Here is a 71,144-nt window from a genome sequence, read left to right on the forward strand (position 1 = left end):
CGAGGCTTGCCTCCGACACGTTCGGTGAGTCCAGGGCAGACGAGTACCAAGCTCCGGTCGAGGACTGACGAGGCGCCATGGCTTCCTAGGTCACGCGGTCGGAGTAGATCTGGAAATTCTGGAGGAAGGAAGGAGAGGCGCAAGAAAGGGGATCTGAGCAGCAACCAGAGAAAGCAAAAAGCAAAGCCTGGGCAGATGCCGCTCCCTTATCAACTCGTGCATTTGCTGAGGCACCCACGTCCAGTCAACCGCCACGCGGCGCCCAAGGCCGCAGGCTGTTAGGGCCCGCGGCGCTTTGCCCTTACCCTTCCGCCTCCCTGCACGGCCAAGTCCGTGCGCGCCTTGGGCCCGGGGGCTACTGTCGGCGTTCTGGGAACGGGGGCCCCCAGACTTGCCTGCCTGCGGCGTGGCTCAAAGGGGGGCCCGGCACGGCCCATCTTCATCAACACAGACCCAAGACCCTCGCGAGGGGCCAAGCCTCGCGGGGCGGACGACACGGAGCTTCCTCAGGCACGGCCTCATCAGGCTGGCTCGCGAGGAGGCGGAGAGATCAAGGCGGGGTACCTCACGAGGTGCCCATGATGCAAGCCATGACGACCAAGGGCGCTAGGCGGGTGCGAGCCCGTGCAGTGTCCTCCTTTCCTCTTTGGTGCAAAGGAAGCAAGCGCAGCCGCGGAGTACCAAGGCATTAGGCAAAGGTTGCCATTTCGGTGCAACAAGACCAAGACCAGGAGGACTGCAAGACGGAGGTCATCATGGATCCCAAGACGGCGTCACCACCAGAGCTTTGTGCAGGCGAAGACTACTTTTGTCAGGATAGCTGGTACTAGCTGTCCCCCTTCAAATTAGCCCACCATTGTTGGCTCCCTTCTCGCTCGATATTTGGGAAGAGGACCAGGGCCTCTATAAATAGGACCAGCCACCCACAGAGGGGGAGGAGTTTTTTGGATCGAGATCAGGAAGGGAGGCTAAGGACAAAGAAGAGAGTATCATCAATCGGAGAGAGAGAGAGAAGGGTGACTGAACTCCTCCCAGCAGTTCATCGCCCCAGCCAAGAACAAACCCTCGCGAGGCTGTTCTTCCTTGTATTGTTCATCATCATCAGCTCAAGAGGCAATCCACCACGCCACACATAAGAGTAGGGTATTACACCACAACGGTGGCCCGAACCAGTATAAACCCTGTGTCTCTCGTGTTGTTCTTTCCATAGCTTAGATCTTAGCGAGACGGAGGGGTGCAGGTAGGTAGGAGGCGAAATCTCCGTGCACACCCCAGTATTCGAACCTCAAGGGTCTGCCGGAACCCGAAATCCGACACATCATACAACAATCATACCATAGGCTAGCTTCTAGGGTTTAGCCTCCTTGATCTCGTGGTAGATCTACTCTTGTACTACCCATATCATCAATATTAATCAAGCAGGACGTAGGGTTTTACCTCCATCAAGAGGGCCCGAACCTGGGTAAAACATCGTGTTCCGTGCCTCCTGTTACCATCCGTCCTAGACGCACAGTTCGGGACCCCCTACCCGAGATCCGCCGGTTTTGACACCGACATTCATCGTCTCCTTCATCGGCGTCCATACCGTCGATGTCTTCGGAGTCGAGGTCGAGCATGTCGATTAAATCGTCGACGGTGGCTACGAAGTGGGTGGTGGGTGGGCTTTGAATTTCTTCATCGTCCGTACCCCAACCTTGCTGACCGTAGTTCGGCCAGGGCTCTCCAGATAAAGAGAGAGACTTTAGTGTCTTTAGAATATCGCCGAAAGGCGAGTGCTGGAAGATGTTCGCGGCAGTAAACTCCATGACCGGCGCCCAATCGGATTCGATCGGCAGGGGCGCAGATGGTTCGGAGTCCGGAGAGGAGTCCGGCTCCTTGGAGTCACGAGTCTCGCAGAGTACGGGGCTGGTGTTCGGCTCAATCGCCGTTGGGATCGCAGCCCCCGAGGTGGCGTCCAACCGCCCATCCTCGATCGGCACGGTTGGCTCCGAATTAAGGGTCGAAGCCGATGTGGGTGCGGCCTCTAGGGCACTGTTCGGCGGCAGAGCTAGATCATGCTCGTCGGGACAGTGCGACGCGCTCGGTAGTAGCTCGAATCTGTCGAAGATCAAGTCCCCGCGGATGTCAGCTGTGTAGTTTAAACTTCCAAATCTGACCTGACGGACAGGGGCGTAGCTTTCGATCTGCTCTAGATGGCCAAGCGAATTGGCCCGGAGTGCGAAGCCGCTGAAGATGAAGATCTGTCCGGGGAGGAAGGTCTCACCCTGGGCTGCATCGCTATCGATGATCATAGGAGCCATCGAGCCTGACGGCGACGACACAGAGGAAATCTCAATGAAAGCACCAATGTCGGTGTCAAAACCGGCGGATCTCGGGTAGGGGGTCCCGAACTGTGCGTCTAGGCCGCATGGTAACAGGAGGCGAGGGACACGAAGTTTTACCCAGGTTCGGGCCCTCTCGATGGAGGTAAAACCCTACGTCCTGCCACGAGATCGAAGAGGCTACACCCTAGAAGTTAGCCTATGGTATGATTGTTGATGTGTACATTGTCCTACGGACTAAAACCCTCCGGTTTATATAGACATCGGATAGGGTTAGGGTTACATGGAGTCGGTTACAATGGTAGGAGATCTACATATCCGTATCGCCAAGCTTGCCTTCCACGCCAAGGAAAGTCCCTCCCGGACATGGGACGAAGTCTTCAATCTTGTATCTTCATAGCCCAGGAGTCCGGCTGAAGGTATAGTCCGGCTATCCGAACACCCCCTAACCCAGGACTCCCTCAGTCTTCAAAGAAGCAGAATTGTGTATCTTTCTCCACTGCTGAATCCGAATACATTGCTGCTGAATCTTGCTGCGCCCAACTTCTATGGATGAAGCAAACACTCAAAGACTATGGCATTCATCTGAAGCAAGTGCCACTCTACTGCGACAACGAAAGCGCCATCAAGATTGCCAACAACCCAGTTCAGCACTCGAAGACAAAGCACATTGAAATTCGTCATCACTTTCTCAGAGATCATGTTATGAAGGAAGATATTGATATCATGCATGTCAACATTGAAGAGCAATTGGCAGATATCTTCACCAAACCCTTGGATGAGAAGAGGTTTTGCAAGTTACGGTGTGAGCTAAATATCTTGGAATCCTCAAATGTCCTGTGATCAGGCACACATCCTAACACTTAAGCATGTTGATGACATGGAGGTGCAACACACGAAGTAAAGTATATCTTCAATCAATGAAGACTTACATTCTGAGTGTGAATATATTAACGTGGAACTTGACTTCAGAGCGCCACGATAATTGTGCGCCGTGTCTGGGTCTAATACTTCCTATACGATGGGTAACGCCACCACCAAATTCTTATATTTGAAGTGTTTTACTCATGGCGTTACATCTGCTATGTCTTCACATTTGGATTGTCTTCAATTTCAACTTGTCTTCATGATTATCTTCACTATGCTGATTTGATTGTCTTCTGATATATACATATTTGTGTTCTATCCTCTACAGCATTCACTTATAGCTATGTCTTCCTTGTTGAATTTTTTGAACTAAGTGAATGTGATCGGACCCTAATCTCTCTATGCTCTCTATCTCAACCTCTATCTGTCCAAGTCATATGCATTCTATTGAAACTGTTGAATGTCTTCTCTGCGTCCTTGTCAGCAGAAGACACAGAGACAAACATTAATCCGTTTTCAATGCTAAATCCTTTCACCTGAAACCCGGAGAAGTGGGAACAACCACCCAACAATCCAGGCGTGCGTGGGAACGTGGAACAACCTCCGATGTGTTGCATGATAGCCACGTGTCCTTCAGATGTGAATCGCCAAGGGCACCTGTGTAATAACACTATGCCGTCCCTATCCCTATAAATACATGCCTCACCACAGTCATTATCCTTTCTTCCACTCTCGCACAAAACCCTAGCGTCACCGCTAGCTCTCGACGACACTGGCGATGAAGCGCTTAGCTGCCGCGACTTCACCAACGCCGTCCTCACGCCGGCTGCGGTCTTCGTCCTCTCCACAGCCGCCGTAGGTGTCCTCCGTCGCCAAGTTAGGGCACGGTGGATTGAACTGCTCGGTCTCCTATTCTTCCCATCTAGCAGTTCATCGTGTGGTAAATAAAACTCTCCTTTTTACCATCTTGTTGATCCTAAGAGATTCATCCTCTTCACCGAAAGTGGTTTCTGCCTACTGAAAGTGCTAGTGATCGACTAGAGGGGGGATGAATAGGCGATTTTTATGAAAGTCTTCAAAACATGGAAGTTTCGAAGACAAACGATAGAAGTAAACCTATTACCACGCAGCGGAAGGTAGACTACACTAGGCAAACCTTAGTCAAGTAACCAAAGAAGTGAAAGCACAATGACTAATAGCAGCTAGGCAGTAAGGATCAGGTAGGAAGATATTGTGAAGCCAATCAGAACAAGCAGTCACTCAGTGAATACAAAAGATAATGCAATCATGCAATGACTTCACAAGGACCAACAGTAAGTAAAGGGAAGGGAAGGATGAAACCAGTGACTCATTGAAGACAATGATTTGTTGGACCAGTTCCAGTTGCTGTGACAACTGTACGTCTGGTTAGGGCGGCTAGGTATTTAAATCTGAGGACACATAGTCCCGGACACCCAGTCCTGAACACGCAGGTCAGAACCCTTAGTCCTCACCGTATTCCCCTTGAGCTAAGGTCACGCAGACCTCGCCCAATCACTCTGGTAAGTCTTCAAGGTAGACTCCCAAACCCTCACAGACTTTGTTCAGGGGCGATCCACAATGACTCTTGGATGCTCAGAACGCGACGCCTAACCGGCTGGAGGATTCACAGTCCTCAAGTGTAATAAGTCTTCAGATCACACAGACAGGACGACTTAAGTGATGCCTAACACTCTTTGGCTCTAGGTGGTTAGGACTTTATCCTCGCAAGGAATTCTCTCTCAAAGGCTTCGAGGTGGGTTGCTCTCAAACGACAACAGCCGTACTTTAACTCCGAGCAGCCAACTGTTTATGGTTGTAGGGGGTGGGCTATTTATAGACACTAGGCAACACGACCTGATTTGTCCGAAATGGCCCTGGGTCACTAAGGAACTGACACGTGTTCCAACGGTCAGATTTCAAACACACACGGCAACTTTACTTGGGCTACAAGCAAAGCTGACTTGTCCAACTCTGGACAAGATTCGCTCTCATAGTCTTCACTCGAAGACATAGGATTTTGGTTAAGCATCACTTCAGTCATTCTGACTGGTTCTCTCGGACCCCACTTAACAGTACGGTGGTTCCTATGACTCAACAAAGAAGAAAAAGAACTACGAAAGATCTAAGTCTTCGCGCTCCATAGTCTTCATGCGATGTCTTCTCTTGTCATAGTCTTCAAGGTGAATGTCTTCACATACCACCTTTGACTTCAATGTCTTCATACATTTTTAGGGGTCATCTCTGGTAGGAAAACCGAATCAATGAGGGACTTCTACCGGTGTTATCCTACAATTCTCACAAACACATTAGTCCCTCAACTAGGTTTGTCGTCAATACTCCAAAACCAACTAGGGGTGGAACTAGATTCACTTACACCTACTCAATGTTAGATCTATCCTGTCTGTATCTCATATAATGCCTAGTATATTCACTTAAGCTTCATAAAGAGTTAGATTCCTCACTTGTGCCTATTCCTGGATTCGTACAAATCTAGAACCAACCCAAACACATAAGTGAATGTCTTCGCACTAATGAGGTCAATGTCTTCAAACCGATTTACCTTCAAAATCTTCTGAGAATGCATATGACCTCTCCCCTTCCCTCGCATCTCTAATGCTGTCATAGGTACATGTCCGTGGGAGAATCCCTTGGTTCTCATAGTCTGCATTCGTTTGCAGAATTCTTACAGCATCACATTAACTCTCCTGAAGCCAGTTCCTGTTTGACCAGCAAGCGGAAGCCCTTGAAGCCTTTGAACGTGTTGAAGTCATTCAGTTTGAAGTTCATGGCTACAGAGAAATCAGCAAGGAAGGGTGGCAGATAGCGTCAAGGGGGAACATCAAGAGATCTGCCTGATGACCTCTCAGAGCTGTACAAGACAGATCCAGAAGAGGATTACAATCAGCGCAAGACACGAATCCAATGGATTCGAAGATATTGGGCCGAACAATGGTTCAAATACAAGTTTGTGACCCAGGAGTATGCTGAGAAGAATGCCATCAAGAGTCCTTGTGGTGACATTCTCTTCCAAAACCTTCAACCCAAGAACAGAGCTGAAGCTATTGCTCAGGGTTTCTATCCCTGTATGGTACGAGGACCACAGCTTGACAATGCCGACCCATCATCACTGCTCTGGTGTCATGACGATAATCTCTTCAAGCGCAACTTCCAGCACGCAAAGGCATCGGCCAAGGAAAACAAGAAGTCATTGGGCCTAGACTTCAACCCTGGTCCTTCTGCTCCACGGGCTGACGGCACACGCGATGCTGAACCCAATATCATCGGACCTTTCTACAACCTTGATGGTCTTATCACTCACATTTCTGTTCAAGGTGCCAAAGTAGATCATTCTGATGATGATGCTGACACTGGTGAAGCCCCAGCTCCTGCTCCAAAGTCGCAGAAGCCAAAGAAGGCTAGAGCTTCAAAGTCAACTGCTCCTCCAAAAGCTTCACATGTGAAGCCACTGGGTACTGCACGTCCTAAAGACAGTGTGCAGTCTAAAGATCTATCACGTATCTCCAAGAAGACGGAGATGAAAAAGAATACTGATCAGGCATTGACCGCTGCTGCCATTCTGCGAGACGAACACATTGACCTGTCTAGTGATGAAGATCTTGCAGATGACGCTCTTGAGCAACTGATTAAGAGCAAGGAAGAAGCAGAAATCTTCAATAATTTGCCTCTCTTTGACGTGGCAATCATCCACAACTTCATTGATGAGTGGTTTGAAACCCCCAATCTCAGCTTTGACGATCTGCAACTTCCAATTGGCCTCGGCGTCTCTTTCACGGGCGCCATTGCTTCTGAGCTAGCTCTAGCTCAGCGCATCGTTGAACTGGAGCAAAAGATCGACTATGAGAAAGCTCAGTTCAAGAAGCACATGGCAAAGCTCAGCGTGCAAGATGTCAAAAACTTTAAGGTTATGCTGCACGAGCTCAAGGAAGCCTTTCTCAAGAAACGAGAAGAAGCTAAAGGTTCTCATGAGCGCATGAAGAGTCTGGCTGACAAGTGCGTGCAAGCCTACAATGAAGCTGAGAAGCGCAAGGCTCTTGGGCGTCCTAACATCAACCCTAGAATGGCTGCAAAGAAGAAGAAGAAGCCATCGACTGACAAATCTGCACCTTCAAGGCAGGAAGAACCTCGCATTGTCTTCCCAAGCAGCATGTCCGGCTCAAAGCCAAAGGTCACTTCCACCGCTTCAGACCTGAAGAAGACAAGGGCTGCCGAGGCTGAAGCCAGAAAGAGGAAAAATCCTGAAGCTTCTGATGTCGCTCCCTCCAAGAAGAAGCGCAAAACCAAGAAAGATCGGGCTGCTCCCACAGAGCCCCTTGTTGTCGAGCCCATCTCGGTTGCTCGTCCTAACTCTTCGCATCAAGAATGACGGATGATAGTTCATGAGCCTGCTTCCACAGAGGCTCCTGAAGCTGAAGACTTTCCGGTAGTTGAACCCACCGCTGCTGAAGACATTGGTCACCATGACAATGTTGAAGATGATGTAGTTCTTCCTCAGATCGAGCACAACTTGGTATCATCGCCTGTTCTCACGAACAGCGAACTCATCAGCATTGGTCGTTATCTAACGTCAATTGCTCAGGATGCATCATGGGCTGATCACCCACAACAACAAGAAACCCCTAGTATTCCCCAACAAGTCACCCCACCAGTGCAAGAAGAAGAGGATGACTTTGAGGCCCAGCCAACTCCATCTACACAGGAGTCGCCAGCGTTACGCAGGCTTCGCAAAGGACCAAGGCCCCAAGTCCCTCTTTCGAGCATTTCAGAAGGAGAAGTGCACCACCAATCTGTTGCACGTCAGGTGTTCCCCGAAGCCACTCCTACTGTGAACGTCTCCGAGTTTGAAGCTAAAGTTGCTGAAGACAATCCAGTTGCATCAGCCAAAGAAAAACAAGCAGAAGAACGTGTCCCTACTTCCCCCATCACTGAAGAAGTTGTTCCTGAAGTGAATGTGTCAGTGCCCGACCCTCCAGCTCCTCAAGTGGAGGTTGAGAATCCTGAGGCTGCCACCACTAACACCACTGAAGCCAATGACGTGGTCATGGCTGAAGACAATGTGGAGCCTGCACCTAACACTGTGCCAGAAGCCAGTGAAGCCAATGATGCACCTGTAACAGATATGCTGCCTGACGCCTCTGTTGATGCCACCGCTCCTGTTCCGCCACCAAGGCCACATACTATTGAGCAAGCATACAACTATGGTCAGCTTATCACTGTCAAATGGCCTCTTCTTGTTCCTCCACCTGCTGTTGGTCCCCAATTTGACTATCACGTCGAGCGCAGGCCTCAGGTTCAGAAGCCAATGCCAAGGCTGCCTAGGTTTCCAGGCACTGTATCTGCACCCGGATCATTCAATATCAATGGCTTCAAAGCACACAACACCTTCTTCAATAGCACCAAGAACCCCTACTCTAAGGCAAGAATATCTTCTGATCGGTTCTGGAGCTATCAGTAGCGCAGTTATTACTCATGCATCTTGTACAATCAAGGTCGCATTTTCCCCATATGTATCTTGAGACTGAAGCCATAACTAGTCTGCCCTATTTGGAAGAAGTGTTGGATTGCTTCACAGAATCTGGCTTGTTGCAGTTCGTCACTGACAAGGAGCACTGGAACGAAGAATTGCTGCTCCAATTCTATGCCACTCTTCATATTCGTGGCTACAACAGGGATCTGAAGACTTGGGTCCTTGAGTGGATGACAGGCAATGTTCATCATGAAGCCAAAGCCTTTGATATCATTGAGCTCACCGGCCTGCCCACTCCAGGAGATCTTTATGAACCTGGTTGTCAGCTTCACAGTGCTGCTATGGAAAGCATTTTTCACAAGCCTGAACCCAACATGAGTCAGATGCTTAGCATGATGAAGCCTTTGCCTCCAGATGCTGAATATCCTAAGGAGTTCTTTGTTGAAGACCTTGAGTATCTGCCACGCACTATCTATCACATCATAAGGCGCACTCTCTGGCCCATCAAAGGACATTCTCCACATGCAAAGCTGGAAGGTGCAATGAAGACTTTAGTCTTCCATATTCTTCACGGCAAAAGCTTCAATGCACAAGACTTCTTCATCCGCCAACTTGCTGCATCAGGATCTGATCTCTTTAGCTTGAAGTTTTACGCTCCATGGATTATGCGTCTGATCAAACTACACTCAGTTGTCACCTATCAGCCCTCTGCTTGCAATCATCGGATTTTTCTGCCTGACGTCGATATGTCAGTTGAAGCCATCTATCCAGAGCCTGCCAAGGAGCCCCTTAGTCTCTCAGAATGTTGATAAGCAAAATTTCTCACAACACATTGAAGGCGACCCAGCAGTCACTCGTGTTTATCCTCTGGCTGGTACTACACGTGCACCTCATCGTGCCCTCACTGAAGCCACTGAAAGCACCATTGCACAACGGCCCAAGAAGCGATCTTGTGTTCTCAATGACCGAGAGCTTCTGGTTGCCCTTCATCAGAAACGGGATAAGCATCATGACTGGCTGAAGCGCCAAATGCAAAGCCTCTTGGTGGACGTAAACATGATTCGCAACCTTGCCACCAAGAATGCCTTTGTCGCCCATGAAACTTGTCGGCGTACATGGAAAGGGCTGACGCTTATGTGTTCTGAAGATGATCTTCAAGATGATGGTTTCTCTGAACGCTTCAAGTTTGACTCAACACCTCCAAGAAGGACCTTGCTGCGGTGTACTCCGTCTCTTGAAGACTCTGAGTTCTCCTCCTCTGCTGCAATAGTGAATGCACGTGTCATCAATGATGAAGACGATGCTACTTCACCACCTTCAGCGCAAATCACCACTGCACCGAGTTTGTCTGCACCGCCAACCAACTCCGACGACCATGCTACTTCACCAACTCCTCATGGGAACGAGTAGGTGCTCTATGTCTTCAAACCTTTTTGGTCCTTACTGACAAAAGGGGGAGAAGCATATGAGTTTGATAGTCCTCAAGCGGGTCCATATGGGCGGTGGTTTTATATTTTGCCTAGTGTTTACAACTCTCGTGTTTTGATACATTTGGTTCTTTGAGTTGTAACACTCAAACTCGATGGTCGTCTGCTACTTATTTGCTATTCTATGATGCGATGATAAATATCGCATGTGCGATGATAACTTCCGCACTTAGGTCATTCTGCAGACGTCCATTTTTCATTATGCATGTCATTATCTTCACATACCTTTCATGCATGATGAATTGTCGTCATAAGTTGAAGAGGATCTCCACAAGTACAACCTGCCATGTGCATTTGCATTCCTAAAGCAAATTACTTATATGCACATCTTCAGGGGGGGGCCTTGCAACTTATGAAGACAATACCCTATCCTTTACAATTTCACATATTTTATTCCCCGTTGAAAACTTCAACCAGTTTGTCATCAATCACCAAAAAGGGGGAGATTATAAGTGCATCTAGTGCCACCCCTAGTTGGTTTTGAAGTACTGACGACAAACCTGGTTGAGGGACTAATGTGTTTGTGAGAATTGCAGGATAACACAAGTAGAAGTACCTCATTGATTCAGTTTTCCTACCAGAGATGACCCCTAAAAATGTATGAAGACATTGAAGTCAAAGGTGGTATGTGAAGACATTCACATTAAAGACTATGACAAGAGAAGACATCGCGTGAAGACTATGGAGCGCGAAGACTTAGCAGTTTCGTCGTTCTGTGTTTTTTTCTTTGTTGAGTCATAGGAACCACCGTACTGTTAAGTGGGGTCCAAGAGAACCAGTCAGAATGACTGAAGTGATGCTTAACCAAAATCCTATGTCTTCGAGCGAAGACAATGAGAGCAAATCTTATCCAGAGCTGGATAAGTCAGCTTTGCTTGTAGCCCAAGTAAAGTTGTCGTGTGTGTTTGAAATCTGACCATTGGAACACGTGTCAGTTCCTTAGTGACCCAGGGTCATTTCGGACAAATCAGGTCGGGTTGCCTAGTGGCTATAAATAGCCCACCCCTACAACCATAAACGGTTGGCTGCTCAGAGTTAGTGTACAGCTTTTGTCGTTTGAGAGCAACCCACATCGAAGCCTTTGAGAGAGAATTCCTTGCGAGGATAAAGCCCTAACCACCCAGAGCCAAAGAGTGTTAGGCATCACCGAAGTCTTCCTGTCTGTGTGATCTGAAGACTTATTACACTTGAGGACTGTGAATCCTCCAGCCGGTTAGGCGTCGCGTTCTGAGCATCCAAGAGTCATTGTGGATCACCGGTGAACGAAGTCTGTGAAGGTTTGGGAGTCTACCTTGAAGACTTACCAGAGTGATTGGGCGAGGACTGGGTGTCCTTAGCTCAAGGGGAATAAGGTGAAGACGCGGTCTTCTGAGTTGAATCTCAGCCTCCCTCACCAGACGTACAGTTGTCACAGCAACTGGAACTGGTCCAACAAATCATTGTCTTCAACGAGTCACTGGTTTCATCCTTCCCTCTCCTTTACTTACGGTTGGCCCTGGTGAAGTCATTGTATGATTGCATTACCATTTGACTTCACTGAGTGACTGCTTGTTCTGATTAGCTTCACACTATCTTCCTATCTGATCTAAACTGCCTAGCTGCTATTAGTCATTGTGCTTTCACTTCATTGAATATTTGACTATGGCTTGCTTAAGTGAAGTCTACCTTCCGCTGCATGGTAATAGGTTTATTTCTATCGTTTGTCTTCGAAACTTCCATGTTTTGAAGACTTTCATAAAAATCGCCTATTCACCCCCCCCCCTCTAGTCGATCACTAGCACTTTCATACCCCCTCCAAGACCTCATACAATTGAGCTGGCATTTGATCGTGGTCAGCTTGTTATGGTCCGATGGCCCATTCTGGTTCCTCCACCTGCTATGGGTCCACAATTTGACTATCATATCGAGCACAGACCTCCCGTCCAGAAGCCCAAGCCAAGACTTCCATGATTCCCAGGCACTGCAACTTCACCTGGGGTCTTCAATGTGAATGGCTTCGTGGCACACAACACCTTCTTCAACAGTGCCAAGAACCCTTACACCAAACCTCGCATTTCATCAGATCGGTTCTGGAGCTATCAGCAGCGCAGCTACTATTCCTGCATCTTATACAATCAAGGGCGCATATTTCCACATATGCTTCTCGACACTGAAGCTATAGCTGGCCTGCCCTGCCTTGAAGAAGCGTTGGATTGCTTCAGAGATGCTGGACTGCTGCAGTTTGTCACAGATAAGGAACACTGGAATGAAGAGCTTCTGGTACAGTTCTATGCAACTCTTCACATTTGAGGCTACAACAGGGATCTAAAGACTTGGATCCTTAAGTGGATGACAGGCAATATCCATCGTGAAGCCAAAGCTCTTGATATCACTGAGCTCACAGGCCTGCCTACTCCTGGTGAATACTACGAGCCAGATTGCCAACAACACCAGAATGCTTTGGAGAGCATTTTTCAGAAGCCAGAACCCAACATGAGCCAAATGTTGAGCATGATGAAGCCTTTTCCTCACGACGCTGACTACCCATCTGAATTCTTTGTTGAAGACCTAGAGTATCTGCCTCGCACCATTTATCATATCATCAGAAAAACTCTATGGCCCATTAAAGGGCATTCATCTGCAGCGAAGCTTGAAGGAGCAATGAAGACTTTGGTTTTCTACATCTTCAATGGCATCAGCTTCAATGCTCAAGACTTCTTCATTAGGCAGTTGGTTGCATCTGGCTCCGACATTTTTGGTCTGAAGTTCTATGCTCCATGGGTAATGCAACTTATCAAGCTTCACTCTGCCATTAACTATCAGCCGTCTGCGCGCAATCATCTTGTCTTCTTGCCAGAGGTTGATCTGTCTGTTGAAGCTATTTACCCAGAGCCTGCTAAGGATCCCATTTATCTTCACAATGTTGATCACCAAAGCTTCACCCAACCCATTAAAGGAGTTCAGGCAGTCTCGCGTGTTTATCCCTTGGCTGGCAACACACGTGCCCCTCGTACTCAAACTGACGCCACTGGAAGCACCATTGCGCAAAGACCTCGAAGGCGATCTCATGTTCTCAATGACCGAGAGCTTCTCATCGCGCTACACCAGAAACAGGACAAGCATCACAACTGGCTCAAGCGTCAGATGCAAAGCCTCTTGGTGGATGTCAACCGCATTCACAATCTTGCCACCAAGAATGCCTTTGTCACTCATGAAACTTGTCGGAGGTCGTGGAAGAGTTTGACATTGCTTAGTGCTGAAGCTGATCTGCAAGACGATGGCTTCACCGAAAGACTCAAGTTTGACTCAACTCCTCCCAGGAATGCTCACTTGCGTCGGACTCCCTCACTTGAAGACTCTGACTATTCGTCCTCAGCTGCGACAGTGAATGCCAGAGTCATTGATGACCAAGATGATGCAACCTCACCTCCTCCAAGTTCAGTGCGTGTCGACACTGCACCAAGTTCTTCTGCACCACCGGACCTCAATGACGACCCTGCTGCCTCGCTTGCACCTCATGGGAACGAGTAGGCGCTCTATGTCTTCAAACCTTTTTGGTCCTTACTGACAAAAGGGGGAGAAGCATATGAGTTGATAGTCTTCAAGCGGGTCCATATGGGTGGTTGCTTTACCTTTTGCTACTTTTGCCAAGTGCTTACAACTCTTGCTCTTCGATACATTTGGTTCTTCGAGTTGTGACGCTTAAACTCGATGGTCATTTGGTAGACGTCCATTTTTTATTATGCATGTCATTATCTTCGTTACATCAAATCATGCATGATGAATTGTCATTATAAGTTGAAGAGGATCTCCACAAGTACAACCTGCCATGTGCATTTGCATTCCAAGAGCAAATTACTTATATGCACATCTTCAGGGGGAGCCTTTGCCACTTATGAGGACAATACTCTATCCTTTACAATTTCACATATTTTATTCCCCGTTGAAAACTTCAACCAGTTTGTCATCAATCACAAAAAGGGGGAGATTGTAAGTGCATCTAGTGCCACCCCTAGTTGGTTTTGGAGTATTGACGACAAACCTGGTTGAGGGACTAATGTGTTTGTGAGAATTGCAGGATAACACAGGTAGAAGTCCCTCATTGATTCGGTTTTCCTACCAGAGATGACCCCTAAAAATGTATGAAGACATTGAAGTCAAACGTGGTATGTGAAGACATTCACATTGAAGACTATGACAAGAGAAGACATCGCGTGAAGACTATGGAGCGCGAAGACTTAGTTGTTTCATCGTTCTTTTTCTTCTTTGTTGAGTCATAGGAACCACCATACTATTAAGTGGGGTCCAAGAGAACCAGTCAGAATGACTGAAGTGATGCTTAACCAAAATCCTATGTCTTCGAGCGAAGACAATGAGAGCAAATCTTATCCAGAGCTGGATAAGTCAGCTTTGCTTGTAGCCCAAGTAAAGTTGCCGTGTGTGTTTGAAATCTGACCGTTGGAACACGTGTCAGTTCGTTGGTGACCCATGGTCATTTCGGACAAATCAGGTTGGGTTGCCTAGTGGCTATAAATAGCCCACCCCCTACAACCATAAACGGTTGGCTGCTTAGAGTTAGTGTACGGCTTTTGTCGTTTGAGAGCAACTCACCTCGAAGCCTTTGAGAGAGAATTCCTTGCGAGGATAAAGCGCTAAACACCCAGAGCCAAAGAGTGTTAGGCATCACTTAAGTCTTCCTGTCTGTGTGATCTGACGACTTATTACACTTGAGGACTGTGAATCCTCCAGCCGGTTAGGCGTCGCGTTCTGAGCATCCAAGAGTTATTGTGGATTGCCGGTGAACGAAGTCTGTGAAGGTTTGGAAGTCTACCTTGAAGATTTACCAGAGTGATTGGGCGAGGACTGGGTGTCCTTAGCTCAAGGGGAATAAGGTGAAGACACGGTCTTCTGAGTTGAATCTCAGCCTCCCTAACCAGACGTACAGTTGTCACAGCAACTGGAACTGGTCCAACAAATCATTATCTTCAACGAGTCACTAGTTCTATCCTTCCCATCTCTTTATTTACAGTTGGTCCTTGTGAAGTCATTGCCTGTTTGCATTATCTTTTGTCTTCACTGAGTGAATGCTTGTTCTGATTGGCTTCATACTATCTTCTACCTGATCTATACTGCCTAGCTGCTATTAGTCATTGTGCTTTTACTTCATTGAATACTTGACTATGGCTTGCTTAGTGTAGTCTACCTTCCGCTGCATGGTAATATGTTTATTTCTATCGTTTGTCTTCGAAACTCTCATGTTTTGAAGACTTTCTTAAAAATCGCCTATTCACTCCCCTCTAGTCGATCACTAGCACTTCAAAATTAATCAAACAATTGCTTAATTTCTCAACAGAAACAAGAGCCTTGTTGCAAAAAAAGTATTTGCGGCTCCGCAACAAAAGCTTTGCTGCAGTCGCACATAACCCTTGTTGCAAACAAAGCATCTCCTCTCTCTCCACCGCCAGCTATGCCGGTCGATTCTGGCGAGTACTAGCAGCAATCGACCGCGTGCGACACGCTCCCTGAGGTTGCCTCACAGTGCTCCTTCCTCCTCCGGCTAGATGTCGTCGAAGTAGCCGCTGAACACCTGCTCCAGCGTCGCCCATCTCGACACCCTACCCTCGCCCTGGTTATTGGCCGCTGCCTCCCCTTCCCCGGTCTGCAAGGATTGCAACAGCGGCCCAGCTGCAAACTTAGATGACGGAAGAGGTTGCTTTCGAGCCTTTCGATCAAAATCAGATCCGGCGGCCACAATGTTGGCTGACACAGATCAGCCGGGTGAGCCGTAGCATTTCCGTCTGAAAATAGCACTCCCGTTAAATGTCACATGTTTTCTGTTTTTTTAGATGGTCACATGTTTTCTGTTAGTCAAACTGTGAATTAAGGATGGCAATTTTATCCATGGACATGGATATCCATGGATATCCGACCTAAATGGATAGGGTTTGGATATGCTTTTGTGTCCATGGGCGGCGCCTAAACCCGACCCGATTGTTCGTGGGTAGGGCATGGATATAATTGTGTACCCATGGATATACCCAAACCCGACCCGATAGTATGACGTAATGGGAAAAAAATCTGCCATCCCTGCCCCACGTTCACATGTCCCACAACAATTTTATACTTTTTTATCTAAAACATGCATAAGAAATCACACAATCCCCATCGTAACTTTTATAAGTTGACAGTCAATCTCCTCTGTAACATACTCCAACACCCCTTTCCTTATTTTTATCTCCTTATTAAATGACTCATCATTCTCATCTGTTAGAAAAATACTAAATGATCTTAGGTTGTTACTGGATGTTGATTTATCATAAGTGAAGCCTAGCCTGCCACGAGGTGAAGAATGGAAGAGTTTATGTTAATATTGTGGTAAGTTTTATTTATATGTCTTGAGAGGACCCAATGGATATCCACTGGATATGGATATCCATCGGATTTGGACATGGACACAATTTTTCACCCATGGATTTTTTTATGGGCGGGCAAAAACTGTCTTCATGGATATGGATATGGATTTGATATTGTTCAACCCGATCCAAACCCGACCCATTGCCATCCTTACTGTGAATAGCTTGTCATTGTTTTGGTATTCCCAAACTACCCCTGTCAAAATTATCCCTAGCTCTGTCGTTGTCCGTCGAGACCAATCTCCTTCCAGTCGCTCTTCCCTGCCAAGTATCAGCCATAGCGGCGCGCCGCGCGCGGAACCTAGTGGCGCCAGCGCTGGCCTGCTGCTCCTCTCTCTCCCCTCTCTCCAATTTCCTGCCTCCGCCACCCTCCCCTCGCTCCGCGGCCCTCATACAGCGACCCCGGCCGTCCTCGGCTCCGGCGACTGAAGGTACCTGATCGGCCGCCCTCGCTTGACTCGGCCCCGGCGACCTCGACGTCACCGCCCTTCTCCGGCGACCACACCACCTCGCCCTGCTCCAACGACCGAGCCACGCCCTGTTCCGTGGTCGACTTCAACCACTTCGGTACATGCCTCTCCCTGCTGTGCTGCTTGTATTGCTGTTTTTTTTCGAATGGAAATGTGCTAACTTTTTTGCGTGATTCAGTCAATTCCTTCACCCGACTGAGCGTTTAGTGTGGTTTTTTGGTTTCATCAGATTTCATCACTGATTTGACGGATTTGGTTATATCGGCATGAATCAATTTGGATTTTTTTGAGGAAGTGTAGCTCTTTTGCTTTGTTCCTCAATAGGAGTACGTTTTTAATCGAAAATTGGGGCGAAACATGCCGAACACCTTATACGTACTGAACCCTACCGTATACGTATTTGGGTCCAGAATAAATAAAATGTTGACTTTATTATTGAGAAAGAATTTAGTCAAAAAAATATTGAGAAAGAAAAAAAAATCCAGCAACGTGACATAGAACCAGGCTGATCTTGATAGCGTGAGCCAAAAAAAAAGATCGAGACTCGACCACGGGCGGACCCGAAGGAACAGCTGGCGTCGAGCCCAAACCTCCAAACCTTGCTGCCTCGGTCGGTCGGTAGCCTGTACACCGTATGCGTAGAAAATACGCTACCGTATGCGTAGCGAACACGCTACCATATACGTACCGTAGTCGGACCCGATACACCGTATAATACAGGTCGTCGACGCCCTAATTTGGCAAAAGCTTTTCCGCGCAATCGATCGCAGAGTTTTCGCGCGAACAAGAAACCTCCAGCTCCCCGCTCCGCTCGAATCGCCCCGCCGCCATGGCGCATTACCGGCGCCGCGGCTGCCTGCGCCGTGCCCTCACCATCGCCGGCGGTGTGTCGGCCGGCCTCCTCCTGCTCGCCGGCGGCCATACCTACGCCCACGGCCAGCTCTTCTCGCCGGGCTTGCTGCCCCTCGGCCTCGGCGCCGACCGCTCGCCGTCCTTCGCCCCGCCGCCCTTCGCTCTCTCGCCGCTGCCGCCCTACCTCCTCTCAGACTCGGAGGCCGACGCCTCGCCCCCGCAGCCGGAAGCCAACCTCCCGCGGCGCCTTCTGCCCCTCCACCGCACGCCGCCGCCCTTCGCTCTCTCGCCGCTGCGGCCCTACCTCGTCTCAGATTCAGAGTCCGACGCTGAGCCCCCGCAGCCGGAAACCACCCTCCCGCGGCGCCTTCGGCCCCTCCATCGCTCGCCGCCGCCCTCACCCTTCCTGGGCTTGGACTCGGAAGCCGATCGCTCGCACGACGACGCGGACGCAGTCTTGCTCCCGGACTGGGAGGTTCTTGTCCTGACTGACGCTGAGCCTGGCGCCAAGGCGACGTGCGCCTTCCAGGGTGGAGCGTCGTCCCCGGCGAGCGCGCTCGGGAGGCTGCCGGGGTCGGGCCGCCACGCCTACATCTGCCCAATGCCTGAGCCTGCCCGGAGCCTCCAGCCGCTCCAAGCGCCCGTGCTGCTCCCCACCTCGGCTTCCTCTGCCGATTGCCCTGGCCGCGCATTGCTGAATTGGACCGGCCGGATCGCGTTCAGCTCTGCAACACTCGACAGTGGCGATGTTCTTGTCTTTGCAAAGGGCGTCAACCATGTTGCTGGCGGTGTCCAATGCCTGTATCGCTACTGCGGCGAGACCCATGCCGTGGTGGCCTCCTTCCCGGCCATCACGTCCGTACAGCAGGTTACCCGGTGCCCCGCTCCACCGATCCATCTGAACTCTAGGAACACAGAGTTCCGTGTCACCGTGGCAGCCACGGGCGAGGACCCAATCCCGACACTCGTGACTTATCGTCCCCGGCAGAGTGAAAGTGGCTCGCTGGTGGCACCGGAAAAGAACCTGATTTGTGCATGCACCATGATCCACAACGTCTCAAAGTTTCTTCGCGAATGGGTGCTGTATCATGCCGCTATCGGGGTGGACCACTTCATCCTGTATGACAATGGAAGTAAGGATGACTTGGCAGATCAAGTCGCTCAGTTGAGGTCCGCTGGAATCAAAATCTCTACCGTGCCCTGGCCATGGATCAAAATGCAGGAAGCCGGCTTCTCCCATTGTGCTGCAACGCACCAGAGCTCTTGCAGGTGGATGGCCTTTATTGACGTCGACGAGTTCGTTTTTTCGCCCAACTGGGAACGATCTGAGAAACCGTCAAAATCGATGCTTGAAGAGATTGTTCAGGTTGATCCAGATGTCGGGCAGGTATATCTGTGGTGCTTTGATTTTGGCCCCTCTGGCCAAACATCACACCCACAGGAGGGTGTCATCCAAGGATACACATGCCGTCTGAAGAGGTTTCTACGGCACAAATCGCTGGTTCTGCTTGCTGCAGTGGACCATTCTTTGGAGAATGCAATTCACCACTTCACACTGAAGGCTGGTTTCAAAAGTATACGGAGCATGCAGGCACGTGTGAACCATTATAAGTACCAGGCGTGGACCGAGTTCAAGCATAAGTTCAAACGACGAGTGTCCGCCTACGTGGCTGACTGGAGAGATCCAATCAACCTTGAGTCCGCTGACCGGACCCCCGGCTTAGGTGTTGATGGAGTCGAACCGGTTGATTGGGCTCAAAGGTATTGCGACATCAAGGATAACCTGCTTCAGAAATTGAGCTCAAGATGGTTCGGTAACGGATTGGGAAGTCCGGGATCTCAGGATACTTAGGCTTGGCAGTATCTGTAACCTGCGACTGTCTAGAAGGATCCAGAGGCATTAGAGATGGAACTGTAATCTAGTTTAAACCTGTCTCCTTGCCTCCCAAGATCAATCTAGATACCAATCTGTACATCGCTTGCCACGTTCGGCACCTATAAATAAACATCACGCGGCCTCCAATGGAGGTAGAGACGCTTCCACAATTCTCACATGGTATCACGAGTCATCTTCCTCTTTTAGCAATTCATCTACATTCATCTGATTATGGCGAGCTCTTCCTCCAGCTGTAGCATTTCATCAACACCGCCACCACCATCTCGGAGGAATTCCTGTCCAGCGCTGACAAGGATGGGAAGCAGCACTGACAAATCCTTTCATAAGGTTCACAGGATGGCAGTTTAAGTTTGTTGAAGGTATTTTTTTGGATTGGTTTCTTGCTCTTCGGCTATTCTCTTAAAATGCTTGGCCGGATTCCGTTGATAGTTAATATATCAATAACTTTAACTCTTCAAGAATTATAATGGAGTATTTTCTAGGTTGTCTTGATCTAGAGCTTCTATCGCCTCTTCAACAATTTATTGGCATAAACTTTTACCTGAAGCTGCCCATCAAATATCTATTCCTAATAGTACTTATACCTGACATTATCTGTCATGTGTACTGCATACTGTTTGGTACGCTGTCCACTTATCCAGGATTCCATGGTCTGCAGTAATAGTGGATTTGTATTAGTGGAAGCATTATCTAAGTGATATTTTTCAGGTTTGGTATCACTTCTGCTCCAGGTAGGACATCTTTGAGCAGGACACCATGCACAAAAGGTAATAACTGAGAATTCATGGGCAATGTAAAATTTCAGCATGATATTTTCAGGCAGTTGTTACTTGAGTGTCAGACATTTTCTGTGTTCTTGTTTTGTTCTTTTTTGTTTGGAATTAATGATTTATCCAATGCTGCACATTGCATGCACGCCGCAAAAAAAAGCTTCATTTGATTTTGCTAAATGTTCTTTCTTACTGAACTAGCTTCAGGACGGATGGCAGGTTTGCTAACAATTTGATCTTTTTTGCGCATTGCAGGTTTGGTACTAATTGCTTGAAAAAATCGTGCTTTTTGCAGCACCATCCTGTTGAGCCATGAGATTTGAACCAATGAATTCAGATAACATCTACCATGTTTATGGATCACTACATGTTCCATTGGAAGTGGAACAATGTGAGATTCCTTTTTCAGTAATCATCTGAACACAGGTTTCATGCTTTTCTGAAATATTCCGTGCCACACATTGTATGTTCGCTGCAAGCTTCTAAAAAAACTTCTTATTTTTGTTGCTAAATGTTCTCTCTTACTAAACTAGCTTCAGGACGAACAGCAGGTTTGCTAATCATTTGATCCCTTTTGTGCATTGCAGGTTTGCTACTTAATTCTCAAAGAAATCGTGCTTTCGCATCACCATCCTGTGGAACCACGAGGCCTGATCCAATTATTTCAGAGAACATGTACTATGTTTATGGATCACTACATGTTCTGGTGGAACAAGGTGAGATCCTTTTTCAGTAACCATTTCATTTGAACACGCATCATGCTTTTCCGAATATAACTGAACATCTGAAGCAGCCATGGTGTACTGCTGTATATATTTTTAAATTGCAAGTCAGCACCTCCTCGTTTGATTGCTATGGACTTCCTTATTACTACATTATTATTCCAGGGTTTGCTAAGGTTCTATTTTAATCATACGATGAGCATGGGGTCCACAACATACTCACATAGTTACAAATCTGAAGCACTGGTTAGTTTGTTGGCTAGCAGTATGAATCAGAGCTGGGTACTTTTATCTGTTACGAATGATTTAAATATATTTTTAGTGATCTTGTGTGCTTTTATAAAAATCTGAAGGTGGTCATGATTAGGCTGACCAGTAGGCTTTTCTTCTGTGTGAACAGAAGAAGGAAGATGGTACCTAAAAGAACCAAAATAATTGATTCTTTATGTACATTTGTAGAAATAAAACAGAATAGATATAAGACGTTTTTGCAGTTTAATAAATTGAACTGCAAAAACGTCTTATATTCTGGTTACAGGGGTAGTAGTTCTGACATCATTTTGGAAATAGCATCCAGTTACTTCCCTTTTTTCTTACCATGTGCTTGCAGAGTAGTTCTGATATCATTTTGTAAATAGCATTCAGGTAGTCATGCCGAGTTTTCTATGATCCAAATAAGAGGACACTTGCCTTTGTTTTAACATACAGATTAAATGTTCATAAGTATACTATTCTGATTGGTTAGTCAATGTATAGATAGTAGTTTGGTGCATGCCGACTCTTATTCTCTTATCCTTTCTTAAGGAGCACTTCTAAGAGCAACTCCAACGCGCCGACCCAAACAGACGCGCGCTTTGTCCGCTTTTCGTCCATTTGGGTCGGCCGCCCGCTCGGCGTCCGCCCCGTTTTACGTGCGTGACCCTTTTCATGTCCGCCCATAAATTTTAAAAGGCCCGCGGCCGTAGATCATGCCAGCGGCCATGCCATCGTCCGGAGTTCATGCCGACGCCATGCCAGCGGCCGGCATACAATGCCAGTCTCCAAAAAAGCCACCACACAGTTCATGTTGGCGCACTTGCCAGCGGCGGACACACATGCCAGCACACAAAAAAGGGGCGGGAGTTCGACCACGTCATCTTGGTCGTGGTCATGCTAGCACACTTGCCGTCATATAAAAAAAGGATGGCGCTCTCCGCCATAGATCACCCGTTGTCGAACTTGAGCATTTCGGCCTGCATCTTCTCGAACCATGGCCTCTTCCTCGGCGACACGGTGTTCAAGTCCACCTTCATGATCTCCACCCCCGTCATCATGCTAGCGAGCGCCACTTCTTTTGCCTTGGTCTTGGCATTGGCGGCCTCGATCTCGAACATCTTGGCTTGCTTCTCCGCCTCCATCTCAAGCATCTTGGCTTGCTTCTCCGCATCAAGCTCAAGCATCCTCCTTTTGATCTCCATGAAGGCGTTCATTTGCTCTTCCTTGTCTTGCCTGTGCTTCTCCTCGCTTGTGTCCTTGCTCATCATGCCCTCCAAAGTGGCATGCAAGGCAATCGACGCCACATCGCACTTGTCCTCCTTCTTGGAGTTGGTCTTCCCCCGCGGCCGTGGCTTCTCGCCCTCCCCAAGCTCCTCGACGGCTTCCTCCCCCCCACGCGCCTTGGCGGCGGCATATTGCACCTTAAACTTCTCCTCCCCATTGATGACCATCCAACAATGGGAGAGGTTGAAGGACTTGTCGTCATGTTGGGCCTTGAATGCCTCCAAAGCTTGGAATGCCTACAAATGAATAGCATGCAAGCATATGGGCAAATGGACATGCAAGCATAACGAAAACGGATACGAAGAGGGGCGCATGTATACCATATCTTTCATGTCGATGCCGCTCACGGGGCGTGCCCGGATGCTCTCAAGGGTGGCGCAAAACTTGTTGCACTCTTGTTGTATCACCCTCCATCGCTTCAAGAGAGACACCCACCCACGCTTGCTCTCCATTTTGTACGGTGCAAACTTCTTGTGTTCATGGTACTCACGATGAACACGAAGCCAAAAGGTTGATGCCTTTTGCTCGGCTGAAAGGATCGATATGGTTGACTAGAGGGGGGGGGTGAATAGGCAACTAACAATTTTAGCTTTTCTTTACCAAATTAAACTTAGCATCAAAATAGGTTGCCTAGATATGCAACCAGGTGAGCAACCTATATGATGCAACAACAACTAGCACACAAGCAAGCAAGGGATACAACACAATATAAGCTTGCACAAGTAAAGGTAAGAGATAACCAAGAGTGGAGCCGGTGGAGACGAGGATGTGTTACCGAAGTTCCTTCCCTTTGAGAGGAAGTACGTCTCCGTTGGAACGGTGTGGAGGCACAATGCTTCCCAAGAAGCCACTAGGGCCACCGTATTCTCCTCACGCCCTCACACAATGCGAGATGCCGTGATTCCACTATTGGTGCCCTTGAAGGCAGCGACCGAACCTTTACAAACAAGGTTGTGGCTATCTTCACAGCTTAATTGGAGGCTCCCAACGATACCGCGGAGCTTCACCACAATGGAATGTGGCTCCGAGGTGACCTCAACCGTCTAGGGTGTTCAAACACCCAAGAGTAACAAGATCCGCAAGGGATTAGTGGGGAGAATCAAATTTCTCTTGGTGGAAGTGTGGATCCGGGCCTTCTCAACCAATCCCTAAAAAATCAACAAGTTTGATTGGCTAGGGAGAGAGATCGGGCGAAAATGAGCTTTGGAGCAACAATGGAGCTTGGGGGAAAAGAGGTAGGTCAACTTGGAGAAGAAGACCTCCTTTTATAGTGGGGGGACCAATCCAACCGTTACCCCCCCCCCTTCAGCCTGCAAAGAGTGGTACTACCGCTTAGTAGAGCGGTACTACTGCTGGTAGCAGCGGTACTACCGCGACCACCAGCAGTACTACCGCAGAGATTGAGAGCAGAAGAAACAGGGGGAGAATGGGAGAGAAAAAGAGGGTATGTGCGGCACTAGTAGCGGTGGTAGCCGCGGTACTACCGCTGCTACTGCCGCTACTGTCGTGGTTCCAAGTCTGACAGTAGTGTAGGGGGGTAAGTATGGAGAGGCAAGATCTTAGCTGTGGAGAAGTTGTAAGAACGCAAGGTTTACGAGTTCAGGCCCTTCTCGGAGGAAGTAATAGCCCTACGTCTCGAAGCCCGGAGGCGGTCGACTGGATTATGAGAGTATGAATTACAGGGGTGCGAACCCTTGTCTCGGAGGAGGGGGTGGCTTATATAGAGTGCGCCAGGACCCCGGCCAGCCCACGTTACAAAGGGTTCAATGTATATTAAGGCAGGGCGTTACTGGTAACGCTAGTAATAAAGTGTTATGATGACCATAAAAGCTACTTAATGACCGACCGTTAGCGTGCGGAGTGACTTTAGGTCTCCTGGCCGTCGAGTGGTTGGATCTTGGTCGAGTGATTGCTTCTCGGTCGAATGTCTTCGAGTCTGTCGAGTGGAACACCTCCAAGTTGATTGAAAGGTGATTTCTTCTAGAGATGTCCTTGGGTAGGGCAGTTAGGACAGGTCCATGACCCTACCCTAGGTACATAGCTTCATCATTAGCCCCCGAATGGATCGAGGTTTGAGTGGGGAAGGAGTTGAGAACTTCTCCGACTCGTTTTTCATGCCGTGAGCGTATCTTGTTTTGGATCAATGGACCTGAGTGACGACAGCAACTTCCTTTTCAGCCGCCTTGATCCATTCTTAATTCTTCATCGAGTGAGTTTCTTTACTTGTAAGGCTCCGAGTGACGGTGCGGAGGAGATCTTTGGTCTGACAAGTTGTTTGCTGCCCGCAGATTTTGTGGGATCCGAATTTTGGGAAGCACGCGGGATGGGGGAGGCCGCAGTAATCGGATGGGATAGAGCGGAGCCGCCTCGATCCCCGCGCCACCTTTTTCGCCACGTATCGCGCGCGCGATTGTTACGGGATTTGACAGAGCCACCTGGGCCTACCCGTCAACCACTCGGAAGCGGCCTCATATAAGGCGTTGGACCGGAGTCTCCCGAACAGCGCGTTCCCATTACCTCTTCTCCTCTTTACGCCCCTCCGCTGCGCTCGCTCTCGCCCCAGCGTCACCGCTCCGTACGCGTCTCGCCGGCGACAATGGGGAAGGAGAAGACGGCGGCTCTAGAGCGGGCAAAGAAGGCGATGGCGAGGTCGAAGGGGAAGGCGACCAGCCGGGGCGGATCTTCCTCGCGGACTGGCCTGCCGAAGGGCTGGATCCAGGGCGACTGGATCCACTCGAGGATCGCCCAAGAAGACCTCGACGATCTGGTCGAAGGGGGGCTGATCCCCTATGACTCGGCGCGGCTTCCGGGGAAGGAATCTGAGCCGCAACCTCGGAGGTGAGCGTGTTCTTCTTGCCACCCACGTCGACTGTGGATTTTCCTTGCCTCCTCACCCTTTCTTTCGAGGGTTTCTGAACTTCTTTGGGGCACAACTCCACCATTTTACCCCCAACTCAATCGTTTATCTCGCCGCTTTCATTTCTTTGTGTGAAAATTTCCTGGGTTGCCGGCTTCACTGGGGTCTTTTCAAGCATATTTTCACTTGTCGCTCCCAGACAGTGAAAAAGGCTAATCCGAGTGACGAGAGGACCCAAGTGATCCAGATGTGTGGGGGTCTTGGCATTCAGACGAGAGGGAAAAGCTCCTTTGCGGCCATGATTCTTCCTGACTCAGTTCGCGGATGGCAGTTGACCTGGTTTTACTGTAAAGACCAGTCGACGCCAGGGCAATCGACTGGCCTCCCTCCCTTTACCATGGACCGAGTGAGGAAACCCTCCCCTTTGAAGGTGCTCCCGAAGGAGAAGGCGCACGTGAAGGTGTTGGTCAATCGAGTGGTCCAGCTTATTCGTGATGGGGTCACTGGTATGGATCTCTTGGAGGTCTTCCTTCAGCGGCGCATCCAGCCTCTTCAAGCTCGAGACCATCCGATGTGGATGTATTCGGGTCTTGAAGACTCCACTCGGATCCACCCGGAGGAGGTAGACGACGACACACTGGAGAAGTGGCTGTCGGGCATTACCGGGAACAAGGACAATCCCAGGGGAGCCAGGAGAGTTCCCCCATTCGACCAGTCTCATGCACCAGAGCAGGTCTGATTCTGAGTTTTTGCTTGTAATCTGAATTCACTCGCGCAGCTGCCTATATTGCGTCGACTGACTTTGTTCTCCCTGCTTTCTTTCAGGCCATTATTGAAATGTATTCAATGCCCAACGGGGAGCAAGAGCAAGCTCTGGAAGGCGATGCGAGTGGCGGCGACAGTGGCGAGTGGACTTCCAATGGTGAAGGGGATGGAGGAAGCGACGACTCAAGTGATGGAGAAGAAGTCGAGTCGTCCCCTCGCAGGGAGAGGCGATCCAAGCTTGACCAAGAACGGCCGAGTGCCCGCGACAAGGTAACTGCTCAGGCTGGTCAGTCTTCGAAGCGTCCTCGAATCTCTTCACCAACCCCGACTGAGAAGGCGCACAAGCACCCCAAAGTTGCAGAGCCGAGGACTCGGAAGGCGTTGCCGAAGATCAAGATTGATATCCCCGTCACCTCCGCGTGAGTGTCTCTCTTTGTATTCACTCGACGCTCTGCGTTGTTTGTTTTTCTTGTTTTAACTGGACGAACTTTGGAATTGTCAGCGCTGCCACTTCCGGGACCTCAGCTTACAGGGATGATGATGAGGTGATGGAGGATGCGGTCACTTCTAATCCGGGTATGTTTTCTGCCATACTATCTTTATTCGGTCGATTCAACTGCAATGTGCATCATTGGGTGACGTGATTTTGGCAATTGAACTTTGCACAGCTCCCAACATTATCGACCTCCCTGATGATGATGAAGAGCCCGAGAGGCCTTTGATGAGGAAGAATAGGCGAGCTCCTGTAAGTGAGGCGCTACAGTCGACGCCGAGGGCGGAACCAGTCGTTCAGGACACTGGCGACGTCAATCGGGGTTCTGTTACCTTCGCCGTGCCACTGTCGAGTGCCTTGCCTTCTTCGTCGACTGCTCAGGCCCCTGTCGACCCGCCTTTAGTTTTTGCAACCCATCATGTCCCAGAGGACGAGGTGAATGCTGCTAGGGAAGCCATACGCCAGGCGGGCATTATGATGGAGAAGATGAAGACGGTGCGGGACGCCAGCCAAGCCGCCTATGATGCCAGCTCGGCTCTCCAGAGCAACGTTCAGGTTAGTTGGTCGCCGCTTGTTCTGTTAGGATATGCTACCTGAAGATTCTTTCCGAAAATCTTTGCATCTGTACACCCACTGGGTGTCGTCGATTGAAATTTTGGACTAGTGGGGGCACGCTGAGTGCACCCACTGGGTGTAGTCCCCGAGACTACGGTGGACTGCTGGCAGTCGACTGTAGTCTTTGTATTTTGCCGAATGTATAAACCAAACTGGTAGTTTGTCTCTTCCACTCGGTCTGGTTGAGTGGGACCAAAACCGGTGTGGGCACGCAAAGTGCACCCACTGGGTGTAGTCCCCGAGACTACGGTGGACTGCTGGCAGTCGACTGTAGTCTGAGTTCTACTTTCTCTCTTTCTGCCTTTTTTTTTTGAACTCGACTTCGGCGGGCCGGTCGAGTGGGATCAGAACCGGTGGGGGCACGCAAAGTGCACCCATTGGATGTAGTCCCCGAGACTATGGTGGACTGCGGGCAGTCGACCGTAGTCTTAGTATTTATTGCCTTTGTTGTTTTTTGCTGTAAAAATAACTTCTCCCCTTTGATTTCAGAAATCTTGTGATCTTGGAGCTCGCTTTGTTGACTTGGAGAAGCAGCAGATTCAACTGAACCTTGACTTGGAGCTGGCCAGGACAGAGCTGCAAAAGGTCAGAGACGGCGCCGCTGGTAAGACGAGTTTGTCGACTGGTCAGTTTTAGGCTTGAGTACCCTTCTGCTATTTCTGAATCAATCGTCATTCCTTTGCAGAAAAACTGAGAGAAGCTCTGGCAAAGAAGGATCAGGATTTGGTTGCTACTCGTAAGGAGGCTCACGACAGGACCGCTCTGGCCGAACAGAAGCTGGCTTCGGTCGGCCAGTTGGAAGAAGAGAATACCAGGCTGAAGACCGCTCTGAATGACTCCAACAAGGAGTGCTCGCGCTGGAAGAAGGCGAATCTCGTCCAGGGCGAGAAAATGGAAGGCATTGCTCGCAGGAGGGATGATCTGGAGAGCTGTCTGAGAAGTCTTGCCAAGAAGTTGTTCATCAAGCTTGAAGGTGCACATTCTGTTCCGACTGATTTTTGTTGTCGACTCAGTGTACGAAAATTGACTTATCCTTGGATCGTGAATGCAGAGTTTTGCCAGAACTTTGAAGAGGAGACTGGGCGGATCGAACCAGGTTTGGATCCAATCAACTCTCCCGTGAAAGATGAAACTGCCATGAATCTGCTCCGTCTGGAATCTCGCATCGACAGTGCCGTGGACTACTTGGCTCGACTGAAGGTCGCCATGTCGCGGATTGACCCGACACTTTGGCCAGAGGCTATGCTCCAAAATGATCTTGAGTCCCTGATGACTCGACTAAATGAAATCCCAGACCGAGTGCAGGAGTGGAAGAAGTCTGCTGCTCGGTGCGGCGCTAACGTGGCTCTGTCTTTGGTTCGTGTCCACTGCAAGGAGGTGCGACAAGACAAACTGGCAGCAATCAAGGTCGCCAACACCCAGAAACATGACTTCCGAACCTTTATGGAGACTTTCATCGCTGCAGCCACTCGGATAGCCGACGGCGTCGACCTGGATGAGTTCGTCGAGCCTGCCAGCCCTCCTCCCGCGGAGTGAACAAACTCTTATGTCCCACCTTAAATTTGCCTCGGAATGCCGAGTGGTTTTTGTAACCGTTAAACTTTTTCGGGCTGCATGCCCGAGTACTTCGATCTGTGATCCGGAACCTTTAGAATTTATCTGAACTTGGTTTACCGTTGAATATCTTTATGAATCTCCTGCTGAGTAAACCCATTCTTCATTAGAGGCAACTTTTGTATTCGCAACGCAGCTCCGAAGGAGAGGGAAGCAGTCGACCCATGTCTTGTCGCCCTTGCGGGTCGGCAACGGAGTGCGCATCGTATTTGTGGCGAAGCTCTCCAGGGGAAGGCGGCGGTCGACCCACACCTTGTTACTGCAGAGCGGGACGAAGCGCACATTGTATTTGTGGCGAAGCTCTCCAGGAGAAGGTGGCAGTCGACCCGCACTTCGTTACTGTAGAGCAGGATGAATCGCGCATTGTATTTGTGGCGAAGCTCCCCAGGAGAAGGTGGCAGTTGACCTGCCCCTCGTCGTCCTTGAGGATTGAGATGTGTTTCGTACTTAGGCGAGTTCTGGACTGCAGCTAAGCCCCCGAGTGGGAGGATTGCTCTCCGCTCGGTAGGATTTTTTCAAACTTAGGCGAGTGCCGGACTGCAGCTAAGTCTCTAAGTGAGAGAACTTAGGCGAGTACTGGACTGCAGCTAAGCCCCCCGAGTGGGAGGATTGCTCTCCACTCGGTAGGATTTTTTCAAACTTAGGCGAGTGCGGGACTGAAGCTAAGTCTCCAAGTGAGAGAACTTAGGCGAGTACTGAACTGCAGCTAAGCCCCCGAGTGGGAGGATTGCTCTCCACTCGGTGGGATTTTTTCAAACTTATGCGAGTGCCGGACTACAGCGAAGTCTCCAAGTGAGAGAACTTAGGCGAGTACGGGACTGCAGCTAAGTCCCTGAGTGGGAGGATTGCTCTCCACTCGGTAGGATTTTTTTTTCAAACTTAGGCGAGTGCCGGACTGTAGCTAAGTCTCCAAGTGAGAGAACTTAGGCGAGTACTGGACTGCAGCTAAGCCCCTGAGTGGGAGGATTGCTCTCTGCTCGGTAGGATTTTTTCAAACTTAGGCGAGTGCCGGACTGCAGCTAAGTCTCCAAGTGAGAGAACTTAGGCGAGTACTGGACTGCAGCTAAGCCCTCGAGTGGGAGGATTGCTCTCCGCTCGGTAGGATTTTTTCAAATTTAGGCGAGTGCCGGACTGCAGCTAAGTCTCCAAGTGAGAGAACTTAGGCGAGTACTGGACTGCAGCTAAGCCCTCGAGTGGGAGGATTGCTCTCCGCTCGGTAGGATTTTTTCAAACTTAGGCGAGTGCCGGACTGCAGCTAAGTCTCCAAGTGAGAGAACTTAGGCGAGTACTGGACTGCAGCTAAGCCCCCGAGTGGGAGGATTGCTCTCCACTCGGTAGGATTTTTAAAATACTTAGGCGAAACGGATTCGCAGCTAAGCCCCCGAGTGGGAGGCTGGCTCGCCACTCGGTAGGAAACTGTTTTTACAAACTTAGGCGAAGCGGATTCGCAGCTAAGCCACCCACTGGGGGATTTGTTACACAAACAAAAACAATAATAATCACTGGGAAAATTATAACGCTCTTGTCTTTGATAAATAAACTACAGGAGTTTTTCTTATTACATCTCATCCGAGTGAGAATTCAAGTATAAAAGGGGTGGAGTAGCTCCGCATTCCAGGCTCGTGGCTCATCAATCTGGCGATCGACATTGTAGAGGTGGTATGCTCCATTGTGGAGGACTCTGGTGACTATGAAGGGGCCTTCCCAAGTAGGAGCGAGCTTGTGTGGTTTCTGCTGATCCACTCGGAGGACTAAGTCTCCTTCTTGGAAGGCTTGGCTCTTCACGTTTCTGGCATGGAATCGACGCAAGTCTTGCTGATAGATGGTCGATCGAATCAAGGCCATTTCTCTTTCTTCTTCTAGGAGGTCGACTGCGACCTGCCGGGCTTGTTCTGCTTCATCTTCAGAGTAGAGCTCGACTCGGGGAGCGTTGTGAAGCAGGTCACTCGGTAAGACTGCCTCGGCTCCGTAGACCAGAAAGAATGGGGTTCTTCCGGTCGATCGATTCGGGGTTGTCCTCAATCCCCAAAGGACTGATGGAAGCTCGTCGACCCATGCACCTGCTGCGTGCTTGAGATCGCGCATCAATCGGGGTTTCAGTCCTTTAAGAATTAGGTCGTTTGCCCTTTCTGCTTGCCCATTCGACTGGGGGTGAGCGACCGAAGCATAGTCGACCTGAGTGCCCTGAGAGGCGCAAAAGGCCCTGAATTTGTCAGAATCGAAGTTTGATCCATTGTCCGTGATGATGCTGTGCGGAACTCCATATCTGAATATCAACTCTCTAATGAAACTGATAGCGGTGCAAGCATCGAGATTCTTGATAGGCTTGGCTTCAATCCATTTGGTGAACTTGTCGACTGCTACCAGCACATGAGTGAAGCCGCTCCTGCCTGTTCTCAGTAGTCCAACCATGTCCAGCCCCCAAACAGCGAAGGGCCAAACGAGTGGAATGGTTTTCAGGGCTGACGCGGGCTTGTGCGGCATATTGGAGTAATACTGACATCCTTCACATTTGTCGACTATCTCTTTTGCCGTCTTATTGGCTCTTGGCCAGTAGAACCCCGCTCGGTATGCTTTAGCCACAATGGTCCGAGAGGACGCATGATGACCACAGGTCCCTGAGTGGATATCGTTAAGGATCATCTGACCTTCTTCTGGTGTAATACACTTCTGGCCGACCCCAGTCGCGCTTTCTCTATATAACTGTCCCTTTATGACTGTAAAGGCCTTGGATCGACGGACGATCTGTCGAGCCTCTTCTTCGTCTTTTGGGAGTTCTTTCCTTAGGATGTACGCGATGTACGATTCTGTCCAGACGGGAGTGATAACCAAGACTTCCATGATCAGGTCGACCACAGCTGGAACTTCAACTTCAGTCGGATCCGTGGCGCTTTTTGGCTGCGGGGCCTCTTCAGTGAAGGGATCCTCCTGGACGGATGGTGTGTGGATGTGTTCCAAAAACACATTGCTGGGAATGGCTTCTCTTTTGGAACCTATTTTTGCCAGATCATCAGCTGCTTGATTTTTCAGTCGGGGTATGTGATGAAGCTCTAACCCCTCGAATTTCTTCTCCAGCTTTCTCACTGCATTGCAATAACCAGTCATGGCTGGACTTCTGACGTCCCATTCCTTCACTTGATTAACCACCAAATCTGAGTCGCCATAGACCATGAGGCGACGGACGCCGAGTGAAATGGCCATGCGCAACCCATATAAAAGTGCTTCGTATTCTGCCTCGTTGTTAGAGGAATCAAAGTGGATTTGAAGAACATATCTGAATTTATCTCCTCTGGGGGAGACCAACACCACTCCGGCGCCGGAACCATTTAGCATCTTGGAACCGTCGAAGAACATGGTCCAATGCTCCGAGTGAACCTGAGTCGGCAGTTGCCGTTCAATCCACTCGGCGACGAAATCCACGATTGCCTGGGACTTGATAGCTTTCTTTGCCTCAAACTTGATATCTAGAGGAAGGAGTTCAATCGCCCATTTTGCCACTCGACCAGTTGCGTCTCTGTTATGCAAGATCTCTGACAACGGAGCGTCGCTGACGACTATAATGGAATGATCAGAGAAGTAGTGGGCAACTTTCTTTGTGGTCATATAAATCCCATATACGAGCTTCTGATGATGAGGATATCTTTGCTTCGATGGGGTCAAGACTTCAGAAATATAATACACTGGGCGCTGAACTTTGAAGGTTTTCCCTTCTTCTTCCCGCTCGACCGTAAGTACCGTACTGAAGACTTGTCCTTGCTAATTGGGGCAGCAAGCACCGGCTGGGTGGAGAGCAGAGCTTTGAGCTCTACGAACGCTGCGTCAGCTTCAGGAGTCCACTCGAACTTGTCAGACTTCTTCATCAATCGGTAAAGAGGCAATGCCTTTTCACCGAGACGAGATATGAATCGACTTAGGGCGGCCAAGCAACCAGTAAGCTTCTGAACATCGTGCACTCGCACAGGACTTTTCATTCGGAGTATAGTACCGACTTTTTCTGGATTGGCGTCGATTCCCCATTCGAAAACGAGAAAACCGAGTAACTTTCCGCCAGGAACCCCGAATGTGCATTTTGATGGGTTAAGCTTGATATCAAACCTTCTGAGGTTGGCAAAGGTTTCAGCAATGTCAGTCAGCAGGTCGGAACCCTTCCGTGACTTGACCACAATATCATCCATGTACGCCTCCACATTCCGACTGATTTGGGTGAGCAAACACTTCTGAATCATCCTCATGAATGTGGCTCCGGCATTCTTGAGGCCGAATGGCATGGTAACATAACAGAAGCACCCGAATGGAGTGATGAAAGCTATTTTGATTTTGTCAAGCCCATACAGACGGATCTGATGGTACCCGGAATAGGCGTCTAAAAAAGACAGTCGCTCACATCCCGCAGTCGAGTCGACTATCTGGTCGATGCGGGGGAGAGGAAAATGATCTTTCGGGCAGGCCCGATTGATATGTTTAAAGTCAATGCACATGCGAAGTGACTTGTCCTTCTTGGGGACCATGACAACATTGGCGAGCCACTCGGAGTGGTAGATTTCTCGGATGAACTCCGCCGCTAAGAGCCGAGCCACCTCTTCGTCGATGGCCTTTCTCTTCTGGACGGCGGACCGTCGGAGATGTTCCTTGACAGGTTTTACTTTTGAGTCGACTCTTAGGCGGTGCTCAGCCAGCTCCCTGGGAACACCCGGCATGTCAGAGAGCTTCCATGCGAAAATGTCCCAGTTCTCACGGAGGAACTGGATGAGTGATTCTTCCTATTTGGAGTCGAGTGTTGTCGAGATATGAGATGGAGCAGCGCTGGGGTCGGTCGGGTGGATGTGAGCTGTCTTTGTATCGCCAGTCGACTGAAAAGCTGACTCTGTAGCGGGCTTCTTGGCTCTCAACAAATCACTCGGGTCTGCAGTCTTCTGGTATTCCTGCAACTCCACTACTGCCATCTGAGCATCAACGATCTTCGAACCTTTCTGAAAACATTCTTCCGCTTTCTTCCGATTGCCCGTAATAGTGATCACACCTTTGGGGCCAGGCATCTTTAATTTGAGGTACACGTAACATGGTCGGGCCATGAAGCGTGCATAAGCCGGCCTCCCCAAAATAGCGTGGTAGGCACTCTGGAAGCCTACAATTTCAAATGTCAATTTTTCTTTGCGGTAATTTTTGGAATCACCGAAAACCACATCGAGTGATTCAGCCTTCTTCCCAGGAATGACTCCATGGAAACTCATGTTGCTGGCACTGAGTCTGGACATCGGAATGCCCATCCCTTTCAACGTCTCAGCATACAATATGTTCAAACCGCTGCCACCATCCATCAGGACTTTGGTCAGTCGAGTGCCTTCAACAACTGGGTCGACCACCAAAGCTTGCCTCCCAGGGGTGGCGATGTGCGTTGGGTGGTCGGACTGGTCGAATGTTATGGCAGTCTGAGACCATTTCAGGTAACTAGGTGTCGCCGGAGCGACCATATTCACCTCTCGGTTAATAACTTTCAGTCGACTTTTGCTTTCAACATCGGCAAAAATCATCAGAGTGGAATTGACCTGAGGGTATCCGTCGTCACTGTCTTCTTTGTCCTCGACCTTGTCCGACTCCTTTTCCTTACCTTCGGGCTGATTGCCCTGGAACTGCTGGATCAAGAGTCGACACTGTCGAGTGGTATGTTTCGGGTAAATGAAATTACCCTCTTCATCTTTCTTTGTGTGGACGAGACATGGTAAGACCAACACATCATTTCCGTCCTGGTCTTTAACCTTTTTGGGGTTCCAAGGCCCTTTAGGTTTCCCTTTAATCTTTCCTTGGGTTAAAGCCAAGGCTTTCCCGGGAGTTGCTGGTTCGGCTTTCCGCTTCTATTTCCGATTGGAATTTCCTTCGGTTTCTTGGGCGACTGACTTGAGCTTACCACTCCTGAGTCGATCCTCATCTTCACCATTAGCGTACTTGGTGGCAATCTCCATCATCCAATTCAGGGACATATCTCCGGTTCGACCGAATTTCAAATTCAGTTCTCTGTACTTGACGCCTTCCTTGAAGGCACAAACTGCTTGGTGGTCAGGCACATTCTCCATCGAGTGATGTAACGTGATCCACCTCTGGATGTAATCCCTCAGAGTTTCATTCGGCTTCTGCACGCAAGACCGCAGTTCCGTCAGCCCTGCCAGTCGCTTGCATGTGCCTTCAAATGTGGTGACGAACACTCGGGAGAGATCTTCCCAAGTGTAAATGCTGCTAGGCGCTAACTGGTTCAACCACGCTCTGGCCGAGCCCTCCAACATGAGAGGCAGGTGCTTCATGGCCACTTCATCATTGCCGCCGCCAATCTGGACGGCCACTCGGTAGTCCTCAAGCCAAGTATCGGGCTTGGACTCGCCAATGAACTTACTGACTCCAGTCGCCAACCTGAAGTTGGGAGGAATCACAGTGGCCCTGATGGCTCTACTAAAGCACTCTGGCCCCGAAACATGTACTCTGCTGCTGGTAGGTGCATCTCTGTCATGACCTTCTCGGTGAGCCCTGTTCCTGTCGACCAAACCTTGGACGAGAATGGATCTCGCGTCAAAGCCTGGCCCTCTGGGGTCGACTGGAATCCTTTGCCCACCACTATGAGGGCGTCTGTCATCCTGCTGGCGAGGCACATACGACCCGCTCCTCGGGGGACGCGTGGGCACTCGACGTCGACCGTCACGGTCGACTTGGTGATCATACTGCTCATGGTTCCCATACTGGTCACGCCGGTCTCCACGTCCCTCACGCCTCGGGGGCGATCTCGGGCTGTGAGCCGACTGGACTGTGTCCGCGGCAACGGATCTGCTGTGAATCCTGTTCCGCGACTGAGAAACAGCGGAATTCTGATCTCCTGCTGCCTGGAGTAATGCTCTGATCTGCAGCAAGCCTCTGCCAGCCTCCTACTTGGAAGGCTGAATCGACTCCGCTATACGGGCCGCAGCTGCTAAATTCTGAATCGGAGTTCGATATACCTGCGGGGGCGGGAAGAGCTGTCGTCGACTGGATTCGGGAACCCGTTGTCGCGCACGCTCGTCGAGTGCTCGCTGGAGGTTCTCCAGTCGAGTGCGCTCGGCCAAGTTTGCCAGGCGCGCGTCCTCCAAGGCGCGAGCCTCGGGGGTTTCTCCAACGATAGGAGTGTGCAGTGCATCCATGTTCCGGCGGCGAAGTTCTTCTCTCTGCAGCGACGTGAGAGGCTCGGGAAGATACTCCTCATGGAGACGCGACGGGTCGCCTCCACCCGCGCCTCCGTCGGTGCGGGGAAAACCGGGAGGACTGGGCGGTCCATCGACCATCAGAACCTCCGCCGCCGGATCGCTGCTGTCGCACTCGGATGCGGTCTCTGCGGAGCCAATCGACAGGTCGAACAGGCCGTAGAGGGATTCGTCGGGCTCGATCGCCGCGACTTGAGGGGTGGCCGACTGACGTGCCACCGCGTGTCTCACCCACCGCTGAAGTCTCGACCGACCGGAGCGCTTGCGCCGGCGGGAGACGGGGAGGGAGGACAACACAGGAGCCGACCGGTAGGGGGTCGACGGTTGCCGCAGGAGAACGCCGCGGACGCACGCGCTAAAGTGCATTGCCCTGCGAACAGGGAGTGCGTCCACATCGAGCGGAGGCTCCTGGAGCCAAGCAGAGTCGTCGACGATGAACGTGAGCGCACCGAGACGGATTTCGCGGCCCTCCACCAAAACTCCGCCGAAAACCATGATGATTCGGGTCGGAAAAGGTCGCAACTCCTCCAACAAACGCTAAAACACCTGCCCCATGGTGGGCGCCAATTGTCGTGGTTCCAAGTCTGACAGTAGTGTAGGGGGGTAAGTATGGAGAGGCAAGATCTTAGCTGTGGAGAAGTTGTAAGAACGCAAGGTTTACGAGTTCAGGCCCTTCTCGGAGGAAGTAATAGCCCTACGTCTCGGAGCCCGGAGGCGGTCGACTGGATTATGAGAGTATGAATTACAGGGGTGCGAACCCTTGTCTCGGAGGAGGAGGGTGGCTTATATAGAGTGCGCCAGGACCCCGGCCAGCCCACGTTACAAAGGGTTCAATGTATATTAAGGCAGGGCGTTACTAGTAACGCTAGTAATAAAGTGCTATGATGACCATAAAAGCTACTTAATGACCGACCGTTAGCGTGCGGAGTGACTTCAGGTCTCGTGGCCGTCGAGTGGTTGGATCTTGGTCGAGTGATTGCTTCTCGGTCGAATGTCTTCGAGTCTGTCGAGTGGAACACCTCCAAGTCGATTGAAAGGTGATTTCTTCTAGAGATGTCCTTGGGTAGGGCAGTTAGGACAGGTCCATGACCCTACCCTAGGTACATAGCTTCATCAGCTACTACTGCCGCACAACCCGACACGAGAAAAAACCTCCTCGAATCGAGGCAGTAGCGGTGCGGAACCAGGACCGTAATGCCGCCGGTGCACCCAAGTGGTACTACCGTTGTAGGACAGCGGTACTACCATGCTAGCGGCGGTACTACCGCTATCTCCTCACAATCTCCACTTCCGTTGAAACAACAAACTCCAAGGAGAGGAAAGGAACTGGGGGTGCAAAAATGACGTGTACGTGTTGATTCCACCCTAGCCTTTCCATTGCGGACCCCCTCTTGATAGTACGGTGTCTCCTATGACTTAAATCCACCAAAACCGAAACGAAAGAGACTACACCGTCTTCACTTAAAGCTCTGAGGGGAAAGAATCGTCTTGTGCCAAGGAATGAATCTCTGAAATACTCAACGCACACGATTAGTCCGCAAAAGCATTGTCATTAATCACCAAAATTACTTAGAGAGAGACATTCCCTAACAATCTCCCCTTTTTTGGTGGATTGATGACAACACGGGATTTGCACAAAGGAAGGACAAGAGAATAAGCGAATCCCAGAGACTACAAAATATAGACGGGCTCCCCCTAAATGTGTGCACTTAAATAGAAGTGCCTTTGGATGCAAAGTACACGCATTAGGATCAACACTCCCCTTATATTTTATAGTCTGACAACATTCGCATCAAAGATGAGACATATAAGAGCTAGGATGCAATAGAGTAGCAAGTGAGCAAAGTAGACATATGAGATAAGCATGAACTCACAAACTACTAAAGTACTCGACATACAGAGATAATAATAGGATAGGGTAGCATATGTCTCACACCATATGATAGGGTACCAGGTCTCATGAGCACAAACCAAACCAAAAGCAAATGACGAGAAAAGAGTTTGCGAGAGAGAAAGACAAGACAAATGAGACACACTCGCAACTCGACAACGACAATGACAAATCCCTGAACTCTCTCCCCATTTGGCAGCGAGACACCAAAAGGGCAAAGAGTGCTGCTACGGTCACAGGTGATAGCATAACTGATGATCTCCATCATCACATCCCCGCGTGATCGGCCGCTCCTCCGTCATCAGCAGGGGGCTGCTCGGTGTTTGAGTCTGTCCATGGGCAGTGCTGCTGAATCCACTCATCGGTGATCTTGCCCTCAGATCCGCTGGCAACTGTTGTACCTAACTGACGCATGAGCTCCTTGTGACGGCTCTTGGCCTTCTTCTCATACACGTGAGCCATATACTGCCCATCAGACTCCATGCAGAAAAGTTTCTTCATCTTGTGCTTGAGCTTCCTTGCCCATGAGGGCTCCGCTCCACAGGGCTCATAATCCTCATCATCATCAGCATCAGCCTCTGCCTCGCCCTCGTCAGCTCCAGACGAAATCCCAGACTTCGGAACCGAAGTGCCCCAGTTCTCCTTCTTCCTCAGACGCTTGATCTCATGAGGGATCAACTCGCCAGTCTCCAGCATGACACCAGGAAAAGTGTGCTCCCAAGCCTTCTCAGTAAGCAACATGCGAAAAGCCCATAGAGCAAAAGAAACAGGGGGAGAACGGGAGAGAAAAAGAGGGTATGGGCGGCACTAGTAGCGGTGGTAGCCGCGATACTACCGCTGCTACTGCCGCTACTACTGCCGCACAACCCGACACGAGAAAAGACCTCCTCGAATCGAGGCGGTAGCGGTGCCGAACCAGGACGGTACTGCCGCCGATGCACCCAAGCGGTACTACCGCTGTAGGACCATGGGCGGTACTACCGCGCTGGCGGCGGTACTACCGCTATCTCCTCACAATCTCCACTTCCGTTGAAACAACAAACTCCATGGAGAGGAAAGGAGCTTGGGGTGCAAAAATGACGTGTACGTGTTGATTCCACCCTAGCCTTTCCATTGCGGACCCCCTCTTGATAGTACGGTGTCTCCTACGACTCAAGTCCACCAAAATCGAAACGAAAGAGGCTACACTGTCTTCACTTAAAGCTCCGAGGGGAAAGAATCGTCTCGTGCCAAGGAATGAATCTCTGAAATACTCAACACACACAATTAGTCCGCAAAAGCATTGTCATCAATCACCAAAACTACTTAGAGAGAGACATGCCCTAACATCGGCGCCGACCTTGGGGTCTTGCCCAATGTCCCTCCAACACTCACAAAGGAGTTTGTCCTCTGACGGCGTGCATGCCTTCGTCCGCCTGCTTTTGCACTCCTTGTTTGCGCCGTCTTGGTTGGCGAGCTCATCCTCGAACAAAGGCTCCCCGTCGATGTCCACTTCATCCTCTTCCTCAAGGTCGTAGCCCTCCGGGAATTCGTGGTCGAGCGGGAAGGTGCTGCCCATGCCGACCTGGTCTTGCATGAAGGTGTCGTCCATGCCAGCTTGATCAAAGGTGGCGGGCATGAAGGGCGCTCGGCCGTCTTGGCTTTGGGTCTCCTCGGGATCGACCCCTGCACCACTTTTGAAGATGATGTTCTCGATGATGAAACCGTTGGCCATTTCGTCGTCACTGGTGGTCGGCATTCTATCGAACAGGTTGTGGACGTCGGGAAGTATGTCGGCTGGTGTCTCCCGCGGGCGTTTCCCCGCCCCTCCAGAGGATGATCCACTGACCACCGGCGTGGCGTTGAGGTCGATGGCCATGGGCACGGGCGCGGGCGTGGACGGCGCCACCACGCTCACCTCCGGCGAGCATTCCCCGGAGAAGCGGGAGGCTTGCGGATAGACATGGAGGCCAGGAATCGGCTGCGTGGCAGACGCGCGCGGTGACTCTGGCAGCACCATCCGAGGAAATGCCGACGAGCCCGTGCTGGCCAGGGTCTAACCCTAGGCAGAGTAGGGCCTCCCTCGTTGCCACGGCGACTCGGGCATTGGTTTCCTCCTGATGTGCGGCGGCGGAGAGGGTCGGCACATCGTCCATGGCGATGGAGGTGAGGCCGGACGAGGCGAGGGACGCGAGGCCGGCGGCGGCATCGAGGGTCGGCACATCGTCCATGGCGAGCGGGCGGGAGCGTGAGCTGGCGGGAGTGTTTTGGAAAAGTGGAGGGAAATGGTGGTCGTTGTGCCACCGACTGGCGGGCCAGGGGAAGGAGTAGGCGCGCATCCGCTTCGTGTCCGCGCCTACGCAAATGAGGCCCAAATTTGGGCTAGGAATGGGTCGTCCGGCGGATGAAAAGCGGACGCGCATCCGTTTGGGTCGACGCGTTGAGCTGACTTTTGTGTCCTTTTGACCCAAATGGACACGCGCGGACGAAATGGGTCAGCGCGTTGGAGTTGCTCTAAGTATCTAAGGAAATGCCTTTCCTTCTCAAGCTTATCAACTGCATATCTCCTGGTCCTGTCGTCTGATATGCCGCAGTTAAGTTATTTGTTATCCTGTTCTATAACAATGTAAGGCTTGGGAACTGAACTGGAAATTATAGCCTTAGTGCATTGATCTTGCCTTTGTTCCTGGGAGCTGAACTGGAAATTATATCCTTAGTGCATTGATCTTACCTTTATTTGATTGAATTTGTAAATTTTGAATTTGTTCGACATGAAAACACCTTTCTTTTGTGTGTTCAGATATGCAAGGGTCGCAACTCTAAAAAAGACTTCTGTTGTTGGAGAAGGAATTAATCCATCACAGTGCTCCCTAAGAGGGCACAACCTGCTGCTATGGTTCCTGAAACGACATCATTCTCTGCAATCCAGTACATGGGGACCTGCTCAGGATGTGCCAGGTACTCTTGGATAAACTTTGCTGAGTTTGGCGGGAAGAATCTCGGTATAAGGTTACTAGAGATATAATACTTTGTCACTTTGTGCTGTTTTCGCAGAAATGGTGAATTAGGGAAAAAAATCTCAATATTTGCATTTTTTTTTCACTTTCAGTTGCATGTGTTGCTTGCAGTCTGTAATGCCACTCTTTCAGGTTTTGTGTTGCCTGCAATTTCTATCTGATGATTAGTCTTCAGTTTTAACTATGTACCAGAATTCCATTTCCACCACCCCCAAATCTCAAGCTACCATTTTGTCTTGCTGTCTCCACGGAGAAATGATAGATGCCTAACACGCATGTGGATGTTTTTAAAATTGCATGTCCCTCGCTGCCAGAAGGGTTTTGTTAGTTATCACTTATCAGTTGCTTATTTGACAGACTATGAATATACGATTATGATTGTAGGTAAGATCATTTCAAAGCAGAGGGTGGCAAATTTGATGCAGTGATTGCTGTCAAATGGGCCGAGGTAATTCTTTCCTGCAGATATGCTATGGATAAACATGTAACAGTCCATTGTTTTACTGATTGTGTTGTCCTCGATGATTCACATCTCAGAATTTGTAATGTAGCTGACATGATAGTATCATATTATTTTACTATGAAGAACCCTTGAATAGTTATAAAGAAATACTCGGTTCAACTATGACTGCATATTGTGATGTAACCATACCAGGAACAAACCACGACTCGAGATGAATCACTTGCGTGAGATTCCGATTCGCCGATCCAGTTCTATGGCTCGACCTGAAGCCTCGAAGGCCGTTAGCAGGGAGATGCCTGTTGAGTTGCTAAGCTTTCCCTCATGATGTGACAGTGTTTAGAGGCAAGATTAGTTTCGCTTGCAGAACCAACAATCTCCTTCATCTGGGTGCTAGCTACAGTATATAATGACCTATAGTGTCCGATGGCTATATTATGGAGTATATCGGTTATAGATTATGCATGTCTGTGCAGTGATGAACCAGATGCCTCTTTGGAGGAACCTAGTTTAACCCCACAAGTGAAAAGGGAGGTTGTGTGTAGCAATCAGAATTTCTATATATGCATCCGTGAGATATGAGAATTTTCGTTCCGTGAGATATGAACTGGTCGAAGAAATCGATGAAGGATAACTATGAATTATGAACACATATAACCAATGACAAATTAGATAGAGATGCTTCTCTCTTGTACTCTACTACACTCTCGTACAAACCCAACTCATACTTACTGCCCCGTTATCTGCATATTCTCTAGCGAAAACAATAACGCCCACACGTACGGGCGTCTGGCAACTCGCCCACACGCATAGATCCTCGTTCAACCAATTCTGTACGAATCTTAGTGCGTTTTAGCAGTTTTTGTATGCCACGTAAGACTAAACTGGTGTGTGAGCATTCATCCGGTCGTCCACACGTTTTTTTTCACCACACGGAAGGCTGGTGTATGGGCGTTTAACAATTCGCCCACACCTCAGTTTTCACGCACGCAGAGGGGGCTGGTGTGTGCGCGTTTATCACTTCGCTCACACGCCCGTTTCCTCGCCCACACCCAAAGCTGACAGTTACCATGTGTTTCTGCAGGGTACATGACAACTGCCCTAGCTTTGCTTGTAAGCAGATGGCAACTCTCTTTTACCCAAGTTGCCATGTGTTTTTGTATGGTACATGGCAACTCTCTTTTTTACCCGAACATGTTTTTTTGCCATGCCTTTTTGTAGTGCTACACGGCAACTGCCTAGTGTCAGTGGGTGGCAACTCCTAAAGTTTTGAAATCATGGCAACTGCAGTAGACCAGACCATACATGACAACTGCAGTTGAGCAACCATGGCAACTGTAGTTGTCCGACATGACAACCGAAGTTCAGCGACATGGCAACTACAGTTAAACGAACATGGACGAGGGTCTAGACCATGGCAACTGTGGGACGCACGGTGACTGTCACGCGGGGCGTGCGGGACAACGAGGTATGAGGCCTGACGTACGGGGCGTGTGGGCGTTATCTATTTCACCCACACGCACGCGTGTGAGAGGGATCCAGAGGGAAAAAATGAGGTGTGTGGGCATTACTTGTTTGGCCCACACGTAGGTGTGTGGACAGACCTCCTAACGTCCACACGTGTGACACTTATCGCCGTCCTTCTCTAGTTGTGCGTTTGATGTAACAATTAGAAATGTAATTGGTTCATCTGATCAATAAAATAACACCTGAGGAGGCATTTCCCTTTTAAAAAAAATCTTCTTCAGCTGTATCAAAAAATTATTTATGGAAGAAAACACCGTCTCTCCGCATACATCACCTCGACCGGTGTCACCAATGTCCTCCAAGTCCAACCCTCTCCTCCCGAAGCTACAAAGAAGAACCTTAGTTATACTCGCACCTCCCCTAAGAAAAGTTATCCTCACACCAAAGTGCTTACTATCCTTTCAATAAAGAACATATTAATGTTTTATAGTGTTCAATATCATTAATTTCCATGTTACTTAGTTGCATTATTGTACAATCCATATTTTTCAAACTTTTTTCTTCGAGGCGGCTATGTCTTTGAAACTTTGTAGCACATGTTTGTGACCATGATTTGTACGTATTTTTAAATTATTTTAATAGACATAAACTTATTTTAATAATTTGAGAACCACAACAGGCCTAGGCCGGCCCAACTATCAAAATCATTCCTCCCAAAAATTTATTCGTGTTTTGGTCATAATGCCCGGCCCATGATTAGTCCAGTTCGTATCTCAGCAAAGTCCATCATATTGTATCAAAACCTTCTTCTCTGGCCGTTTCATAATTACCCCTGAGAAAAAAAGGCATCTCAAAATTAGGGATGGATTAACGCACTGTTCAGCTCGTTAAGCTCGTGCTTGTTAAGGCTAGTTAAGCTTAACAAGTAGAAAGCCCTGCTCAGCTCGGTTCATTTAACGCTCGTTAAGCTTGTGAGCGCTCGCGAGCGCTCGTTAATAGATCGCTTGTTAACAGATTATGATGTGTTACATTTATACGATGAGTGTGTAGGCATGGTTATGAAGAAAGATGATGACTACAAAAGAAAATCACACTATTTTGTTGCCTCCTATGTCGACTCGATTGAATCAATGGGTCGAGGTACTATGAAATTTTTTGTCACATAAAATAAAAAAAGATATGTTGTGTTGTTACTAACGAGTTTAACGAGCTATTCATGAAACTCATTTGGCTTAGAGCAATGCTACATCTACGTAACTGTTTTTTTATGTATTTTACGTAATAGCAAACGTGGCAAGTCAGGATTGGAGAGGGAGTGAGGAAGGAGCCCACCCTCATTAAAATCAGGAGGCAGAGATGTTTAGATTAGGTAGTTTACGTAATATCATGTAGTTCTTTACGTAAATGTAGGATTATTGTTTGGCTTAACAAGCTTAAATTGATGATTGCATCTGTTCATTAAAAAGCAAGCTATATGTTTAACGAGCCCAACTATAGAGCGAGCTACCAGTTTTTGCCCAGCCCTACTCAAAATGTTCTAAAATAAAGCTGTCAAAAAAAGAAAACTTCTTCATCAGCGGAAAAAAAAAGAGAGGAGAGAATCACCGTCTCTCCGCATACATCACCTCGGCCGGCGCTGGCACCGATCTCCTCCAGAGTCCAAGCCCTTCACCCAAAGCCATGGCCGCGCGGCGTCGCTCCCTCCTCATGCTCCCGCCCCTCCTCCTCCTCCTCTCCCACTTCCTCTCCCTCGCCGCCGCCTTCCAGTCGGACGAGCTGCTCCTCCACGACGACGACGAGTTCGAGGGCACCCGGGCCTCCTCCACCCCCTCGCTCCGGCCGCCCTCGACGCCGCCGGTAGTGTCCTCCCGCCGCCGATCCGCGGACGCGACGCAGGCGGCTGGCGCCTCCGAGTCCAACACCGTCCAGTTCACCCTCGAGCACGACCTCGGAGCCGGCCTAGGGTTCGGCCCCGCCGGGTCCTTCTCCGCCCGCCTCAAGTCCTCGGCCCACGGCTCCCAGGTTTGCTTCGCACCCTATCGGTAGCTTCGTTCCCGATTTGGTTGCCCGATCTCGTCGTCGTAGCTCTCGTTGCTTGCTGATCTGTTTTCTCTACTTCCTGATCCCGTGATCTATGGGCAGCTAGTGATTGGACCTTGCCAGGGGGTAGATTTGGTTGATTTCGTGCCCCCGTCAGTAGTTTCTAGCTGTTTGGTTTGGAGATACTGTGAATTGTGTGGTCCGAATTGTTAGGGAAGGTGAACTATAGATCGGATCTGGTTAGTTTGTTCTTCCAGATCATCTGCTATTTGTTTGACGTGTGTAGGAGGGTTCAGTTTTGTTGTTTGGTTCGTTTAGCAAAGTAGGTAGTGCTGATAAGGTTGATAAATGATTATGAGCTTTACCATTTCATTGTTGTTGCCCAACAGTGGCATGACATACTCTGTGTGGTCACAGAAATCAGTTGCCACATCCTTTGCAAGAATATGGAGTCATTCTACATTGCTTACTCGCATATTGCCACATAGAGAACAACTACGAGGTGGGGTGACAGAACTGCAAGCAACAAAGGGTGCGTATTCTCGCCTTGCGTGACGAAGCATTGGGTGTTTGATTGTTAGCACAATCAAATCTGGCTTTGCTAGGCAAAGAGATACAGTTTGGTCACAAGGGATGAGAGCAGAATTGGCATTTCCTCAAGAGCAAACGTCAGTCTATTCTTTTCAGAATAGAGCAAGTGCCAGTTAGCACATGATCTATTGGTCATTGGTTTCTCTTGGCAAAATATCCAAAGAAGGGATTTGCCTAGATAACCCATGGCCGACAGCTAGTATTCTCTTGCCTAGATATGCTAGCTTCGCAAGGGTAATATATGGAAATAATTCCTTATGTGGCCCTGTTAAAAATGTGCTTCCCTGTTTGGTATTCTTTTGACACCAGGTGTGAATTTTGTTCCTAGTGTGACATTTCCATCCGTTTTTCCAGCAGAGTGTTAAATGACACCTGAAAAGACACCCCTCATTTGTACACTAGTTATTTTTTCAGCAAAACACCTGAGCAGAACTGGAGTCACATATCAGTCGCAGTGCTGCAGCGAGGCACCTGGCGGGATTACACCATGGCCTTGTGGCGGTGCTCGGTCGAGGAGGAAAATGGTGAGGTGGACCCGGTGCTCGCCACCGCCACCTCTCGCTCCTCTGACCTGCTTTCTCCCGCGCTTCTGCGTCCTCCTTGCCGCCCTCTTCCACTCCCTCTCCCTACTGCCCCCCTCGTTGTCCGTGCCGCCTCGCGCCTCCCTGGCCACGCGTCTTGCTGAGCATGACATGCTGCTGTACCTTGCTGACTTCTGCATGCTCCCGTAGGGTGTCTAGATTAGAAGTCATAGGAAGGAATTTATTTTTGCTTCAGAATTATTCTTGGCTTTGTTTGCTTGTATTCTATGTAACTAGTTGTCTCATTGAATAATCACCCATGTCAACGCTGCCCTCAAGTAGTAAAGTTAACCATATGTTAGTTTCCTATATGTTCTTTCTTTAACTATTTATACTAAAGCGAGGAGAATTTTATCTTAATTGACTCCACTCATTTTCTGAACCAGACTCTCACTAAGCTCCGATTTACGAGGAATGAGTTGACTGAGGATGAAAAGAATGCATTTAAGGTTCTTTCTTTTCTCCATTATTTCCTGATTTCATTATTTTTCTATATACCAACTTATCTGGTGCTTCTGCATTTTAATTTTATCATTGCAGAAATTACTGGAAGAAGATAGTTTTTACACAATAAGGCTACCGTCTAATGTGTTGGATCCTACAAGAAACGATTATATTTATTCCTCAATCAAAGCGGTAAGTTGAGTAGTTGACTAACTTCATGTTGTTTCTCTCCAACCTATCATTATGGCTTGCTGGATCGTAAGATAGATTCACCAGATATTACTCCAATATTATTGTGAATGAGGTTTATTACAACAGAATCAACAACTATACTGATTTGAAATTCCCATGAAGCAATGGCCACTTTCAAGCTTATGAAAGAAGCATAAATTGCAGATATGAAATGTTTTATGTTAGGAATTATTGTGATTCTAGAGTTGTGTTTTCAGTCGCTGAACTGTGTATTTTTTCGATGTTCAGAGATGCATTCCACGTGACAGCTTGGATGAACATATTGTCATCCACATGGTAATTCTCTCGATTTCTTAACTGCTACTTGTATCTTCTCCTGTAGAGCTTACTTCATTGTGTATAATTGATACATCTTAAAAATACTGTCAGCATTTTCGTCGGTTCATAATTACATTTTCTGTATAACTAACAAAATAGGGTGGGATGCTGTTTGATTGTCGTGGACCTTTCCTATAGCCCCATCTATCTTTGCTGCCGATCCACGGAAAATGGCAGCTAGGATAGCACACCAGTGATGGTTTAGTTCAATTTTCGTTAGGAGATTGTGTTAGAGATGGGTAGGTATCCCTTCAGTATACGTATTTAGAAATATCTATTGGTGTTCCTTGAGCTCAAGGATGCTATTTATCCTTTCCTGATACTACCTCTGTACACTAATATAAGACTTTTTTGCAGTTCAATTTGAACTGCAAAAACGTCTTAAATTAGAGATTGTGTTAGAGATGGTTAAGTATTCCTTCAGTATACGTATTTAGAAATATCTATTGGTGTTCCTTGAGGTTAAGGTTCCTTTCCTGATACTGCCTATGTACACTAATCTAAGACGTTCTGCAAAAACGTCTTACATTACTGTACAGAGGGAGTACATTTTAGTTATTACAATCAGCTAGCAGTTTCTGTTCCCTTTTGGATATGAGTATATGACTGCCTATCTTTAGAAGCAGCCCCTTGTATGTTAACTTCTAGTTATAACTACCTGTTTTAGGAGCCCTTCTAGTTATAACTACCTGTTTTTAGAAGGAGCCTTAATGTAATTTTCAGCATCAATCTAAGAATTTCCTTACCTAATGAAGCCGTATGTCAGAACCTCTTTGCCACTTGTGCATGGAGGGTGAGCATGAGTTATCAAGCTACCTACCCTTTCCGATCCCGTACAAAGGCACATTTTCCTGTACAACCCCCACCTTTGCACCACCACAAATCAACCTGTAACATTGTACAGTTTAATCATGTGGCACTAGGAATGCATATTCAGTAGGGTTGGTTAACCTGAGTATTTTTTAGCTCTGAAGTAAGCAACTTTCGTCCTGGTTTTATTATGTTACATATGTTCTTCCTTGGCAGAACTCCACGTCCAAATTGGAAGTTCCCATGTTTCATATTTAGAATGACAGATGGCTTTGTTGGCTGTTGCTTATTTGCTAGAAACCATCACATGTACCTAGCACGTAGCATGAAACCTTTAATGGTATATTTTTTTATGTGATAAATCGGTAGTGCAGTAGAATAATACTGTCTTTCACAGGATGAAATGTTTGAAGGAATATTCACTTTCTATAGATGAATGTCTCTTTGGTATTTGGCTCACATTAGGCTTTGCTGTGTCATTTGCAGGACGGTGTAAATATTTTGGCTGTTAATTATGGTTCCGTTGGTGGATGCCAATATCCCCGGCCAATGGAAGTAGTAAGTTGTCTTGCTTGAAACCTTGTTTATGGAGTTGCATGTGGTAAATAATTGATAGAAATAACCTATAAGCTTTTAACTGTACCGTACCAGCAAAATGCACGCACATACTATAAACATATAAACTTCAAGAGTTATACTGCCTAGATTAAACTCCCGCAATTATGGTAAAATAACATCACAGAAGGATTCATGTTGATGTTTCACCCGTTAAGTATACCGTGTGTGTCTGCTGATGAAAGACAATGCTTCTATTTACAATGCTGAAATTCTTGTTCCAGCCATCAAAATGGACATTCAATTCATACACTATTCTGAAGACTGCTGACCAAGCACCAAGGTAAATCTCTGCTTTATCGAGGTTAAGACAAAAATAATATGCAGAGCACCAGAGAGGTGGCAGTTCACATTTATCTTAGTGACCTTTTCCAGCAACAAACCTATTGCCAAAGAACAGTCTCAAACCTATCCTATCTCGAATGACACCTGGTTCCTAGTTCTAACTAAGTTGTGCGCTTGCAGAACTCCATCATTTGTAGAGCAATTGATAGAAACTGAGAGTGGACTCGGTGAAGTGATGAAACCACCTGAGAAATCTTTCTGGGCTAAATATGTGAGTACAGTAATAAATATCACGTGTATATTTTCGATTTTTTTCGCTGGTGCCTGCATGACTTGAAATGTTGTCGTATCCTTTTCCTTGAATCTGACTGCTGCTTCCTGCTTTGCAGTGGATGTACATCATTCCTCTTGGTCTCATTGTCATGAACGCCGTCACAGCAGCAGCAAACATACCCGAGGAGCAAGCTGGAGGGCAGGGTCAAGCTCCAGCACAAAGGGCGCCAATTGCTGCTCCAAGGAGAAGATGATGGCTTCCTATATTCTTTGCATGCCATAGGTACTTTATCTGGCTATAAGCTATTTCAGCATCACAGACGTTGTTTGTCACAACCGTTCCTTCACCTATAACTTATGCCCAACATCGTTTGAGTTTCAGATTCACAAAGAATGGACAGGGGGGATGGATCTGCTTGACCTTCCCCAGAACAGGGGCAGTACTAGCGGCAACAAGACTCACTTGGTTTTTCTTTTTCTCGCATTCAGAAACCCACCTTGTTGTAGAATCACCTCAGAAAGGTCGCGTGTTCTGCTCGCATCTACACGCGTATTTTTGCCTGTTGATAGAAATTACCATCAGTCCTTAACTCGGTTCAAACTGCATGCCTTAATATTCAGAACTAGCTTAATTTACCAATATCAAACATTGTATGTTTTGCTCATAACCCTCCTGTATCAACAAATTCGTGCTGCTTGCATTGCATTGTCGACGGTTTGGTGCTTTGACTCTTGGTGCCTGAGAATATGTAAATGCTTATCTTCTTGGGCAAAAAAAAAATCATTGATGTTTACCATGCTATAGCTTATCCACTTGCAGAACTGAGCAAAAGTATCCTCATTTGTTGTGTACAAATAGATCAAACTGTGAGTGTCCGTTTTGAAAAAAATAGTGTCTATTTAGGCTGTATTAAAAAAATTCCTGTATGGAATATGTGCAGTCATGTTTTGGCTTTAAATTTTCCAATTGTAAATGTGGAGTAAAATGCTGTGGACATTCATTATGTTTTTGCAAAAAATTCACACCTTGGGTGAGAAATCGGAAGAAGATGTCATTCGTTTGATGAGAAATAGAAAGGAATATTGAGAATTCGCGTGGCTGAAGCTGAAGATAAGCGAATGGTAAGCGAGATGGGTGAGCGTGGGCGTGTTTGTTTCACGACCCAATATTTACAACGGAATTGCTTTGCACACGACGTTTCACTTTATAATCTTTGTAATATTTGATGATCCAAAGGTCCAGCCACACGCAGCGGATGTGATGAAAGGCCGAGGGTGGATTTAATTGAAAATGAAGCGGGCAAGGTTTTTTTTCGACAAAGGATGGATTTTATCGAAAATGAAGCATCAAGGGACACAAACACAATGAGCACTTATCCGACCTCTGCATAATTAGGATGCATATGACCAACACATCTGCAAAGAGCAAAGTTATACAAGACTTATTTTCATGAAAAAATGGGATCTATCAAGCACATTCAGGATATGCCTCTACTATAAAATCACTTGGTCATATTTGCTATGCCAAGAAAAATAAAATGAAACGATCAAAACACGGTCAATAAAATCAGCAATGAATAATGATGTTTTCTGTCACGATTCAATTTTGATTTTGTTTTTACATCGTAAAGAATATGTGTTTTAACTTGAAATTTCACATGCTAATATAACATCACACTCTTAACATATTATATTTTTTGAATGCATGTGTGTGTTTGTAAGCATCTACGATTGTACTGTGTTAAGGAAATATATTGTATTTTTTTAGATTTTTTTGAAACCTCAAACTATAATGCGGTTTCAACTGGACATAGTTTCTTGTTTCTTCTTTGAGAAACCCTGTAATTTTATTCATATCATACTCATAACAACCACAGATACACTGATTTGGATTTAAGATCTAAGAAAATATAAAGTAACTCTTATGACTAAGAATTATAATGATTTTTTTTGGAAACACCTTCTTCGTTGTATCAATCTCTGTTGGAAAAAACACTCTAAAGACTTTGATAAAGAGGCTGCAATTGGATTAGAGCAACGATGTTGTCACTCTTTCACCTACACGAACATTACCAACAATGAGTTTTGAAAGCACCTTGAGTCGTCCATCCAAAAAGATGGAAAGACTTCATGGATGAATGTATTTGGGACGGGGATAATCCCCTAGAAGTGCAGACTGTCAGATCATAATATCTTCACCGTTGTGTCGATGAAATATTTCAACTCCATAAAGAATCAAACCAACAATTTTTTTTTGACACCAACATAAACTCATCAGGTCCGAATAATCGGATCTACGAGGACAGAAAACTCTCTAATTTCCTGGCATCGCTAGAAGAACGAGAGTAAATTTATTCTCACAAAATACGAAAATCACTAGGTGATGATGAAAGACATAGGACTTTTGAAGATGTGAGGCCCCCACCTCCGAGAGCCAGGATGGCAGCCGGAGGCGAGGGGATCAAAAACTTCGTTGGGGCGGCGGCGACGGCGGTTGCAACCCTAGCGAAACCCTCGCATGTTCCCGTGACCCTGTTTTAGAGGCCAAGGTGGACAATGGCCCAGCCCGGGCCTGGCACGACACGTAGGCTGGTTAGCCCATGTGCTTTCGGCCTTTTGGACTGTTTTTGGGTCAATAACTTGATAAAAAAAGTCAGAAAAAAATCCAGAAAACAATAAACGGGCCATGTCGTGCCAGCCACAGGCCTCACACATCTGCGCCGTCGTGCCATGGGCCACACACGGCCCGCTTAGTCATGTACCAGGCCAAGCCCTTTATTGCCGAGCACGCGTGCTCATGGGCCGGCCCGGAAAAAAGGCCCGTTTGGCCAGCTATAAGGCCACTACCCGCGGATTCGGAGCCAGGCGCCAGATCCACAACACTCTGTCAGCCGAGCAGCAACACCCCGTCCACAGCTTCCCTTCTCCGGCAAGCCCAGTTGAAGACAAGCCGCATCGCCTCTTCCAAGGCTGCTTCGCCGGTGCCGCCCCCGGGCAAACATGGATTCAAACTTATTTATATCTGAGAATAAGCAACTTAAATGTGAACAAGCTTAAACTTGCAAGAACCCGAAATCTGAATGGATTCAAACTTGCAAGAAACACAAGATGTCAGTAGTGCTCAATGGCCAATGGGTCAGGACAACACACCCCCAGTCAGCTTTTGATGCAACATCCCTACCTAAACTTGCAACAAACTCAAGACGTCAGCGCTCAATGGGTCATGACTCATGACTTCCCGCAGTATTTATCCAACACTAGATGATTGTACAAGAACGCCACCGTCGCGCAAGCGACGATGGCCAGGGCCAGAAATGCCGTCTTCGTCAGTCTCGGGGAGGAGCTTGGCAGCCATGGGTACAAATCTGGCTGAGGCATGACGCAGCTCTCACCGTTGAAGTATATGCGTCTTGGGAAACCCCAGCCCTTCTCGAAAGTGAAGGTCGACGGGTCCTTCCTGAACAGAAGCTCGGATTGCACGTTGCCGTCTGGCCCAGCCACCATGAGCAGGTCATTGTAGTACTTGAGACCCCACAGCATCGCGGTATCATCTGCATCGAAACGCCGGTTAATAGCTTAGTACATGCTACACATTTTAGTTATGGAGGGATAAAGCAATACTCACTTATTACTCCATAGGGGTTCAATGCTTTGTAGTTGAAGCTGAAAATTGTCGTGACATTGTCGAAATTTGGGTGTTGAACAACCAGGTTCCACTGGGAGTAGTTCATCCGGTAGTTCCAGTTTGAAATGGTGATCTTCACCCTCCAGTAGTCCCTGTAGTTGGCCTTAACATGCCAGTGCACCTTGATTGGGCACATATGGGGTGAGCATCGCACTAGGGGGGTCGAGCTGCCCTTGCCAGGTCCATTCACCACTGAAGCCAAGTAAGGCGAATTAACCCTATCAAAGTAGCAAACACATTTAGAAATAGTTTCAGGGAGTGCAAAAAGTATCTGCCTCCTGAAGAGATAATACTTACTCAACGCAGCTCCCAGGGTTGGTTATGTTGTTCTGGCAGCCACATGAGCACTTTGGGCAGTCAACTATCGTTTCGTTGTAAAACGATGATAGTGCAACACAACAAGCAGGACCTCTTTGAGCAACAAACTGTGAATATGTGCATATCACATCCCAAGTCACTGAAAGAAGAGAACATTTTCGTTAGTCAGTGATCAACATATGCACTGTTGACCTGTGGTAAGCCCAAGAAATTTGATTCTGTCGTAATAGCAACTAAACAGAAAAGAGGAATTCGGAAACGACATACCATGCGCTTGAGTTGTTCTCCTTCCATCGAGCGAAATGAACTTAGTGGGAGGTTTTACTTTCTGGGCTGCTCCACAGGTATACCCTGGACCTGGGGCCTTGAGGGTGAAGTTTTTCGGTGCTTTCACTGTCCTATTTGTCGTTCCGGATCGGCCAACAGTGATCTGAAACGATGCCACTGCATTGACTGGATCTTGCACCCATGAGTTAAGAACTCCTCCTTTGCAACAATTTCCCACCTGCATGCCGTTAGGCGCACCAGGAAGCAAGTCAACTGTTGTTGGGTCTCTCCTGCAGCAGTGTGGTATATTGCCTTTAAATTGAGAGCAATCCCCTTGCTCTATTGTCTGTGCACCCATCATTCCCCAGATGACCTCCTTCTTTGTCCAAGCCCACCCAAGATGCCACCCAGGTGCTTGGATATGACGGTACTTCTGGTAATTGTTTATGGAAACAACAGCCTGTGAAATGCAGATTGTACAGAACATCAACAGCAGAATAATACGTGGTGGAGGTTGTATGTTTCACAATTATGTAACGGTTCTTAATGCCGCATTTAGAGTCAATAAAATTCCCTTCTCAATAAAAATGTAACAGGTCTTAATAAGAAGATAAATGTTGAAGCCAAGTGATGTGCAGCGAATCTTTTTTTTTTGCGAGTGATGTGCAGCGAATCTGTTCTGCATTGTGTCAAATGCAATTAGGAAAAAAGAAATTGCACACATTGGAACTGAAGTTTTATAGGATGCAATGTCGAACTACAAAGAAGAGTTTTACAAAAAGGAGTACTTGCGTCCGACTTCTGCATGAACTTCAATCAGAACTCTGAATTACTGTACTAGAAGTTGGGGTAACTTACAACATAGCCATCTGCAGTCCACTGAGTGATATCCCATTTGATTGTGATGTTCCCGGTTGGATCAAGAGGGTCGTAAGCTTCTGCATAGAGATAGGCAAGCATACGCAGAACCTCAAGTTAATATACATGCATTTCAATACACCCCCTTGTTCACATCAAGTTCCAGTCTAAATAAAAATAGCGAAAAAACTCTGTATGAAAAGTAGCACAATACGGATCAAGATTTACTTGCTATTAGAACAAATTACATGCAGCCAATCTTTGCTGAATGAAAATTGAGGAAGAACTCTGTAACTATCCTATAATATGCACACGCCACATTGGTCTTTGCATGATATAAAAAACATTTCTCTTTTACAGAATTAAATTTCGACAACCATGTAATTATCCACATTTCCTGTGACTGAAAAATGGGGAGAAGTAGCTCACAGTTATTTAATTAAGATTGAAATTTCCCGACAGCCATGTAACTGCGGTGGTGACAATAGCTCGAGATTCTGGTTCCCTAGATGATTTTTCCTCTTATTTGTATATATTGTGCTAGCCGGGTGTCGAGGTAGAGATCTCCCGGCTCAAGCAGCTGCATGCAACTCAATACTTTAACAAATTCTTTAAACACTAGGAATCGGTATTGACTAGTGATTAAAGGCTACCGACCGTGGTTACAGGAACTAATTAATTTATACTCTCTGCATGCCTAATAAAGCAGGATACGAATGATCCGGACCCTTTGATTAGATGGCAATCGAACAGTATGCAGGGCCCCTTTTCCCCGAGTATTTTCTTGACCGACCACTACGCAAGATTCTACTAGGGCCACATCCTCTGCGTATGATATGGCTGAAAAATGGGAACAAATCCAACTGCGGCGGTGAATGGTACTCTAAGTGGCAACAGCTCGAGATTCTGGTTCCCCGCATGATTTTTTCCCCTCGTATGAATCGGGAATACACGGAGATTTATGTATCGAATCGTTGCAGATGGCCGCAAAATCTGCGAACTTATCAAGATCGAGGACGGATTTGTAGAAAAAAGAGAAGGGGGAAAGGAGTCTGGCAAGAAAACCCTCGATGAAACAGTAGTAACAAGAAACAAATTCTGAGAAGAGTGAACAAGGCAATGTAGAGCTGTTTGGAAAGGGCCAAGACAGCCGGGCAGGCGACGGACTGACCTGTCAGAGGCGCCGCTCCGACGAGCAGGAGCAGCGCAAGCGCGGCGGCGGCACAGAGGCGCAGGAGCGACGTCGCCGCCATGGCTGGCCGAGGCGAGGAACAGAGGGAGCTCGCTCGCTCCCTAGTGCGCGCTAGCTAGCTAGGCGATGCAATGCCAGTGCCAGCTGCCGCTGCCAATCCTGGTGGTAGCAGCAGCAGTGCTCATTTATTTTCGCCGGCCTTTTCCTCGGCGGGCGCGATTAATAGCCCCGCCCCGGTGCGGCATTCCATTTTTGTTGGGTGCGGGGAGAAAGAGGCGCGCCGAGCGCGACGCATGGGAGGGCGAGCGCGTCTCTGTCTCGGAGGAGCAGCGCGCGGGGCCCGACGCTGCAGCAGCGCACAAACCAGCTGACGAGCGAGCTCCCTTTCCCTCGTCGGCCTTTTCCCCCCGCTGCGCGGCGAGAGAGAGAGAGGGTCAGAGGTCAGAGCGACCGTTTCTTTCGGTTGGTTGGGCCGGCCAAGCCAGCCGCGGGGAGGGGACCAGGCGGAGGGACGAAAGTTTGAGCGATTGGCGTGGGAAACGGCGGTGGCGTGGGGGGAGGGAGCACAGCTTTGTTTGCTTTGGCCCTGGGTCTGGGGGCACGTGACGCGGAAAAAGAAAGAAAGGGGGGATACGGGGGCGGGCGGGACGCATGCAGCGGCGCTGGCTGGGCTGACCATGGACCGAGACACGGAAAGCATGTCGTGAATCGTTGTTAATCTTCATCTTGGTATAAATCTTATTCCCCCGTGTGGCTCGACACGGATGGGTGGTGTCGGGCTCCGTACGCACGCCGGCTCGGGTATCAGACGTCCCACGGAACATGGGCCGTGGGGGCGGCTCGATGCGATGCTTGGCGGATCTGGCTGGCCCCGGCGTCCGGCGTCGATGGTGGCCGGCGGCGGCGCCTCATGGACGCGTGGGGTCCACATGTCTACGGCGCGCGGTGCTGGCCACCCGGTCTTGGGATTGGAATACTGTGACTGCCGGCAAAAGAATGGCTCGACCTTGGTCACCCTTGTCCTAAAGGATATAAGGCCAACTTCATCGTGCGATCCCAAACGGACGCTGTTTTGTCCGAATTCTATCCGTTTGGGTAGGGATTTGGGGTCGTGTTCGGGCGTGTACTGGAATGCGGTGGCCGTGCTTCCAATGCGTGGACGCATCCCGGCTGCATCCTGTTCGCGTGCATTTTTCTTTGCAAGTTCTTAAATTTTTTTTATGATTCATTTTTGATACATGACAATACATCATCATATTTTGACTAGTAAAACAAGGCCAAAGAAAATAAGAACAAACATTTTAGAAGATAGCCAACTTTCATGACTGCCCCCTTGAGTTGGGTTAGGGCCTTCTCGATGCACTCATTGTTGATCTGTGGAGGAGGCTCGATCTGACATCCTCCTTTCTTCTTCAAGCCAGAAGTAGATGTTGCTTTCTCAGACCTAGTCTCGTGTCTAGCCTCTAATCTAGCAACAAGTGCACTTGTCTCATTTACAGCCTCTATGCTAGCTAAAAGTGCACGAACATGTACTAAATTTCGCTCTATCAATATATCGATGTACTCTTCTTTCCAATACCAAAACTTGCATCCATTCTACACAACAAAATTTGAAGTTAGCACAACTAGTCAAATCTAGAGCACAGACCGAAGCTGAAAAAAGCGCAAACCCCGTCGTTTAAGCACTTGATGAACACCCATCCGGGATGTTCCGGCCTTGTAGACATGCGGCGCACGACCATCCTTGGTCAGTGGTCGCACTTAATGAGTGGCAACGATGCGCCAGCGAGCTTTTGGGCAAGCACCGAGCCCGGCCGACCGCCATTCGTGTATCTGTCGGCGGACCACCGAGGGTGCAGATCCGAGCGGCTAGAGGAGGAGCCACTGCCTGCATGTGGCCTTGCGGCCCTGCCAGGGCCTTCCGGCGAGGTGCCCGGCCAGTCCATGGCGCGGCTCCCTCCTGAAAGGATCGATATGGTTGACTAGAGGGGGGGGGTGAATAGGCAACTACCAATTTTTAACTTTTCTTTACCAAATTAAACTTTGCATCAAAGTAGGTTGTCTAGATGTGCAACTAGGTGAACAACATATATGATGCAATAACAACAAGCATACAAGCAAGCAAGAGAAATAACACTAAAGAGTTTGCACAAGTAAAGGTAAGAGATAACCAAGAGTGGATCCGGTGAAGACGGGGATGTGTTACCGAAGTTCCTTCCTTTTGAGGGGAAGTACTGTTGGGGAACGTAGTAATTTCAAAATTTTCCTACGCACACGCAAGATCATGGTGGTGCATAGCAACGAGAGGGGAGAGTGTTGTCTACGTACCCTCGTAGACCATTCACGGAAGCGTCATATCAACGCGGTTGATGTAGTCGTACGTCTTCACGTCCGACCGATCCAAGTACCGAAAGCACGGCACCTCCGAGTTCTGCACACGTTTGGCTCGGTGACGTCCTCGCCTTCTCGATCCAGCAAGAGGGGCGAAGTAGTAGATGAGTTCCGGCAGCACGACGGCATGATGACGATATTGGTGAAGAACAATCTCCGCAGGGCTTCGCCTAAGCACTACGAAAACTATGACGGAGGATAAACTAGAGGGGACGGGGTTGCCGGCACACGGCTTGGTGTTTCTTGATGTGTCTTTGGTGCTAGCCCTACCCCTCTATTTATATGTTGAGCCCTGGGGTCGAAACTTGGAGTAAAAGCCTCCTCAAAGTCGGTTTCACCCGAAAGGCAAGAGTCCTTCTCAAACTCCAAGGCTAGACGCCAGGGTTCCCGGCGTCTACCCCCTAGACGCCAGGGTTCCTGGCGTCTAGCCTCTGGTCTCCGCAAAACTTCCTTTTGCACTTTCCAAAAGCCTCGTGGGCTTTCCCCTTTGGCCTAGATAAAGTGTTCTCGTGCCCAAACATTTCGGGAAACATCTAGAACCCCTTCCGGAGATCAAACACTACTATCCCATATATCAAACTTTATCTCCGGACCATTCCAGAGTTCCTCGTCATGTCCGTGATCTAACCTCGGACTCCGAATAACATTCGGTCATCAACATACATAACTCATATAGTACTATATCGTCAATGAACGTTAAGCATGCGGACCCTACGGGTTCGAGAACTATGTAGACATGACTGAGACACCTCTCTGGTCAATAACCAATAGCGGGACCTGGATGCCCATATTGGCTCCTACATATTCTACAAAGATCTTTATCGGTCAGACCGCATAACAACATACGTTGTTCCCTTTGTCATCTGTATGTTACTTTCCCGAGATTCGATCGTCGGTATCTCAATACCTAGTTCAATCTCGTTACCGGCAAGTCTCTTTACTCGTTCCGTAATACATCATCCCGCAACTAACTCATTAATTGCAATGCTTGCAAGGCTTATAGTGATGTGCATTACCGAGTGGGCCTAGAGATACCTCTCCGACAATCGGAGTGACAAATCCTAATCTCGAAATACGCCAACCCAACAAGTACCTTCGGAGACACCTGTAGAGCACCTTTATAATCACCCAGTTACGTTGTGACGTTTGGTGGCACACAAAGTGTTCCTCCGGTAAACGGGAGTTGCATAATCTCATAGTCATAGGAACATGTATAAGTCATGAAGAAAGCAATAGCAACAAACTAAACGATCGTGTGCTAAGCTAACGGAATGGGTCAAGTCAATCACATCATTCTCCTAATGATGTGATCCCGTTAATCAAATGACAACTCATGTCTATGGTTAGGAAACATAACCATCTTTGATCAACGAGCTAGTCAAGTAGAGGCATACTAGTGACACTCTGTTTGTCTATGTATTCACACATGTATTATGTTTCCGGTTAATACAATTCTAGCATGAATAATAAAAATTTATCATGATATAAGGAAATAAATAATAACTTTATTATTGCCTCTAGGGCATATTTCCTTCAGTCTCCCACTTGCACTAGAGTCAATAATCTAGTTCACATCGCCATGTGATTTAATACCAATAGTTCACATCACCATGTGATTAACACCCATAGGGTTTATTAGAGTCAATAATCTAGTTCACATCGCTATGTGATTAACACCCAAAGAGTACTAAGGTGTGATCATGTTTTGCTTGTGAGAGAAGTTTAGTCAACGGTTCTGCCACATTCAGATCCGTAAGTATTTTGTAAATTTCTATGTCAACAATGCTCTGCATGGAGCTACTCTAGCTAATTGCTCCCACTTTCAATATGTATCCAGATTGAGATTTAGAGTCATCTGGATCAGTGTCAAAATTTGCATCGACGTAACCCTTTACGACGAACCTTTTGTCACCTCCATAATCGAGAAACATATTCTTATTCCACTAAGGATAATTTTGACCAATGTCCAGTGATCTACTCCTAGATCACTATTGTATTCCCTTGCCAAACTCAGGGCAGGGTATACAATAGGTCTGGTACACAGCATGGCATACTTTATAGAACCTATGGTTGAGACATAGGGAATGACTTTCATTCTCTCTCTATCTTCTGCCGTGGTCGGGTTTTGAGTCTTACTCAACTTCACACCTTGTAACACAGGCAAGAACTCCTTTTTGACTGTTCCATTTTGAACTACATCAAAATCTTTTCAAGGCATGTACTCATTGAAAAACTTATCAAGCGTCTTGATCTATCTCTATAGATCTTGATGCTCAATATGTAAGCAGCTTCACCGAGGTCTTTCCTTTCAAACATTCCTTTATGCTTTGCAGAATAATTCTACATTATCTCCGATCAACAATATGTCATTCACATATACTTATCAGAAATGTTGTAGAGCTCCCACTCACTTTCTTGTAAATACAGGCTTCACCACAAGTCTGTATAAAACTATATGCTTTGATCAACTTATCAAAGCGTATATTCCAACTCCGAGATGTTTGCACCAGTCCATAGATGGATCGCTGGAGCTTGCATATTTTGTTAGCACCTTTAGGATTGACAAAACCTTCTGGTTGCATCATATACAACTCTTCTTTAATAAATCCATTAAGGAATGCAGTTTTGTTTATCCACTTGCCAGATTTCATAAAATGCGGCAATTGCTAACATGATTCGGACAGACTTAAGCATAGATACGAGTGAGAAACTCTCATCGTAGTCAACACCTTGAACTTTGAAAGGATCGATATGGTTGACTAGAGGGGGGTGAATATGCAACTAACAATTTTTAGATTTTCTTTAGCAATTTAAACTTTGCATCAAAGTAGGTTGTCTAGATATGCAACTAGGTGAGCAACCTATATGATGCAACACGGATAGGAACACAAGCAAGCAAGATATATGAAACAAATAAGCTTCCACAAGTAAAGGCACGAGATAACCAAGAGTGGAGACGGTGGAGACGAGGATGTGTTGCCGAAGTTCCTTCCCTTTGAGAGGAAGTACGTCTCCGTTGGAGCGGTGTGGAGGCACAATGCTCCCCAAGAAGCCACTAGGGCCACCGTAATCTCCTCACGCCCTCACACAATGCGAGATGCCGTGATTCCACTATTGGTGCCCTTGGAGGCGGCGACCGAATCTTTACAAACGAGGTTGGGGCAATCTCCACAACTCAATTGGAGGCTCCCAACGACACCACGAAGCTTCACCACAATGGACTATGGCTTCGCGGTGACCTCAACCGTCTAGGATGCTCAAACACCCAAGAGTAACAAGATCCGCAAGGGATTAGTGGGGGAATCAAATATCTCTTGGTGGAAGTGTAGATCGGGGCCTTCTCAACCACTCCCGAGCAAATCAACAAGTTTGGTTGGCTAGGGAGTGAGATCGGGCGAAAATGGAGCTTGGAGCAATAATGGAGCTTAGTGGTGGAAGAGGTGAGTCAACGGGGAAGAAGGGGACCCCTTATATAGTGTGTGGAAAAGATCCAACCGTTACCCACCAACCAGCCCGCGGCCAGCGGTACTACCGCGCCTGGCCAGCGGTACTACCGCAAGGCCGCGCGGTACTACTGCTTGCAACCAAGCGGTACTACCGCACGGCTGTGCGGTACTACCGTACCGACCCACGGTACTGCCGCAACCCCAGCACAGAATCGATAAACAGACGCACACAAGCTGGGGGCGGTACTTCCGCACGCGCGGTACTACCGCGCCCCCCATGCGGTACTACCGCGAGGCAAAAATCCCAGCCAGGGGAGAAGGGAAACTTCCGTGCCTACTTCCGCAAAGAAAGGGAAGTAGCAAAAACCCGACACAGTAGTACTGCCGAGGGGCGGTACTACTGCCTGACTGCATAGCACGGTACTACCGCTCGGTGAAAACGGTACTACCGCGGTAGGTGCGGATGTAAAAAATTACATCCGCTCCTACTACCACAAAGGGGCGGCACTAGCCTGGTGGGCAGCGGTAGTGCGGCTCCAGGGGAGCGGTACTATCGTGGGCACCTGCGGTACTACCGCGCCACCGCGCGGTACTATCGCGGATGCCTACGGTACTACCGTTGACCTGGGAGCAGTACTACCACAACCAACAACGGCAGCCAGACAAGGGAGGCAAGAAAACGGAGGAAGCTCCAAGGAAGAAGGAGGGGATAAGAAGGAGACATGTACGTGATGATTCCACCCAAACCTTTCCAACGCGGACCCCCTCTTAATAGTACGGCTTTCCTACTACTCAAATCCACCAAAAAGAAACGTAGAAAAGATGCCGTCTTCGTGAGTCTTCAAGGGGCACCCAATCGTCTTGTGCCTAGCAAAGAAGTGTCTGGAATACTCATGGCACACGATTAGTCCGCAAATGCATTGTCATCAATCACCAAAACACTTAGGGATAAATATGTCCTTACAAACTTGTCGAAAACCTTTTTGCGACAATTCTATCTTTGTAGATAGTAACACTACTGTCAGCGTCCGTCTTCCTCTTGAAGATCCATTTAATCTCAATGGCTCGCCGATCAATGGGCAAGTCAATCAAAGTCCATACTTTGTTCTCATACATGGATCTCATCTCAGATTTCATGGCCTCAAGCCATTTCACGGAATCTGGGCTCATCATCGCTTCCTCATAGTTCGTAGGCTCGTCATGGTCAAGTAACATGACCTCCAGAACAGGATTACCGTACCACTCTGGTGCGGATATCACTCTGGTTTACCTACGAGGTTCGGTAGTAACTTGATCTGAAGTTACATGATCATAATCATTAGCTTCCTCACTAATTGGTGTAGTAGTCACATGAACAAATTTCTGTGATGAACTATTTTCCAATAAGGGAGTAGGTACAGTTACCTCATCAAGTTCTACTTTCCTCCCACTCATTTCTTTCGAGAGAAACTCCTTCTCCAGAAAGGATCCATTCTCAGCAACAAATGTCTTGCCTTCGGATCTATGATAGAAGGTGTACCCAACAGTTACTTTTGGGTATCCTATGAAGACACACTTCTCCGATTTGGGTTTGAGCTTATCAGGTTGAAACTTTTTCACATAAGCATTGCAACCTTAAACTTTAAGAAACGACAGCTTAGGTTTCTTGCCAAACCATAGTTCATATGGTGTCATCTCAACGGATTTAGATGGTGCCCTATTTAACGTGAATGCAGCTGTCTCTAATGCATAACCCCAAAACGATAGAGGTAGATCGGTAAGAGACATCATAGATCGCACCATATCTAATAAAGTACGGTTATGACGTTCGGACACACCATTACACTGTGGTGTTCCAGGTGGCGTGAGTAGTGAAACTATTTCACATTGTTTTAACTGAAGGCCAAACTCGTAACTCGAATATTTTACTTCTGCGATCATATCGTAGAAACTTTTATTTTGTTACGATGATTCTCCACTTCACTCTGAATTCTTTGAACTTGTCAAATGTTTCAGACTTGTATTTCATTAAGTAGATATACCCATATCTGCTCAAATCATTTGTGAAGGTCAGAAAATAACGATACTTGCCGTGAGCCTTAACACTCATCGGACCGCATACATCAGTATGTATTATTTCCAATAAGTCAGTTGCTCGCTCCATTGTTCCGGAGAACGGAGTCTTAGTCATCTTGCCCATGAGGCATGGTTCGCAAGAATCAAGTGATTCATAATCAAGTGATTCCAAAAGCCCATCAGAATGGATTTTCTTCATGCGCTTTACACCAATATGACCTAAACGGCAGTGCCACAAATAAGTTGCACTATCATTATTAACTTTGCATCTTTTGGTTTCGATATTATGAATATGTGTATCACTACGTTCAAGATCCAACGAACCATTTTCATTGGGTGTGTAACCATATAAGGTTTTATTCATGTAAACAGAACAACAATTTATTCTCTTACTTAAATGAATAACCGTATTGCAATAAACATGATCAAATCATATTCATGCTCAAGGCAAACACCAAATAACACTTATTTAGGTTCAACACTAATCCCGAAAGTATAGGGAGTGTGCGATGATGATCATATCAATCTTGGAACCACTTCCAACACACATCGTCACTTCACCCTTAACTAGTCTCTGTTCATTCTGCAACTCCCGTTTCGAGTTACTACTCTTAGCAACTAAACCAGTATCAAATACCGAGGGGTTGCTACGAACACTAGTAAAATGCACATCAATAATATGTATATCAAATATACCTTTGCTCACTTTGCCATCCTTCTTATCCGCCAAATACTTGGGGCAGTTCCGCTTCCAGTGACCAGTCCCTTTGTAGTAGAAGCACTTAGTCTCAAGCTTAGGATCAGACTTGGGCTTCTTCACTTGAGCAGCAACTTGCTTGCCGTTCTTCTTAAAGTTCCCTTTCTTTCCCTTTGCCCTTTTCTTGAAACTAGTGGTCTTGTTAATCATCAACACTTGATGCTCTTTCTTGATTTCTACCTTCATCGATTTCATCATCATGAAAAGCTCGGGAATCGTTTTCATCATCCCTTGCATACTATAGTTCATCACGAAGTTCTACTAACTTGGTGATGGTGACTAGAGAATTCTGTCAATCACTATTTTATCTGGAAGATTAACTCCCACTTGATTCAAGCTATTGTAGTACCCAGAAAATCTGAACACATGCTCACTGCTTGAGCTATTCTCCTCCATCTTTTAGCTATAGAACTTGCCGGAGACTTCATATCTCTCAACTCGGGTATTTGCTTGAAATATTAACTTCAACTCCTGGAACATCCATATGATCCATGACGTTCAAAACGTCTTTGAAGTCCCGATTCTAAGCTGTTAAGCATGGTGCACTAAACTATCAAGTAGTCATCATATTGAGCTAGCCAAACATTCATGATGTCTTCATCTGCTCGTGCAATAGGTCTGTCACCTAGCGGTGCATTAAGGACATAATTCTTCTGTGCAGCAATGAGGATAAACCTCAGATCACGGATCCAATCCGCATCATTGCTACTAACATCTTTCAACTTAGTTTTCTCCAGGAACATATCAAAAATAAAACAGGGAGCTAAACGCGAGCTATTGATCTACAACATAGATATGCTAATACTACCAGGACTAAGTTCATGATAAATTTAAGTTCAATTAATCATATTACTTAAGAACTCCCACTTAGAAAGACATCCCTCTAATCTTCTAAGTGATCACGTGATCCAAATCAACTAAACCATAACCGATCATCACGTGAAATGGAGTAGCTTTCAATGGTGAACATCAATATGTTGATCATATCTACTATATGATTCACGCTCGACCTTTCGGTCTCAGTGTTTCGAGGCCATATCTACATATGCTAGGCTCGTCAAGTTTAACCTGAGTATTCCGCGTGTGCAAAACTGGCTTGCACCCGTTGTAGATGGACGTAGAGCTTATCACACCCGATCATCACGTGGTGTCTGGGCATGACGAACTTTGGCAACGGTGCATACTCAGGGAGAACACTTTTATCTTGAAATTTAGTGAGAGATCATCTTATAATGCTACCTTCAATCAAAGCAAGATAGGATGCATAAAAGATAAACATCACATGCAATCAATATAAGTGATATGATATGGCCATCATCATCTTGTGCTTGTGATCTCCATCTCTGAAGCACCGTCATGATCACCATCGTCACTGGCGCGACACCTTGATCACCATCGTAGCATCATTGTCGTCTCGCCAATCTTATGCTTCCACGACTATCGCTACCACTTAGTGATAAAGTAAAGCATTACAGCGCAATTGCATTGCATACAATAAAGCGACAACCATATGGCTCCTGCCAGTTGCCGATAACTCGGTTACAAAACATGATCAACTCATACAATAAAATTTAGCATCATGTCTTGACCATATCACATCACAACATGCCCTGCAAAAACAAGTTAGACGTCCCCTACTTTGTTGTTGCAAGTTTTACGTGGCTGCTACGGGCTTAGCAAGAACCGTTCTTACCTACGCATCAAAACCACAATGATAGTTTGTCAAGTTGGTGCTGTTTTAACCTTCGCAAGGACCGGGCGTAGCCACACTTGGTTCAACTAAAGTTGGAGAAACTGACACCCGCCAGCCACCTGTGTGCAAAGCACGTCGGTAGAACCAGTCTCGCGTTAGCGTACGCGTAATGTCGCTCCGGGCCGCTTCATCCAACAATACCGCCGAACCAAAGTATGACATGCTGGTAAGCAGTATGACTTATATCGCCCACAACTCACTTGTGTTCTACTCGTGCACAACATCAACGCATAAAACCTAGGCTCAGATGCCACTGTTCGGGAATGTAGTAATTTCAAAATTTTCCTACGCACACGCAAGATCATGGTGATGCATAGCAACAAGAGGGGAGAGTGTTGTCTATGTACCCTCATAGACCATTCGCAGAAGCGTTATATCAACGCGGTTGATGTAGTCGTTCGTCTTCACGTCCGACCGATCCAAGTACCGAAAGCATGGCACCTCCGAGTTCTGCACACGTTCGGCTCGGTGACGTCCTCGCCTTCTCGATCCAGCAAGAGAGGCGAAGTAGTAGATGAGTTCCGGCAGCACGACGGCGTGATGATGATGTTGGTGAAGAACAATCCCCGCAGGGCTTTGCCTAAGCACTACGAAAACTATGACGGAGGATAAACTAGAGGGGACGGGGTTGCTGGCACACGACTTGGTGTTTCTTGATGTGTCTTTGGTGCTAGCCCTACCCCTCTATTTATATGTTGAGCCCTGGGGTCGAAACTTGGAGTAAAATCCTCCTCAAAGTCGGTTTCACCCGAAAGGCAAGAGTCCTTCTCGGACTCCAGGGCTAGACGCCAGGGTTCCCGGCGTCTACCCCCTAGACGCCAGGGTTCCTGGCGTCTAGCCTCTGGTCTCCGCAAAACTTCCTTTTGCACTTTCCAAAAGCCTCGTGGGCTTTCCCCTTTGGCCCAGATAAAGTGTTCTCGTGCCCAAACATTTTGGGAAACATCCGGAACCCCTTCCAGTGAATTCCGGAACCCTTCCGGAGATCAAACACTACTATCCCATATATCAAACTTTATCTCCGGACCATTCCGGAGTTCCTCGTCATGTCCGTGATCTAATCTCGGACTCCAAATAACATTCAGTCATCAACATACATAACTCATATAGTACTATATCATCAACGAACGTTAAGCGTGCGGACCCTACGGGTTCGAGAACTACGTAGACATGACTGAGACACCTCTCTGGTCAATAACCAATAGCAGGACCTGGATGCCCATATTGGCTCCTACATATTCTACGAAGATCTTTATCGGTCAGACCGCATAACAACATACGTTGTTCCCTTTGTCATTGGTATGTTACTTGCCCGAGATTCGATCATCGGTATCTCAATACCTAGTTCAATCTCGTTACCGGCAAGTCTCTTTACTCGTTCCGTAATACATCATCCCACAACTAACTCATTAGTTGCAATGCTTGCAAGGCTTATAGTGATGTGCATTACCGAGTGGGCCCAGAGATACCTCTTCGACAATCGGAGTGACAAATCCTAATCTCGAAATACGCTAACCCAACAAGTACCTTCGGAGACACCTGTAGAGCACCTTTATAATCACCCAGTTACGTTGTGACGTTTGGTGGCACACAAAGTGTTCCTCCGGTAAACGAGAGTTGCATAATCTCATAGTCATAGGAACATGTATAAGTCATGAAGAAAGCAATAGCAACAAACTAAACAATCGTGTGCTAAGCTAACGGAATGGGTCAAGTCAATCACATCATTCTCCTAATGATGTGATCCCGTTAATCAAATGACAACTCATGTCTATGGTTAGGAAACATAACCATCTTTGATCAACGAGCTAGTCAAGTAGAGGCACACTAGTGACACTCTGTTTGTCTATGTATTCACAGATGTATTATGTTTCCGGTTAATACAATTCTAGCATGAATAATAAACATTTATCATGATATAAGGAAATAAATAATAACTTTATTATTGCCTCTAGGGCATATTTCCTTCAAGTACGTCTCCGTTAGAGCGGTGTGGAGGCACAATGCTCCCTAAGAAGCCACTAGGGCCACCGTATTCTCCTCACGCCCTCACACAATGCGAGATGCCGTGATTCCACTATTGGTGCCCTTGAAGGTTGCAACCGAACCTTTACAACAAGGTTGGGGCAATCTCCACAACTTAATCGGAGGCTCCCAACACAACCACGTAGCTTCACCACAATGGACTATGGCTCCGTGGTGTCCTCAACCGTCTAGGGTGCTCAAACACCCAAGAGTAACAAGACCCGCTAGGGATGAGTGGGGGAATCGAAAATCCCTTGGTTGAAGTGTAGATCGGGGCCTTCTCAACCACTCCCGAGCAAATCAACAAGTTTGATTGGCTAGAGAGATAGATCGGGCGAAAAAGGAGCTTGGAGCATTTAATGGAGCTTGTGCATTAATGGAGCTTGGGGGGAAGAGGTAGGTCAAAGGAGAAGAAGGGGACCCCCTTTTATAGTGGGGGCAACAAACCAACCGTTGCCCCACCAAACAGCCCCGCACAGGGCGGTAGTACCGCTAACGGGGGCGGTACTGCCGCTCCAGCGAGCGGTACTGCCGCTCAGAGAAGAGCAGCAGGGATCTGGACCCAACGCGGTACTACCGCGATGGTAAGGGAGGTACTACCGCTCCGAAACGGTACTACCGTCCCTACAACCGCAACTAGTGCCGCAAAACCCGACACGAGAAAAAGAGCCCTCAAGTCGAGGCGGTAGGAGCCAGACAACCCAGCGGTAGTACATCAGCGGGGTCACAGGCAGTACTGTCGGATTTCGGGTTCCGGCAGACCCTTGAGGTTCGAACACTGGGGTGCGCGCGGAGATTTCGCCTCTTACCTACCTGCACCCCTCCGCCTCGCTAAGATCTAAGCTATGGAAAGAACAACACATGAGACGCAGGGTTTATACTGGTTCGGGCCACCGTTGTGGTGTAATACCCTACTCCAGTGTGTGGTGTGGTGGATTGCCTCTTGGGCTGATGATGATGAACAATACAAGGAAGAACAGCCTCGCGAGGGTCTGCTCTTTGCTGGAGGGGGACGAACTGCTAGGAGGAGTTCAGTCACCCTTCTCTCTCTCTGATTTCGATCCGATCCTTGATCCTTGATCTCTGTCTCTAACCTTCCTTTTTACCTCAAACCCGAACCCCGATCCTTGTGGGTGGCTGGTCCTATTTATAGGCAATGGCCCTGGTCCTCTTCCCAAATATTGAGCGGGAAGGGCGCCAACAATTGGCCATTTTGAAGGGGAACATCTAGTACACTTATCCTGACTAAAGTTGGTCCTCGCCTGCACAAAGCTCTGGTGGTGACGCCGTCTTGGGCTCCACGATGACCTCCGTCTTCCGGTCCTCCTGGTCTTGGTCTTGTTGCACCGAAACGGCAACCTTTACCTGATGCCTCGGTACTCCGCGGCTGCGCTTGCCCCCTTTGCACAAAAGGGGAAAGGAGGACACTATGCGGGCTGGCGCCCGCCTGGCGCCCTTGGTCGTCATGGCTTGCGTCACGGGCACCTCGTGAGGTACCCCGCCTTGATCTCTCCGCCTCCTCGCGAGCCAGCCTGGTGAGGCCGTGCCTGAGGAAGCTCTGTGTCGTCCGCCCCGCGAGGCTTGGCCCCTCGCGAGGGTCTTGGGTCTGTGTTGATGAAGATGGGCCGTGCTGGGCCCCCCTTTGAGCCATGCCGTAGGACGCAGGCAGGCAAGTCTGGGGACCCTCGTTCCCAGAATGCCGATAGTAGCCCCCGGGCCCAAGGCGCGCCCGGACTTGGCCGTGCAGGGAGGCGGAAGGGCAAGAGCGAAGCGCCACGGGCCCTAACAGCCTGCGGTCTTGGGCGCTGCGTGGCCGTTGATTGGACGTGGGCGTCTCCACTTCCCCATGGCGCCTCGGCAACTGCACGGATTGGACAAGCCCCTGCATGCAAAGCGGGTCATGATTACCTGCGATCGTGGAGGTCGGCGGTTGGCCTTCGCCGGCCATAAGTACGGAATGGCGTACGCCCTTCCAGTCCATCCCTTCTTGCTTCTCCTTCTTCCCGGTCCTTGCTCCGTCTTGGTGCGATGGCTCCGATCCGCCGGTTCTCGACGGCAGAGAAGGGAAAGGCTCCCCGAGAGGAACCAGACCCGCTCCCGCTGAAGAAACGGCTCGCCCTCCGCGGCCCGGCGAGGGGGCCCATCAGGTGGTGTCGAGGCCCTGGTGCGAGCGGGCACCGCCAGGGTTCCCGCTTCCCTTGTATGCCCACATCGAGGGCCCTGAAGGAGTTGATGCTGATCGCCACGGGCAGCGCCGCCGTCGGCGCCGACGAGTCACGAAGGTGTGCGTCGTCCCCCCTGGGGTCCACACCGAGGGCTCCTCCTGAGAGTTCGTGCTCCACGCCGCCATGCCTCCTCAGTCTTGGATTCGCCTTCCTCCCTTCTTCGCCTCCATCATCCCGCAGGGAGAACTCCTGGAGCTTTGGCTGCAGCACGCCGGTTGCAGCACCCTCGCGACCGAGGCAGAGGTCGCGGTCGTCGCCCCGGGCGAGGTCTTCATGACTCGAGGCTGGAGCGAAGTCGCCCGGGTTTGCAGGACAAGTGGCGCCTTCACGATCCACTTGGAGTACGACGGTGCTTCGGTGATGTTCTTCAAGGTCTTCGATGCGAACGGGCGTCGGCTGGAGTGCTGCCCCGGGAGAGGTGGCCGGGACCCTGCTGCGGTGAGGACTGGGCCCGCTGACTGCTCCCTTGGCGGCTCCTCAGGCGGCGGAGGCGTCGGAGGTTCCAGCGACTCCGGCGAGCTCTTCGCGACTCCGGAGACGAGCAACGATAGCTACGAGCCCCCGAGCCGGCGCTGCTCCTGGAGCAGGGCGGGCTCGTCAGGCCGTCGCCGCCTCTGATCTGGATGGGGTTGGCACCGGTGCTTGACGGCCCACTATTGATGATGGCGTCTTTTGCAGGGTCGCGCGTAGTTAGCATCCTTTTAGGATCTGTTCCCTGCGAGGAATCAAAGACGCGTCCCGTGGGGGCTTGTAAGGTGCATGTGA

General features: G+C 48.4%; 3 protein-coding genes across 16 annotated transcripts; 2 read left to right on the forward strand and 1 right to left on the reverse strand.

Moving 5' to 3' along the window:
* The first annotated feature begins 17,691 nt into the window (after positions 1–17,691).
* LOC125550694 (glycosyltransferase family 92 protein Os08g0121900-like) lies at positions 17,692–42,333 on the forward strand. Of its 14 annotated transcripts, none has more exons than XM_048713751.1 (8): positions 17,692–19,923; positions 20,023–20,151; positions 20,501–20,559; positions 20,818–20,953; positions 21,150–21,278; positions 41,058–41,215; positions 41,659–41,722; positions 41,930–42,333. In XM_048713751.1, exon 1 carries the CDS (start codon positions 17,873–17,875, stop codon positions 19,745–19,747), a length of 1,875 nt encoding a protein of 624 aa, XP_048569708.1. In that variant the 5' UTR covers positions 17,692–17,872; the 3' UTR covers positions 19,748–19,923; positions 20,023–20,151; positions 20,501–20,559; positions 20,818–20,953; positions 21,150–21,278; positions 41,058–41,215; positions 41,659–41,722; positions 41,930–42,333. The 14 variants fall into 14 exon arrangements, with proteins under 14 accessions (XP_048569708.1, XP_048569709.1, XP_048569712.1 ...); XM_048713752.1 differs by lacking the exon at positions 41,930–42,333 and adding an exon at positions 20,275–20,412 and having other exon boundaries at positions 41,659–41,899; XM_048713755.1 differs by lacking the exon at positions 41,930–42,333 and adding an exon at positions 20,275–20,412 and having other exon boundaries at positions 20,501–20,523; positions 20,858–20,953; positions 41,659–41,899.
* Positions 42,334–44,778: 2,445 nt separating this feature from the next.
* LOC125550695 (ER membrane protein complex subunit 10-like) lies at positions 44,779–50,139 on the forward strand. The gene is made up of 9 exons (XM_048713762.1): positions 44,779–45,223; positions 46,800–46,862; positions 46,954–47,049; positions 47,338–47,385; positions 48,724–48,795; positions 49,077–49,135; positions 49,318–49,408; positions 49,527–49,693; positions 49,793–50,139. Exons 1-8 carry the CDS (start codon positions 44,882–44,884, stop codon positions 49,662–49,664), a joined length of 909 nt encoding a protein of 302 aa, XP_048569719.1. The 5' UTR covers positions 44,779–44,881; the 3' UTR covers positions 49,665–49,693; positions 49,793–50,139.
* A 2,272-nt stretch (positions 50,140–52,411) lies between these two features.
* On the reverse strand, positions 52,412–56,255 carry LOC125553555 (COBRA-like protein 2). The gene is made up of 6 exons (XM_048717326.1): positions 55,710–56,255; positions 54,539–54,618; positions 53,681–54,140; positions 53,393–53,552; positions 53,036–53,313; positions 52,412–52,961 (listed from the first exon to the last, which is right to left on the reverse strand). The coding sequence occupies exons 1-6, from the start codon at positions 55,789–55,791 to the stop codon at positions 52,639–52,641; spliced, it is 1,383 nt and encodes a 460-aa protein (XP_048573283.1). The 5' UTR covers positions 55,792–56,255; the 3' UTR covers positions 52,412–52,638.
* Positions 56,256–71,144: the final 14,889 nt, after the last annotated feature.

This window comes from Triticum urartu, chromosome 4 (genome assembly GCF_003073215.2).
Source record: "Triticum urartu cultivar G1812 chromosome 4, Tu2.1, whole genome shotgun sequence".
In the NCBI taxonomy this organism is placed as follows: Eukaryota; Viridiplantae; Streptophyta; class Magnoliopsida; order Poales; family Poaceae; genus Triticum; species Triticum urartu.

Excerpts from the sequence above, each read along its gene's own strand:
- LOC125550694 (XM_048713751.1), top strand. The coding sequence starts at position 17,873 with ATGGCGCATTACCGGCGCCGCGGCTGCCTGCGCCGTGCCCTCACCATC.
- LOC125550695 (XM_048713762.1), top strand. The coding sequence starts at position 44,882 with ATGGCCGCGCGGCGTCGCTCCCTCCTCATGCTCCCGCCCCTCCTCCTC. Across the intron at positions 47,050-47,337 it reads TTTATTCCTCAATCAAAGCG|AGATGCATTCCACGTGACAG; the intron begins GTAAGTTGAGTA and ends TTCGATGTTCAG. Across the intron at positions 47,386-48,723 it reads AACATATTGTCATCCACATG|GACGGTGTAAATATTTTGGC; the intron begins GTAATTCTCTCG and ends TGTCATTTGCAG.
- LOC125553555 (XM_048717326.1), bottom strand. The coding sequence starts at position 55,791 with ATGGCGGCGACGTCGCTCCTGCGCCTCTGTGCCGCCGCCGCGCTTGCG. Across the intron at positions 54,141-54,538 it reads GGACTGCAGATGGCTATGTT|GCTGTTGTTTCCATAAACAA; the intron begins GTAAGTTACCCC and ends TGCATTTCACAG. Across the intron at positions 53,314-53,392 it reads AACCCTGGGAGCTGCGTTGA|GGTTAATTCGCCTTACTTGG; the intron begins GTAAGTATTATC and ends CTACTTTGATAG.